This window comes from Panthera onca, chromosome A3 (assembly GCF_046562875.1).
Source record: "Panthera onca isolate mPanOnc1 chromosome A3, mPanOnc1 haplotype 2, whole genome shotgun sequence".
Taxonomy (NCBI): Eukaryota; Metazoa; Chordata; class Mammalia; order Carnivora; family Felidae; genus Panthera; species Panthera onca.
The window spans coordinates 112580620-112641567 of record NC_138341.1 but is presented as its reverse complement, the minus strand read 5'-3'; the positions used below and the strand labels follow the sequence as shown (position 1 = coordinate 112641567).

Genomic DNA, 60948 nt, shown 5'->3' with positions numbered 1-60948 from the left:
TAGAGGGAAATAAGTGAGATGGGGTGGGCGCAGACAAGGTAATGCTGGCCTACATGCTAATTAGAAACGACTTACATTGTTAAAAATCTGTCACATTTAATGCATAGATTTTTTTTTTTAAATGTTTATTTTGAGAGAGAGAGAGAGCGAGCATGAACAGGGGAGGGGTAGAGAGCGAGCGAGACGCAGAATCCGAAGCAGGCTCCAGGCTCTGAGCTGTCAGCACAGAGCCCAACGTGGGGCCCGAACCCACAAGCCGTGAGATCATGACCTGAGCTGATGTCTGACACTTAACCGACTGAGCCACCCAGGCGCCCTGGATTTTTTTTTTTTTTTTTTTTTTCTTTCTTAAAGAAGACACTTTACAGTCATCTACTGTGAAACTGTAGGGATGAATGCACAAATCTATGGCCTCCCTATACGTGTGACCTTGTCTTTCTGCATATGAATCTGCACAACTGTACAATTCAGAGTGGAAAGGAGCACTGCACTGAGTCCGCCTGCAGCATGTGCCAGGCACTTTCCAAGCACTGACTGTTGAGTCTGAACCACCACCCTATGAAGCAGGTATTTAGACCTCAATTTTACAGATGCAGAAAACGTTAGGACTTCTGGGGCAGAAGGGAAGAGAGGAGGATATGATCGGGAAATAAAGGGCAAAGGGGGCTTCACCTGTATTGGTAATGCAGACCTAACCTGAACGGTAGGCTCACGGGTGTGTTATAGCTTCTTTGTAACGGGCACAGGTCCAAAGTGTTATATGGTAATTTAAATCACTTGTGAAGATGCAGAGAGATTAACTAACTGACCCCAAACCATACACCCAGACAGAACTCTGTTTAGAACCAGGACACTTAAGTTCTACTAGGTTATTTCTCTGACATTTAGCACAGCATCATAGTAAGGTATAAAATCTAGAAAGTACTTGAATACGTGAAGATTGATTCCAGAACCAGACTATCTTGTGACACCCTCTATACGTCTATTTTACACAGAGAACAGCCTGAATTTCCTATTACTATATACAATGGTGGAAAGCAGGACTCTCTTAGCATCCAAGTCTACTAAATTGGTAAGGATCACTGCTTAGTCTTCAGCCACTTATGATTTCACCAAGGCCTCATTAAATAAACATTTTCTTGTCACGTTAGTTCAGTCTGGCCTGTGGCTTATAATTACAGCTGCAAACTTAAGAGCAAGATTCTTCTGATCTGAGATGCCCTTCATGCAACAGTACTTTCATTACTTACTGTGTGCACGTGCACACATGTGTGGTGGAACGTGTGCGTGTGTGTGGGAAGGTGGAAGTGGGAGCCGAGGATGGAATTACCATTTACTGAGCATCTATTATGAGCCTGGTATGGTGCTAAGCATTTTCCTTGTGCTACTCTATTCAATCCTCTTCAATCCTCAGGGATATTGGCATACTTTCCGAAAAGTTTTTATGAGGATGCACAGATTAGTAAGACCTACAAGGTCAGCGGGAGTTTACGTGTAGGCCGAGAGAGACAACAATACAATCAACGTTCAGGTGTAACCAGGCAGAAGGGCAAAGGGATAGTTATGGCAGTGGGGGAAGCAGGCTGAGGGCACTTGAGATGGGGTGGAACATCTGCTCAGATCAAGGTTTTTAGACACGTGTTTTTTGAGGAGGGAACCGGGGACTTCTTTACTTCAAAGTCTTCTGGTTACTAACTTTTTCCTTAAGCAGGAAAAGGCCCCGGGGAGACAGTCTCTCTAACAAGCATGTCACCAGGGACCATCAGCCACAGTCCCTATCGCTTAGGCACAAGGTAGGAGGGGATTACCAGCAGGGGGGGTAGGCAAGGACTGGTGACTGCACAATCACCCAACCCAACCCTAATCTTGGGAGAGAATCTGCTGGTGGGAATCTGCAGGCAGTGGTCAACAGCCAGATTTTTCCAAGAGATGTCTAACGGTCAGTTCTAATTATAACCACACTTGACAACAGGTGAGGCAAGATGAAATTTAAAGACTGAGAGGAAATGAAAATCCCCCAGTCTGTCAACCAATCTCCAGTTTTCTCAACTATTTTAGGACTATGGTAATTAGCCATACTCTGAAGACAATTTTAAAAACTAGATTGCTCTGTCTCTAACGGGCCCACTCCAGCAATTTAGTCTTCCTGTCTCCTGTGTAAAATGGAAATAAATTCATGAGATGAAGTTCAGGGAAATAAAATACAGTTCATGAAAGTTAGACATTTCAGATACAAGGTATTACACAATAGTTCCTTTCACCTAAACCACACGTTTCAACGCCCAATATTAATGACATGTGGATGTCATAAAATAGTATGCAGTGAACACTGAAAGGAAACTAGAAGTTTGGGATAACAGCACTTCCTCTGATTTCAATTTTTTAAAGTTGTGGTTAAACGAGAAAGATCGAATGGCAATTCAAATATATAATCTTACAGAATTTACTCATTTGGCAGTGGTAAGCAAGTCAACTAAATTTCACCTCTTTTACCAGCCCTTTGAGTAGTTTCTGCTTAAGCTGCCAAGTATGTTCCTGTAAGCTCACCAGAACATCTTCATTCCAGGCCCCAAGACTGCAAGTTGCCTCCAGGGCTAAGGTATCTCCAAGGCCGACCTTCCACAGGGCTTACTGCCATTCACTCAACACCGATCTTTTCTGCTAATGAACAAGCTGTCTCCATGGACCTTTTTATTTAAAACATCACTCAAAGCTTCTAAAATCAGTGTTAGAGCTGAAAAGGAACTCTGAAGACAACTCACCCAACCTCACCCTGACTGAACACACAGAGGTCCCGGGAGGTCCCAAGGATGGATAGTACTGTGAATCACTTGCAAAGTCAGGACCAAGGACCAATCCTCCCTACCAGGGGGCCAGGGAAACTAGGTTTATCAAGGGCGTAACAGGTGCCAGATACTTGACATTTACTCTCATTCAATCCCAAGGCAGCAGTGGCCCCATTTCATAGATGATGAAACAGATTCAGAAGTTAAGTAACTTGCCAAGTGGCCAAGTATGTGACAAGGGCAAGAATGAAACCAGTCCTGTTTAGCAACAACATCACACCCTCTTTACTGAATCTTGATGTCAAAAACGTCCAGACTTCAGTGCTCCTCAACCAATCTTAATCCATCCCATTTCACATCTCCATCAACCCAGTATTAAATTCAAAACACACGAGACCTAAGCCATCTAACACAGACGGTGTCGGTTTTTGAGAAGCATATTGCTCAGGCTGCAGGGACATTTCATGTTTAAATGTTTTTATTTAAAAAAAAAATTAAAGACCTTCATGGCACAACTTCTTCCCAGCACAGTTATGTTTTAGTTATACCAATTACAATACAATTACAACCAATAAATCAAGGGGACGAGGGGGAGCTTCTGACTTCAAACTTAAAAAAAAAAAAAAAAAAAGAGGGGGGCACTTCAAACAAAGTTAAAAATTACTTAAAAAACCTTTCAGAGTAATTGCCAACACAACTGTCTTATACTGGCATTGCGTTTCCTGCCATCTATCACTGCAGACACAGGCAGCCGCTGAGAAATAAAGTGTCCCAGTACAAGGTATACAGATGAGGTAATTTACAACAACACAGAAGTTGTTACTCTGTAAACCCTTGCCCCCCACCCACCCGCCCAACTGGGTCTTCTTTTTTTTCATGCTTCTGCAGTGACTCCTTAAGTAGCATTTTAAAAACTTCTATTTATTTTAAAAGGCTCTTGGGTGGCATTTCAGAGTCCTCTGCATTCACCTTCCGTCTCTTGCAAGGCCTGATGCGTGTTAGGAGGTCCAGCTGTCTGCAGCTCCCCACATCAGCCTCAGCCACAACTAGATTCTCTGAGCTACAAGGGTGGGATGTGAAGTCTCGATTTACAACCCTCCTCCCCACCTCAAAAGAAAGAATTCATTAGTCGTAAGTGTCCTGTTCAAATCACAATCCAGTGCAAACGTAATCACAAATTGCATCTCTGGCACATCCGGTGCTTTTAGCTTCTGCACAAATTCCACATGGTAACCCCCACAGCATTCTAGGGCATAAAAGGGTCAAGAACAATAAATATCCACTGTAAGTGGCCACAAGAAAGAAAATCACCCTGCCACACTGTCAGAATGTTTTCCCTATGGTTGAGAAGCATTATAAAAGGAGGCTTTAGCTTCCTCTAAAGTTTACCATTATTATTCACGAAAGCCACCACCTTGATAAAGTTACTAGAGCCAAGATGGGTTATAAAGTTAGATAAGTTCATTAAATTCAACTCCTGAAACAATTATGTTTGTCTATGGCGCCCAGGCGAGAAAGGCTTATGATCTATAAAGGTAGGAGAAAGGGGAACTAAGACTTTAGGCCTTAAAATATGTTGGAAGAATTTTTCCTAGTTCCCACAAGCAGCTACTGTAATGAAAGAATAGGAGAAAATACAGAGCTGATGGTTTTGCTATTGTGCTTAAAAAACTAGGCTTCCTCAGTGAAGCACCTGATAAACTTAGGTGGTTGGATTACAGTGGAAAATCCACTTTACACACACACAAACACACAAAAACTGGCGACTTTTCCATCCCCAATCCCTGCACTGCTGAGACACAAAATGAGTTTTATGGCAAAGGATCCTTAATCCCCAGAGACGCTTTGGCTTGTGGTGCTTTTTTAAGGCCTCTCTGCCCTGCCCGGTACCATGGGTCAAATGAGGGGTGTATAAAAATGGGGGCCTTGGGAAGCCTCCACGGTACAGGGCTGCAGGCCCCTCAGATGTGAACGTGAGACACCCACCCAGCGAGACCTTTACACAGGGAACTTAAATCTAACCTTGATAAATAAAACCAAACGTTTATTTACACCAAAGAATTCCAACACTGGATCTTTCACATGTGAAGGACAAAGTATTATATATATACACACAGCAAGGGGTGGCAGGGCTGTAACAAGAGAGTTTATAGTTTTCCCACAATTACAGGTCTACCATTTCAGTTTCACTGGAGATAGTGGCTCTGCTCCTACCTCTCAGAGACATTTACAAGACTGAGGGGCAGGTCTTCTCACTGGATGGCATGTGAAGGAAGGGGAAGAAAGGAAGAAAAGAAGGCAGGAAGCTTAAAATGAAACTCCGTGTGGCCACATCTTCCATTAGCTCTGAAAGAGTTGCTAGCATGAAACCTATATAGACAATGTTTGTTTCTTTTGCAAAAAGCAATAAGTTAAGCCCAGTAACTAACTGAATTCAAAATGGCCAAGTCAGAGAAAACTGGAAAAGATTTTGCCTCCCCCTCCCACCAGCTACAGAGCATGTGGGGAGATGAAGGCGGAGAGGACCAAGGTAAGGAGACTGGGAGGGAAGGTATTAACATTTTAAACTAAACTGGAACTAGAAGTCTAAGTGAGTTGGATTTAGGGCTCGGTTAATAAGACATGATTCAGATTGAAGTTTTCAGGACCTGTCTGCACTTTGGGTAGGTGATATTCAGCATCTCAATGAAACGAAGACATATTTCCACCAGATTCACCATGACAACCCCACTGAAGCACTTGGAGTAAAGTGATAAAAGTGACCAGCAGCACAACGCTCTTGTAGGTTGGGTCCTCCCTTCCTTCTTCCTTCCCACCTCCCTTGAAGAAGCTACATTTTTATAATCTCTGGAGAAGAGCATGAGATATAAATCCCCCAAAGTGTGGGATGGTGGGGGAGCAATGATGGACATGGGAAGAGATCTCCACCCAAATGCAGCAGCCGGGATTGAGGCTGGTTCATCTTTGTTCTTTAGTGATGAGAAATTAAATTTAAAAGGGGGGAAAAATTTTGTCCGTGAAATATTCCACCTGCAGGTAATTTTTCAGGGAATCCCCTGAGTTATGAAAAGTTCGAGTTAAAAAAAAAAAGAAAAGGAAAAAAAAAAAAGGAAAAAAAAGAAAATCAGCCTATTATAATTTTTTTTTTTTATGACTGAACTACTATAAATCCACAAGCAACGGTTCAGACACGGTGCTTCTGAAGTATTTCACCCCTCCCCGCCAGGCGCAAGCTGCATCAAGGAGAGCGTCGACTCCCCCACCTCTGCTTAGGCATCAGGAGACAGAAGGGGCCGTTACTGCTGAGCGCCAGCGGCAGCTGGAACAGGCATCCCAAGGGGGTTGGCAGCAGCAATCACTGGTGAGCCTGCCAGAGGTCCAAGGGGTGAAGGGGTTGGCACTGAAGAAATCCCTAAAAGAAAACAGCTGACAATGAGCCAGACACCAACCATGGAAATCTTAGTCCCCGGTTTTTCACCTGTTTCAAAAGTGACACAACAGTTATTCTCTTTTTCCCTTTTTTAAGTCATCTCTACACCCAACATGAGGCTTGAACTTATGACCCGGAGATCAAGAGTCACATGTTCTTCCGACCGAGCCAGCCAAGCGCCCCAGTAATTCTTTTTTTTTCTGAAGGCCTCTACACAGCCAGATTTTTACAAATTAAATCTAATTTCAAGTTACATTTAATTTCTAAGTCAATTGAAGAGACAGGTAAAGAAATCTAAGCTGGGGGAGTTTAAGCAGTTTGTACAAAGTACACAGCTGGTAAGTAGCAACTATCCTTGAATTGAAAACAGAGGCCTGTCTCCAGGGCAGCGCTTTCCAACCAAACTTTCTGCTCTGTAATCTCTGTGAATATGGTAGTCACTAGCCACAAGTGGCTAATGAGAACTTGCAATCTGGCTAGTGCAACTAAGGAACTGTGTTTTAAATTGTATTCAGTTTTAACTAATCTAAATAGCCACATGTGGCTAGTCTCGGCTCTACTGAACAGCACGAGGCTAGAGCCAAAGCTCACGTGTTCTTACATCATGACGCCTAGTTAGCTGGCAGCTCTCCAAATTACCAAAAGTCATTTTCGGTGGGGAAATGCGAAAATGGTGTTTTAGAATTTATTTGGTTTCTTCTACTCATCTAATGACCAGAATTACCAGTTAGACTGCCTTCCTCAACCATCCAGTTAATTTTCAAATTGTTACATATACACTTCTAGAACGGGTAATAAATTCTCATGGTTCAAAATACCAAAAGTGCAGAAGAGTATGTAGTGAAAAATTTCTCTTACCCTTTTGCTTGGCCAACTTATGGTACCATTTTTGGGGTGCATCCTTCCAGAAATATTTTATGCATATATATGAATATAATTATGTAAGAATGTGCATATAAAAATCACATATAAAAATGTGATTATGTATTCTTGCCACTCCTGGCCTTGGACATGGTGCTGAATCTTGTTTTTATTCCACATGACTATTTTGGAATTAGAGGTAAAAAAGAACATGAAACATTTATTCTTTTCTCTGGCCATATAGCTTTCCACTGAATGGATATCCCATAATTCATTTTATTAGTTCCCTACTGAAAGCTGGAATGTTTTGCTCTTACAAATAAGGCTACAATCAGCAGCCTTGGATTTGGATATATATCATTTTGCCCATAGGCAACATACCTTGAGGATACCTCAAGATACCTTGAGTTCTAAAAGGTAGCTAGTTCTTTAAAAAAAGAATTGTGACAACAGTTCTTTGAGGGTGTCTGACTAAATGTCCTGACTACAAGTACACCCATATGGATGTTACCTACATGTAGAATTCTTAGGGGATAAGTCTATTGTTTCTTTTACAAAAGTGTGTATTCTACACACAAACTTGCTTTCAATCAAGAAGACTCAACAATAATGAAAAATCATTTCATACAAACCTTTACAATTTGCTAGGCACATGACAGATGCTCTGGGAGAAAACTGGAGAAGCATCCTTGTACACGTACAGATCTATACACCTTTACCCCCACCCTCAATTTCTTAATCTTGTTTCTGGGAATCATGCAACTACTGTCACTCTAAACTGTGAGACAAAGATCTCCTTTTACTTTTCATAGTTTACTGGGACTTTCAAGCCTCTCTGTGAGAAATTTTTGGGACTCTGGCCTAGAAGCGACTGTCGATACCCTACTCAAGGCAGTGTCACTAACATAACCAGGTGTCAAAAAAGCATTTGGAAGCCTGGTGAGGAGACCACACAGGTCAGTACTGTCAAGAAGAAGATCAGCATTATAGGAAAGAGAAGGGCCATAAGAAATCAGGCCACAAAGAGGGAGCAAAACTAAAAATAACTGATTTCTACACCCCCCCCCCCCCCCCCCCCCCAGGAAAGTTAGCAGAGAACTGACCTGACATCATATTGGCGCTGCTGACAGGCGTACTGCCCCCCGGCATGCTAGATGAGCCCATTCGAGCCTGGTCCTTCACAACAGTATCTAGAGAAAACAAAAAGGGTTAAGTTCTGTTACACTTGAAGGTAATGGTCTGGGGCCTTAAAGCAGCCATCCTCATTCTCTGTATGTATTTTATTTATAGTCCATGTTATTCCCAGAAGAACATAAAGTGGCAAGAACCTTCACCATGAATTAAACAACTAACATAAAATAGGATTATCTTTCCTATCAAACTGTGGTAAAGGCCAACTCTTAAACCAAATGGAAGGAAGATGTGGTCATTATCCATAGAAAAGCTGATTTAAAACAAAACGATCCTGTTAGTTTTTTTTTTTTGGATCTTGTTAGGTTTTAATGAGACAATACAATCTAACCTGGCCAAGACAGTAATATTTTATCAGAGTAAATTGCTTTTATTTCAGTCCGCAGCTCAGCTGGTCAAGCATGGTGTCAAATGGGCAAAAGCTACAGGTTTGTGCAGGTTGATGCTATTACCACAGACCTCACTCTCCACCTCAATCAGCCTGTCCATTTGCGTCAGGCACAGAAGAGTGGGCAGGATTATAATCAGTTCACTATAAAACCATCCCACCAATCCCCAAGGAGTGATCCAACGTTAAGGCTAATGTCACAGTGAGGATGGGGTGGGACTAAGTGGCATTTACATTCAGAACAGCACAGTTAGCTATGCTCACAAACCCAGGTCAAGATGTTCATACAATAAGATATTCAAACCTCCTTGACTCTCTCCAGTGAACGAGTGCCAGACAAGGCCAGATAAAAGGTTGCCGTTCTAATCCAACTACTCCAGACTAGCCACTGCGAAATATCTCCCACACAGGAAGTAAAGCAGTTTGTTTAGGAGTGATCACGGGTCAAGTAGCCTGTGAGAGAGACAACCACGGTCCTCCCAACAATTCTGCAAGACTGTTGCCATTACTGTCTCCCATCTGAAGAAACCGAGGTTCACCGTGAGTCAAGTAACTTGAAGGCAAGCTAAAGGCAGTTGGGATTTCAATTGTTGGGCCCAGAGCTTTCTTCACAACACACATTCTCCCCTGCCTTGCACAGTCTCCTGGGTGGGCCTGCACAGGCTCTGTGGACTGGACAGTTAGACTCACAGAAATAGGGGTGCTCCATGGCCTCTCTTGCGGTAAGCCGTGACTGGTGGTCATATCGCAGCAGCTTGTCCAAGAAATCCAAGGCCTCGGGGCTGACAAGGTGCTGGTTTTCACTGTGGACAAAGCGTTCCCATCGCTTACGGGAGTGTCTGTAGAGCCAAAGTGGGAATGAGAAATAGACTGAGGGGCACAGAAGCCCAACATTTCACTCCTACATTTTCTTTAGTGGCTAGGAGCCCAGCCAATAGCAAAGAGAGATCAGAACTCAAGAGAGTAGGTCATGTACCCTCTGCCACTAGGGAGACAACAAAGCTAATTGGAGAGACTGGAAATAGCAGTGTTGCAGAAAAGAGAAATCTGGGTCCTCACGATTCTACAAAACATAATTCAGGTTACTTGATAGGATTAAGGGCCCCTGTCCTGTGTAGCAAAGAGGTCAGGTGGCTGGGTCACCAGGCCTCTTTCCCACCCCCACAGCAATTCCTGGCATCTCTGCCACTTGGCCAGCAGAAGCCTGTTTTCATCAGGCAAGTCCACCTCCTCCAGTTAAGTGGCTAATCGATTCGTATTGTGTCTAATTCCTATTGTCAGCATTCACGGTTTGCAAATCAGTCTTGAAGCATGCATTTCCTTTTCCTATTTCTCCCTTAGAGAGGGCTTTTGTCATTTGGAGAAACAAGCTAAATCAAGAGATTTTGGTTTTTGACTCTACACATTTCATTCACTTGACAGGAATCTGTAACCATAATCTCCACACTCAAACTCCTGGTAAGTGAATCTGGGAAATAGGCCATTTGGTGCAATCCTTTTACAACAGACCCGTTCATACAGCACCCTGCATGGCCAGACCACCGACATACTTGCAGAGAAAAGTGTGTTGGCAAAGAAAATGTAACTATTTTGTTTTAGGACTTACCTGCCCAAGATATCATTGAAACGTGGATCTAATTCAATGTTGTATTTGTCAATATAGTCATATAAATCTTCTGTCCCCAGAACCTTGGCTATCCTCACCAACTAGGATTGAAGAGACACAAAAACCCACACCACAAACACATTACATAATTAAATCAACCGGCTTTAACTGAATTAACAGAAAGGGGTCACCATGACTACAGGTATGAATGCTAACTTCTAACAATATATTTCAAATTTCTTTGCATGGCAGGAATGGATTTCCATATAAAATTCCCTAAATTATCACTCAATGTGAAGGTGTCAGGAAAAAAGCAAAAAAAAAAAAAAAAAAAAATTTTAACGTTTATTCATTTTTGAGGGATAGAGAGACACAGAGCGTGAACGGGGTAGGAGCAGAGACAGAGGGAGACACAGAATCCAAAGCAGGCTCCAGACTCTGAGCTGTTAGCACAGAGCCCGATGTGGGGCTTGAACTCATAAACCATGAGACCACGGCCCGAGCTGAAGTCGGACACTTAACGACTCAGCCACCCAGGCACCCGAACAAATGGTCTTATAACCTGCTTCCTTCCCCTTGAAATGTCTCCTTGATCAAGCACTGTCCTGCTTCACAGCCCAACTGAAGATGTCCCTTCTTCTGGGAAGCTGCTCTTGTACATTCAGACCACTCTCCCACCACAACTGCCTTTTGTACCTGGTCTATGATTCTGCTCTGACATTTATGACTGTAACTTATTTCCTTATATGTTCAGTTCCCTTACTGGATAGACTATGAACTATTTGAGAGAAGTGACTATTCTTTTTTTCTGTACTGCTTGGACTGCATGGTCCTGAGAATAGGGTTACTGATTTTTAACTGAATTCAGGTGGTATTCTTCGACTCATTAAAAATGGTCATTGTGCTCAAATAAGGCAACAGTACCTTCCACAATGTCCTAGAATCATTCCAGGTTCTTTTGAAAGAAATGGCCCCTTGTTCTTTATGGGAAAGTGAAGCTAGTATAAAAAACATCATCTACAAACATCAACTTAATCCGTATAAAGAGACAAAAGGATCACAGAAACACTACATATAAAACCCAACACGTTGGAGGAAACAGTCCCAACATGTTGGGGGAAACAACTCTTTAATGAAAGCTTACACTAGGAGATTCTAAGGTAATGTTTTATTTCTTAAACCAGTATTCTTTTAATTGTATATGTTTTATAAAATAATTTTCAGGGGCACCTGGGTGGCTCATTCGGTTAAGCATCTGACTCTTGGTTTCGGCTTAGGTCACAATCTCATGGTTTATGAGTTCGAGTCCTGTGTCAGGCTCTGTGCTGATAGCCTGGAGGCCGCTTGGGATTTTCTCTCTCTCTCTCTGCCCCTCCCCTGCTCACACTTTCTCTCAAAATAAGTAAACTTATAAAAATAAAAAAATAAAAAATTTACACGTATATTTTGCAATAAAGCAAGCACTACAAATTAAGACGACTAAGAGAAAAACTCTGATTTCAAAAGGCTCCCAAAACACCAGTCTGAAAATCAATGTCAGTTTGGCTGAATAAGCAATGAATTGAAGATATTATAGGGCCCCCCCTTGAAGATTCTGAATTAACAAGTCTCAAGTGGGGGCTGGTCATCCGTATTTTAGCAAGATCCGTAGTAGTTTCTAAATGGGTAGGCAGATCTAGCCATCATTAAGTTAAACCAGTAAGTTCCCTAATAGGAACAAAATTATCACCTGATCATAATTGTCATGTCCATGGAAAAATGGCTCCTTCCGGAAGATCATACTTGCCAGCATACAACCCAAGCTCCACATATCCAAACTATAATCATACATCTGCATTAAAGTAAAAAAAAAAAAAATAGTTATCATACATGAAATATCTTGCAATTCAAAATAAAATACTGCTTTGCTATTAAAAATATATATCACTCCACTGACCCAAAGTCCAAAAGTCCAAAAACCAGTTAACACCTTCATGTATTTCTTTTCAGTCTTTTTTCTATATACCTGCCCCACCCCCGTTTCAAAACAATCTGTATACTATTTGGAATGTACTCTTTTCACTTACCTAAGAAGGTCCCAAACTGTTACAGGCCATGGAAACCTTTTAATGTGTAGCATTATTTTAGTGCATAAATGTTTCAGAATTTAATCTTTAATTTCTCCTATAATTAGATAGTGTTTTGTTTTTCATCACCATTATAAACAATGTTGTGAAGAATATTTTTATGCATAAAATGTGTTTTGGGCTCTGCATTATAGCTTCAAGATCCCAGAAAAGCCATTTCTAGGACAGAGTTTGAACTTCTCAATGTGTCTGATAAAAACACCTGCAAGGAGCGGGCATGAAAGGTACTCCCAAGGATTTTGTTCCTGTGAGGAGAAAGAGGGCTTTTGTTCTTTTTTGGTCAAGGGGAAGGTCTTTAAAATACAATTTAGGAAAATCACAAGAGAACATTTTTGAGTTTATTTTAAGGTTGGTTAAACCTTACAATTCTCAATTTGACTCCAAAGAGTATCTCTGGTGTACCTTCTCTTCAGTTAGGATCAAATGCAGATCTATTCATATTCTCCTGACGTTATGAAAATAAGAACAAGTTATGATGGATGAACTGAAGTGACTCATGTTTTACATTCATATAAAAGGGACAGCCATGTATGTGCATAAATGGCCTACTCAAATGCACAAAACGACATTTTTACAAATTATGTGCAAAACACAGGACCGAAATTTTATCCGCCCTTCTCTTCTCACCTGATAGTCTACAAGTAGCTCGGGACCTTTGAAGTATCGGGAAGCAACTCTGACATTGTATTCTTGGCCAGGATGGTAAAACTCAGCCAAACCCCAGTCTATTAGTCGTAGCTGAAATTAAAAAAAAGGCAAGAATAAATCATGAGCAATTTTATCTTTCATGCTACCCCACACACTGCCATCAGAATACTCTTAAAAGGGGAGCCTGTGTGGCTCAGTCGGTTAAGCGTCCGACTTGGCTCAGGTCATAATCTCGCAGTTGGTGGGTCTGAGCCCCACGTTGGGCTCTGTGCTGACAGCTCAGAGCCTGGAGCCAGCTTCGGATTCTATGTCTCCTCCTCTCTCTGGCCCTCCCATGCTCATGCTCTGTCTCTCTCTGTCTCTCAATAATAAATAAACGTTAAATAATAATAATAAATAAATAAATTGGGGGAAAAAAAGAATACTCTTAAAAATACCAGCCATGTCACTACTGAAACCTTTCCAGTGACTACCTATTTACAGCATTTAGAATGAAAATCAAACTTCTTGGCTTGGCATACAGGGTTCTCCATGATCTAGTTCCTGTGCTCCAGTGAGACTTCTAGTTTCCGAAAAACACCATCTATTCTGCATTTCTGCACAATTTCTCAAACTGCTCTTCTGACTAGAATGTCTTCTGCTATCCAACCTAGACTCCTACTGAACATATCCCTATTTTTTGAGATATTTAAGTTAGCCCTTCAGTGAAGTCTTTTCTAATTATCCAAGTAGAACTAACCCATGCCTTTAGTCCCCTGAACCCCAAATATATTTCTTTAATAGAACCTACAACTCTTTACTGTATATTCATTTTCTCTCTTTCTTTTTCAATATGCACTGTAAGCTCCTTAAGGGAAGAGACTGTGTAATTCATTTCTGCAATTTTTAGAATGCAACATAATGCCCAGTACACAAAAGAAAAATAAAAAATATTTGCTGAGTGAACGAAGTAAGGGAAAAGCCACACAAACAATTCTGACCAAACTGTATCCTCAAAATGGAAAAAGCAGTAGGCAAGCCCAAGAGGCAAGCTTATTTGCTCACTGTGCAAAGCATGACCATGATCTCAAGTATAAGCAGTAGGGCCTGAGTAAGGCCGATCACTCTGGGCCTGTCCATGTTAAGTTCACTGTTAACTAGGTACAGCGTTTACCTTGTATCAGCAATGAGTAGAAATGTAATAAAAAGCACAAAAGAAAGCATAACCTTTTTATGCTTTTTCTTTTTAACCCCTTAACATTAGTGCCTCAGAGCTCTCCTTGACCTTTTTTTTTTTTTTTTTTTTAAATCAACAAGTACTTCCAGATGACCATTTCTGGTCTATGGCTTCACACACAGCACCTCAGCCTTCCCCCACTAGACTCCCCAGCCTGTGCCTCCTGCCAACTGACTCTTTTAGCCACCCAATAGACCTATCAAACAAAACCTCCTGAACACTCCCTGCAAAACCTGCTTCACCCACAGCCTCTCCCCTCTCAGTTAAAAGTAATTCTATTCATCCTGTCATTCAGGCCAAAAATTTTCACCCTGGGTTCTTGTTTCCCTTACACCTCACAGCAAATCTGACAAATGGCTCTACCATATTCTGACCGTGATCATCACATCCACTGCCACCACCATCTCTTGTTTGACTTCCTGGAACAGTCTCTTTTCCTAACTGGTCTCCCTGCTTTCACTCTTGCCCTGCGCCTCTATTCTCTACTTTTGAAAGACCAAAAGCTTTTCATTTAAAAATGATTATGATTCAGGAAGATCTTATTTTTCAGTTTGATATACATGCATTTGTGTGTAGTTCTTGCAATTTTATCACATGTAGATTCAGGTAACTTCCAGAAGACCTTGACCTGTTTAATCACCACATATATCCCTTGTGCTATCCCTTCTCCTCACTTCCTAACCCCTGGTGCAACCCCTGTTTTCAAGCTCCAATTTTGTCATTTTGAAAATGGACCCATTAATGTAACTTTTTGTGACTGCTTTTTTTCACTCAGGATGAGATTCACCAAGTTGGTGCATTACTAGTAGTTCTTTCCTTTTTTTAAAAAAGATTTTATTTTTAAATAATCTCTACAACTAACACAGGGCTTGAACTTACAACCCCGAGCCCAAGAGTCACATGCTCCACCAACTAAGCCAGCCCCAGGAGCCCCTAGTTCTTTCCTTTTTAATGCTGAAGAATACTACTTAGTAATACTACCACATAATGCCACAGTTCAATTACCCATTCACCCACTGAAGGACATTTGGGTTTTTCTCCATTTTGAGCTATTACAAATAAAGCTATGTCCATATATAGGTTTTTGGGTGGACCTAAGTTTTTTGTTTCTTTGGGATAAATGCCATATTCCCGGACTGTTTGGTAAGCATATGTTTAGCTTTTTAAGAAACCAACAAAGTAGGGGCATCTGGCTGGCTCAGTTGGTTGAGTGGCCGACTTCGGCTCAGGTCATGATCTCGCAGTTTGTGAGTTCAAGACCCACATCAGGCTTGTTGCTGTCAGTGCAGAGCCTGCTTCAGATCCTCTGTCCCCCTCTCTCTGCCCCTCCCTTGCTTGCACTCTTTCAAAAATAAATAAACGTTAAAAAAAAAAAAAAAAAAGAAACCAACAAACTAAGAAACAATAGTCTGATATTTTCCAAAATGGCTGGGCCACTCCATGTTCCTGCTGGCAGTGCATTAGAGATGGAGTTTCTCTGCATCCTTGCCAGCATGTGGTATTGTCACTATTTTTAATTGTTCTAAAAGATGTGTAATGAATTCTTAAAAATTTAAGTGACAGCATGTCAACCCTCTGCTCAAACCCTGCAAAAAAAGCTCTGCATCTTCAGAGAAAAGGCCTGACAACGATCTTTAAGGTTTTACATGATGTGGTTCTCTATCTCTTTGATCTCATTTTGTTTCGCTCCCCCCTGTTCATTCTATCTAGCTCTATCTATCCAACATGCCAGGCACATTCTTGCCTCAGGGCCTTTGCACCTGCCATTTCCTCTATCTGGGACACATTTGTTTTTGAGATTACATGGCTGGTTCCCTCCAAATGTCATTCAAGCGTCACCTTCCCAATGAAACCTTCTCTTTTACAACCTTATTTAAAACCCTAACACCCTTTACGATTCCCTATTTATGATTTCTCTTCCACATCACCACAGAGACTATCAGCAGGGGAGGGGCAGAGAGAGGATCAGAGGGAACAGAGGATCCGAAGCGGTTTCTACGCCGACAAGTAGTGAGCCTGATGCAGGGCTCGAACTCATGAACTAAACCGTGAGATTATGACCTGAGCCAAAGTCAGCACCAGCTGGGCCACCCAGGTGCCCCTCTTCCAGTAATATCACTATTAACTTTCTATTCCACCAGCCTCCTGCAAATGCAAGCTCCCTACGGACAAGAATTTTTTTGTCTATTTGCCTCACACATATATCCCCAGCCTCTAGAACAATACTTATTAAACAGTGTGAGTCTAAATGAATATTAGTTGAATGAATAAATCAACTATGTCCCCAAAGTATACAACAGATAGCTATTACTGCCTATAAAAGGTGGGCTTGGTCACCTTAAAAAACTGATTATAAAGTCATGTGGTCAGTGTAGCTCTCATTAAAAGCATTTGTAAAGTTCGGGGGCCTCATGACACTTGCTAATAAGCAGCAGCATTTTCTGAATATTTTATCTATGTCACAGCCGTGTATACTTGACTCTCATAATAGTCTAGTGGCATGCAGAGCAATTATTATTATACCCATTATAAAAGAAAAAGGAGGTAAATGAGTTTCCCAAGAGATTAATTATTTAATAAATGAAACTAGAAGCCAGCTTCCCTGCCCAAAGTTAATGTTTTGCCCACTAATCTGTTGTTGTTGTTTTTCTAATGTTTATTTCTTTCTGAGACATAGAAAGACAGAGTGCAAGCTGGGGAGGGTCAGAGAGAGAGGGAGACACAGAATCCAAAGCAGGCTCCAGGCTCTGAGCTGTCAGCACACAGTCCCATGAGAGGACCAAAACCATGAACCATGAGATTACGACCTGAGCCAAAGTCGGACGCTTAACTGACTGAGCCACCTTTCTTAAGTGACAGCATGTCACCCAGGCGTCCCCCTCCTTTCTTAAAAGTAATCTCTACACCCAACATGGGGTTTGAACTCACGACCCCGAGATCAAGAACTGCATGCTCCACCTACTGACTCAGCCAGGCGCCCCAAATCTATTTCCTTCTTGATAGCATTCTTAGGAATATGATAGTGGTTTCAACATTATGATTTGTTAATGAGTTCATTCGTTTACCAAACATTTATCAAGTGCCTAAACTCTATCATATTGATAAATAAGACTTGTCGGTCTATCACTTTACCTTTCTGTGCTCGTGATCAATCATGACATTATGGGGCTTCACATCTCTGTGCATAATTCCCATGCTGTGACAATAATCCAGGGCCTGTAGGAGGAACAGATAAGAAAGAAAGAGCCTGCTTAAGAGTGACTTTCTTCAAGTCTTCTACTTTTTTCACCATAGGTTTCCTTGTAGCCTCACAAAACCCCTGTGAGTCAAGAACAGGACAATCACTCCCACAGCTCTTATTCAGAGACTTCCTCAAGATCCCACAGTCAAGAAAACTCCTAGCCTCTGGACTTCAAGTTCTGTCCCTGCACTGTTGTTTCAACATCCTTTCTGTTGAAAAACACCGAAAGAATATACCAATTGCAACACTTCCAGTATCTCCCCCTTACCCAAAGGCTGGATCATTTTCAGAAACACAGGCCCCTCAAAACAAGAAAACTGGTCTGTTCTACAAACCTCTCATTCAAAGAACAATAATCTTCTAGCAGCTAAGAGCACACAACAGAGGTTGGCAGATCACAGCCCATGGACCAAATACGGCCCGCTGCCTCTTTTCGTGACTGTTTTATTGGAACACAGCCACACCAATTTGTTTACGTATCATCTCTAGCTGCTTTTGTGTGACCACAGGGATAGTGTGAGAAAGAACCTATGGCCCACAAAGCCAAAAATTTTATTGTTTGTCCTGTACCTGATTTATTACATCAAATCCGATTTGAAAACCATGTCCAATCTCAAACTAAGGTGAACTGAGTAGCATAACCTTTGGGGTTTGCTAATCCCAGCCTTTAAGCCAGCTGATGTCATTGGCTAAGTTCTTGTCCTTCCTGAAGGGCAACTTAGGTTCCTATGGTTTCCAGGGCTAGACAAGTATATCCTTTAACTTTGTGAAGTCACGCCTGTCACAATACTGCAGGAGCCAATGGAGAGATCAAATATCTCTGTTGGGATAGCCTCTTTAGGGTACTACTAAAATTCAAATGCAGGCTTTATAGCAACCCTCATTTAGTAAGAATCTTTAGCCACCTCTTCACAATTTTCTCATCTATAGAGATGATCTTAATGCTTACTAGGAGCAAGACAATTGGTGATCTCATGTTAGAAATCAAAGTCCACTCTAAATCAGCAATCTTTGAGCAGAGATTTACATAATCCTTAGGACGATGACCCTTTGAGGGCTGAGTTGGAGTTTACTGTTTTACTTGTAGAATTTTAAGTAAAATAAAGTATACCACAAGCCAGCATATCAGAAGTTATTTTTGTTAAGTTTTGACAATCTAATTGTAACTTTCACAGGAGTACGATGGAGATTACAAGTATTTTTTAAAGGGGCCCCAGCTCACTTCCAAATACCATTTCCAAAGCATTCTAAATTACGTTCCTACTAGACTCTATTCCATAATGCTTACATTAGCGCAGGGTTCTGATGCTATTAACTAACTAAACACTTACATGAAGAGGCCCCTTCTTTCAACATACTTTCTAAAGTTAATTCACTGGCTTCTCCACAGTTAACTGGACCATTTAACAAAAGGAAGAGCAAACTAAAGATATTTAGTATCCCAGGTTCCCTTACCTTCAGAATCTCATACATGTAAAATCGAATATCATAGTCTGTTAACGTCTGGTACAATTGCTGTTAAAGACAAATGCAACATATAAGCTGTGAAATAATGCTGATAGGAAGGCAATTTCTCATCTTTGTTTGTAGTAATTCAAACCAAGACTTGGCTCGTTTGCTACCGTTCCAGGATGTGTCTGTTCATCAGTCTCTACTTCTCCAACAGAAACTTACTTTTTAAAAGAGATACTTTGGGTATTTAACTCTATATGCAAAAGTGAAGACTTAGTTAAACTTGTATTGCTTAAGCTATAACCCACTGTTGGGAACGTACCAATTTACACATGCAACATGCACTGATACCATACATTTGAAGTTTAGTCTGCTTTGCATTTACCTCCAGACCTTCCGATATAAGGCATTTTGGCAAATACACACCTTTCCTTAGTAGGGAACTAACCCACCTTTGATGTATATAGTTATATAGGCACTATGGGTCACCAGCTGGTATGCAAGATGGCTCCCTGCCAAATCTGTCAATTTGACAGAACTATTCCCATCCCAAGTTGAAAGTAAACTCTGAACTGTTGTGTATCCTTTCCAGGTTCCAAGAAGCTGCAGATTTTTTTTTTAAAATCTATGTATCATTCAGCTGTTAGTGATATCCTGACAGTTTTCCTTCAAGTTATCATTCTGCTTCTAAAATACTTACTTTCCTTTTTTTCATCCTCCCAGCAAAGGGTTCACAGGATTCACCCGTTTACTGACACATAACATTCTTACTACAGGACTGTGAAAAGGCAAGTCAAGTACCTTTACAGCTTGTAACCCCAGAGAGTGCCCACATTCCTCTGCTGTACTCGAATTGAGAACTGTTTGAAATAAGGAGGCTACCAGATGGGCTGGAAGTCAGAGATCTGTTGTAGAGGTCGGTGTTATGCCAGAGTTTGTACCATGCTTCTCTACCCACCCCCTTTTTGAGATCTATAGCCCAGAATTTCTGAGGGATCCCAAGGTATAAGCAGTCCTTGCTTGTACACACACCATGTATTCCTTCTCGAATACAGTTGTTTTAACGTGAAATCCCTACAGCCAGATCCTGACTGAACACGTGCTGTGGCTTTTATTAGGTTTGACATCTGTAGAAAGTGTCAAATGAATGGTAAAGGTGGTGAGAAGTAAACGTATTGGTAACTAAAAAGAGCACAAAACAAACAAAAGAGTGAAATACCAAGATGTGGAAAGTAGACATTGCTTCTACGTGAGTTTCCCTATCTTAAAATAAGGATAAATTCTCTATCTTAAGTAAGGATGAAAAGCTCTTTCGAAGCATGTTAGAAGGAAGCTCTTCTAATAGTAACATTGCTAAAAGGCTTTCTATGTGGTCTAAAAACCCAACACCTTGAAATGGTTGGTTATATATTATACCTTGAAGTCTGTGTTGTTTACGTGTTCAAAAACCAAGGCAGGGGTTCGTGACTAGGGGAAAGAAAAAGAAAACACACATTAGCAATAGCCCTGGCAGCTTTAGTAGGCACAATGTTGGCAGATACTACGTGGTGAATTTGGTAGTCCTTGCCTCAGTAGTAGGAAACCCTCTATTGCTACGAGCCCTCCCCACTCTGATCACCACCACACTTAGGTCATTTTTGGGATGGATTTCAAACAGAAGACATGGAGCTGAAGTCTCACCAGGCTCTAGGCAGCCCGACAATGCGCCCATCGCCCATCGGCATCGGACCTGAGTTTGCAAAATGGATTAACACATTTCAGTTTCCAGTGCTATCAGTCTCTTAGCCTAGAAGAATAAGAAATAGTCTGTGGGTGGAGGTCTCTTTGAAAGAAAGACCCAAGCTAGTTAAATGGTATAACTGATTAAGCACTTTTAAAGCAGGACTTAACGGTAGAGGGGGAAAATAAAGAGGCCAGTTGTGCTCCAGGTCAAACACCACCTCAGCCCTGGTGGGCCTTGCCAGCGCCTACCATACTCACCACAGGGTCTTTTACAATGTCTGCCAGTGTGATGATATTGGGACCTCCTCGTAAATTCTCCAAAATCTTTATTTCACGCTTGATTTTCTTCTTCTTTACTGGCTGAAAGGGTAAAAGTACATCGGTGAAATTATTTCAGAGTATTTCAACATGTAAATGTAATACATAAATGCCTACTTATGAGCTCTTTGAAGGAAAGGGTATGTGTCCATCTCCTCTCTGAATCCCCTTCTCCTAGCCCTGTGCCAGGGATTCTGCAGGGACTCAGCAAATGTTGAGTTGAAAGAAAAAAGATTTCATCCCAAAGAGCAAACCTCTGCAGAACTAGCATTTAATTCGTCATCAATCATAGCATGGTAACTTTTTATTTTTTTTTAATGTTTTTATTTTATTTTGAGAGAGAGACAGAGTGTGAGCGGGGAAGGGGCAGAGAGAGAGGGAGACACAGAATCTGAAACAGGTTTCAGGCTCTGAGCTGTCAGCACAGAGTCCGACGCGTGGCTCGAACTCACAAACTGTGAAACCATGACCTGAGCCGAAGTCGGTCGCTCAACCAACTGAACCACCCAGGCGCCCTGCATGTTAACTTTTTAAAACTATACAAACTAGGACTGTAAGTTATTAGTAATACTAAGACATAGCTTGTAAAAGTCTCTGACAATTAGGATGAAACATGGGCTCTTTCCATTCCTTCCTTTAAGTCTATCGACTTCCCCCACCCTACAGAGGGGAAGTCAAGACCAACAGCAAGGATGACCAAATCATCTTTGTGTAGCATAACTTTGTGGTTAAATGTGGGACTTGGAATCAGACTACGTAACGTGAATCTTACATTCATTGCTGGCTGTGTGACTAGGGGCAAATTACCTAAGTTCTGTAAGCCTTTCATTATGGGTAAAAATGATCGACAAGAGCACATATCTCAGAATATGGCTGGGACACAACCCATAATATCTGCCTAGCTTTATCACCAATATTCCTATAAATGAGCTGCTGCGTCCATTTTAAAAAGACCACTCTGCAGAGTCCCTTGAGTATATCTCCCATGTGCCTTTGTCCTCACCCATCATTTCTACATCGGTTCTCGTACAGAAATCCTTTTCATTTTTCTGGGGTGGGCTCTGGTCCAACTGCACTTCCTCCACAAAGCCTTCCTTCTAAATAGTCTAAAACAGTGATAGTCCAAAAGGAATACAATACAAGCCACAAGTGTATTTTAAATGTTCTAGTACCCACATTAAAAATGTAAAAAGAAACAGACCACATTAATTTTAATATATTTAACAAAATATATCCAAAATCTTATCATTTCAACCTGTAAATCAATATAAAAATTCTAATAAATAATTTATATATTTTTTGTGCTAAGTCTCTGGAATCAATTATATTTTATCCTCACAGCATATCTCCATTTGTACTAGCCACATTTCAAATGCTCAAAAGCCACACGTGGCCCGTATCTGCTACACTGGACCATGAGGTTTTTCCCAGGGCATCAGTCACCTCAGACTATTGATATTCTGCATAGAATTCTTAGAAATTGTTTTAAGTATGTTTTGTCTCTTCATCAACAAGATCAGTGGTTACCAAACTTCATGATCAACAGTCACCTGGATTTTTTTTTTTTTTTAAGTTTGAGAGAAAGAGAGCAAGAAGAGGAGGGATGGAAAGAGAGGGAGAGAGAATCCCAAGGAGACCCCACACTGCCAGCACAGAGCCCATTACGGGGCTCGAACTCACAAATGGGGAGATCGTGACCTGAGACGAAATCAAGGGTCAGACGTTTAACTGACTGAGCCACCCAGGTGTCCCTAATAGTTACCTGTGTTCTTAAATATACAGATTCCCAGGTCCCACTTAGATCTGCTGAATCAGAATCCTGAGAATGGAGTTAGAGAGCTATTCTTAGATATTTCCTAGGTTGATAATCCAGGTCTAGGAACTACCAAACCATACTGTAAATTAACCTTGTCTTAAGTTCTAAGCAGGAGGTACAGAAACAAGCAAGTCTTGGAAACAGACCATCCTCAAAATCCAGCTTTGTAGTTATGCAGCTTTGGGAAGAGCACTTAAATGTATCTGAATTTTTTTTTTTAATGTTTATTTACTTCTTGAGAGAGAGACAGAGTGCAAGCAGGGGAGGGGCAGAGAGAGAGAGAGAGACACACACACACACACAGATCTGAAGCTGGTTCTAGGCTCCGAGCTGTCAGCACAGAGCCCCACATGGGGCTCGAACCCACGAACCTAGAGATCACGACCTAAGCCAAAGTTGGATGCTTAACCAACTGAGCCACCCAGGCACCCCAAATGTATCTGAATTTATAACTTGCCTTGTAGAACTGTTGTAATGTAAATATCACAGATAGAATAGGGCCCAATGCAAAGTAGACAATATATGGAAACTGTTACTTATAGAGACTCCCATGGTCTACATTTAATTCAATCCACAGCTTTTAGCCTTGCTTCTGTTAGAACTCAGTACACTGACTGAGAAGCAAGCTGATGAGAAGTCTCCTCTTTTTGCTTCAACTATCAGATCTTTGTGATCTGCTAGAGTATCTGGGAGATCTACTTTCCAGGGACTAACCCATCAATCTATCACCTGTTTTCCACTAAATCACTATTTTCCAACTGCCAGCTATAGCTAAGGCTTATAGCTAAAACTTACAGCTAAGGCTACTGGTTAATGAAATTTTTTTCCTACAGAATCCTTAAAATCTGTGAACTTACAAGGCTGGTTTGTGATAGACCAGGCGGGTGACTTAAACTCTAATTTAATGTGATCAACGCAACTATTTTGTCTTAATAAATAGGTAGGAGAGATCAAAAATTTTAAATAGAGTTTATGAACGAACTTCATCTATATTTACAACCATCTTTCTATATAATTACAGTGAAATATACAGTACAGTTAGGAAAAGACTGGAATACAAAAAAAAAAAATCTTTCCAAACCCCCCTTCACTCAAAATCATCAATGACTCCCAACAACCTAGAAGAGAGAAAAATCATGTTACCTTTTTTTTTTTGTTTTTTTGTTAAAGAAAGAGCGAGAGCACGCACAGGAGCAGAGGAGGAGGCAGAAGGAGAGGGAAAGGGAGAGAGAGAATCCCAAGCAAGCAGGCTCCACGGAGCCTGAGGCAGGGCTCAATCCCAAGACCGTGAGATCATGGCCTTAGCGGAAATTAAGAGTCTGAAGCCCAACCTACTGAGCTACCTTTTAAGACTTGAAGGAAATGCAGAGATTATCTTTTCCAGCTGACCACCAATTAACTTTCCTTTCCAAGTTCACCTTCCATGCATGGTCACTCAACATCTTCCACAGGAAAGATTTCTCTCACTTATTCCTTCCTCTTTTCTTATCTTGTGGATTCTTCCCTTCTCTACTCCCACCCATACCTATCCAAATCCTCCCCCCATTCAGAGCCTGAAAACAGCTCCTGGGAGCTTTCCCTAACCACCAGCTTCTTCTGAACTGTGAGACCAACTATTTGTGCCTTTTATGACACTAGATAACACCTCACTTTATTTTACCATATCCCTCTCCACATACATATCATCCTACAATTTACACAGAATTTCAACCTCTGAAGTATATTTCTATATACAGATTTTTTTTTTTTTTTTTAAGTTTACTTATTTATTTTTGAGACGGGGGGAGGGGCAGAGGGACAGGGGAAGAGAGAATCCCAAGCAGACTCCGCACTGTCAGCAGAGCTCAATGCGGGGCTCAAATGCACAAACCATGAGATCATGACCTGAGCCAAAACCAAGAGCTGGACACTTAACCTACTGAGCCACCCAAGTACCCTCTATATAATTTTTTATTTGATCCCCATAACAACTGAGAAAGACAGAGAAAGCAAGATTATCTCATTTGCACAGATGAACAAAACATCTTAGATTAAAAGGATTACCAAGGTTAATTACTTTTAGAGTTTGGGTTAGAATCCACATGTTCTAATTTCGGGCTTAGTTCTGTTCCTACATGTGACATATAAGACAGATAAACTTTCCGGTTCCCAAAAGGTATGCCAAGGCATCCCCCACAAATTCATAGGGGTTCTGTGAGATTTTTAAGTTTTGAGGGAGATATCAATTAATATCCAAATCTGCCAGGGAAGGAGTATACTACCAACCTGAGGTTGTTCTTAGTTTCAACATTAGATTGCACTACATTCCTTTTGATGGTGTATTTTTGCAAAGCTGGGTTTTCAGCCCTTCCTGTGACAAAAAGTAAGTACTACACAAAAACCAATGTTGAAAAGGAAATGAGTCTATTAGTGTCCAAATGATTCCAACATTCGAGAAGCTGTGCAGTGATCAACAGATGTATATATCCCAAAGCTCATCAATTATGGTCATATAAGCATAAAATAAATTATATTGTCTTTCAATTTCTGTGTATAACAGTTTAGTTTTTTTTTTTTAAATTTTTTTTTTTTTCAACGTTTTTTTATTTATTTTTGGGACAGAGAGAGACAGAGCATGAACGGGGGAGGGGCAGAGAGAGAGGGAGACACAGAATCGGAAACAGGCTCCAGGCTCCGAGCCGTCAGCACAGAGCCTGACGCGGGGCTCGAACTCACGGACCGCGAGATCGTGACCTGGCTGAAGTCGGACGCTTAACCGACTGCGCCACCCAGGCGCCCCAAGTTTTTTAAATTTTTATGAAGTTATTTATTTACTTACAGAGAGGGAGAGCGAGCGAGCCAGGGTGTGCACATGTGCTCGAGTGAGAGAGAGGGAGAGAATCCCAAGCAGGCTCTGTGCTGTCAGTGCAGAGCCTAACTTGGGGCTTGATCTCATGAACTGTGAAACCATAACCTGAGCCGAAATCAAGAGTTGGACACTTAAATGACTGAACCATCCAGGTGCCCCAGTGTATAACGTTTGAAATGGCACCCAAGTTAAACATTTTTTTGTTTTTTGGACTTAACTACTTAAAAGTTACTGACTCAATATGGGTGGCTGTAAATTGATGAAGTCTGGGAACCTTTGCTTCTCAGTATCAAATATGGGAAAGTTCCTATAGCAAGGAACTATATGCTAAGTTCCTGGCATATGACAGTGCACAGTACAGTCGTAAGTAACTTCCAAGTTGCATGTTGGTAGCCCCCTGGCCAAACCTGGCCTACACAGTGTGTGTATGTATGTATTTGTTTATGTATTTATTTTAGAATGGAAAAGAGCAAGTGGGGGAGGGGCAGAGAGAGAGGGAGAGAGAGAATAACGAGCAGGCTCAGTGCTGTCAGCTCGACCTCACGGACCAAGAGATCATGACCTGAGCCAATATCAAGAGTCAGATGCTTAACCGACTGAGCCACCCAGGCACTCCTGTAGTGTTTTTAAAAACTCTTGAGCCAACATTTAAAAATCAGGGGAATTCGTATATAAATACAAATTTTTATTTCCTTTTTGGAGAAGAGTATCAAGCAACACTGGACCTGCACTACTGCGAAGTAATTACCAGCCGGAGCTGGAGCACACACAGCAGTGCCCGTCGCAGGCACTTACATCACACTAGCTGCGCAGACGGCAACTGCCTGCCATTTAAAGGCCTGCGTTTGGACTCCTTAGCCTCACACAGAAAAGGTAACAACTTACTGAAAACAAAAGGATGGAATATAACTGAAAATATAGGAAATCAGTATTAGGCAAGACCTGGGAGAGAGAAGATTGAACCTTTACTCCCTTCCTCTGCCACAATCTCGCTGAGCTGTAGGACTTGAGCCAAATTGCTTCTTTTGCTTCAATTTCCTAATCTGTCAAATAAAGACAACCTCTTCTGGGCGCCTGGGTGGCTCAGTTGGTTAAGCACCTGACTTCAGGTCAGGTCATGATCTCACAGTTAGTGAGTTCGAATCCCGCTTCGGGAGAGCCCACTTCTTTCTCTCCCTCTCTGCCTCTTGCTCACTTGAGCCCTCTTTCACAACAACAACAGATAACCTCGTCTATCAACTTCAGAGAATACAGTATAAAAGTGTTAAAGCATTACAAAAACCTTTTCAAACGCTACTTTAAAAAAAAGGTATCACTATTATTTAAAAATCTAAATCCCAAATATTCCTGAAATTATAATCTCTTTCTTCTTATACTCACCTTGAGAATTTTAACAACAACTTTTTCATTATTTGTGATGTTGATGGCTTCAAATACTTCACTGTATTTACCCCGGCCTAATTTTCGAACGAGTTGGTAGTCATCTTGATTACTGTGAACAAAAAAAGTCAAAGTCACAATGATTTTAAAAGTTCAAACTATAAGGCACTAATTAACTTTAAAAACTCTACTACCAGTAGGAGTAAAAGAAATAAAAGGCATTTCCAATAATTCCCAAATTGGTTTCTCTGTATTTTAAAAATCGGGCCATTAATTAAAAATGTGTGTTCTAAATCCTAGAATTAGAAAAGTTTAAGTCTTTCAATTATTTTTTCAAATCCCACACTGTTTACATTTCTACTGGCATGCCACACATAGCTACCTCATATTAGGGTTTGTTATGTATTTATATCCAACAACAGACAGCTTTCCCTTGGAGGATAATTTTTATATACCTCTGGCCTCTCGTGCCTTGGCCCGGTGTCGGCACCTAGCAGGAAGTCAATTCATGTTGTAAGAATATTTCAATTCAGCCACACATTAGAAGCAGATTTTTCATGGACCTTTTTGCAGGTAAGTGGCTTTCAAACATATAGGCTTGACTTCCCACTTGCCCTCCAAGGCAAACTCTGAGGACAGTCCATGTAAAAAGTTTGCAAATCACACTACAGATCATGAATCATAGTTAGGGGCCTCTTCCTCTATTTTTACCCATATTCCATGACCACTAGCAACATCAGAGGTAAAAAATAAGGGAAAGGCCAACATTTTATCCCTGCCTCTGATTACAATTTAGATGACTTTGCTTTAAAGAGTAAGTCAAAATTCTATTTACTCCTGCTGGGGGCACTGAAAATCCAACATGTAACAAATTAGCCATCCATTGTCCTCAAGCAGCCAAAAAGAAAGTGAAATGAACAGACAAGGCAGATGGTACTAAGGACAACGGACACTGTATTAAGGCAGGTCTGGGGGAGGAGGCTCTTAATTCTGGTGGAGTTCTCCTGTGGCAGACACAGAAAACAAATGCATGTGAGCCAAGAGTGCCATGCCAAACCTCGGAAGGGCTGTTTAGTGTTATTTAAGCAGAACTAAGTGCAAAGCACTCAATTCAAAGACAGTGGTTCAAATTTTGTTAGCAAAACACAAGTATTCCTAGAATTTGAAGCCTGTGACAAGTGAGGAATTGTTAGGTTATCAATAACAACATTTATTGATATTGTACCACTGGTTCTTGATGGTATCTATGAAGCACACTGTAACTCCTTGTGCAGAGGCAATGCATTTACTGTTAAGAATCACGGCCCAATCAGGATTACATACCCCCTTGTGTCAATATTGGGAGACTATCTTTAACCACTTACAGGTTATATACATCACATGTGAATAGATATAAAATGTAGCATGTGGGAGCTACTGCTTTATGCATTTCCAAATTGCTTTCTTTTGCACTGGATGTCAAAATGCTTTTATCACAGTTAGTATGACCTGATCAATTAAATACCTACATGTTGGGACAAGAGATACAAACATCCAAATGAGACTGCAGAGAGAATAGGGGCAAACACAACTACGGAGGTAGACTGCAACTGTTCAAAATGGAATTGGGGCTTAAATCCACGTTACACATGGCTTGCTTCATGGTAAGAGTAAACGCTGATAAGGGTTTAATTTTGTTTCTATCAGAAAGAGGACATCTTTCTGGAGAACTGTTTCATCCTTCAGTATCATCATGGGACAACATTCTCTGACCTCAAAAATACTTTACGTAAGAGTATGGTTTTTAAAATCTCTCAAGTATTAATTCTCACCTAACTACAAAGCCCTTAGGTGAGACAAGCTGACATGTAACTCTTTGTTACCAGCCTTTTATCCAGAATATGTAAGTCCAAGGAAAGAATAAGAGACAGAAGTAATTTTTAAATGGTAAGCCCAACAAAACTGTTAATTTGCCAAAGCAATACGTTGCTTCTTCACTGCTGAAGAAAACACAAATCAGGTTTTAATCTTGAGGTTTATAAATGCAGTCAGGAAGGATTCCTAACACAAATTACTCAACAAGTACACAAGAATCAACCCTATGAGTGAGGACAGTGAAGTAAGAGGAAATAATTACCCCCACTCCACCACATGTGACTCATAATCCCAGTACTCTCGGGGTCTGTGCGTATTAACATCTGTGTAAACTCTGGCCCTGCTTGGCACGGGTCCCGACATGTCAGACAGGTTGGCGAATGAAGGTGGACTTGATGTTTGGAGATCTGGCAGTCAATGTGTTCAGAAGCAGCTGGGGGTATGACCTTGTTTCAGACCTGTTTTCTTCAAACTGCAAACACAAAATGCATAAAGTCCAAGGAATTATTTTTAAAAAGCATGTGTGAAGAAAAAAAAAAAAACATCTTATAATAATGGCCTCAAATATACCTCTGACTCTGGGAATGCAAGCTGGTGCAGCCACTCTGGAAAACAGTATGGCGGTTCCTCAAAACACTAAAAATAGAACTACCCTACGACCCAGCAATTGCACTACTAGGCATTTATCCATGGGATGTAGGTGTGCTGTTTCAAAGGGACACATGCACCCCCATGTTTATAGCAGCGCTATCAACAATAGCCAAAATATGGAAAGAGCCCAAATGTCCATCGATGGATGAACGGATAAAGAAGATGTGGTATATATGTGTATGTGTACGTACGCGCGCGCGCGCGCACACACACACACACACACACACACACACACACACACACACACAATGGAGTATTACTCGGCCATCAAAAAGAATGAAACCTTGCCATTTGCAACTACATGGATGGAACTGGAGAATAGGTATTATGCTAAGTGAAATTGGTCAGAGAAAGACAAAAATCGTATGACTTCACTCATATGAGGACTTTAAGAGACAAAACAGACGAACATAAGGGGAGGGAAACAAAAATAATATAGAAAAAGAGAGGGGGACAAAACAGAAGAGACTCATAAATCTGGAGAACAAACTGAGGGTTACGGGAGGGGCTGTGGGAGGGGGGATGGGCTAAATGGTTAAGGGGCACTAAGGAAACTACGCCTGAAATCATTGTGGCACTATATGCTAATTTGGATGTCAATTAAAAGAAAAATAAAAAATACAACAAGCTAAAATAAAAAAAATATATACCTCTGACTCTTCTACCTATTAACCAATGACTAGATCCCAACTGTGTCAACCACAGTGTTTCCTATTACCCGGAAAGTAAAAGAAAAAGAAAAAAAGAGAAAGAAAACAAAAACAAAAAACAAGAAACATACTTAAAACCATGCTGGCCCTAATTCTATTCTGCATCATCTAAAGTTTGGATGCTCTTTATAAGACAGCCTGGAAGGGAAAAATGGCACTGAGGACAGACCTATCAACATTACTACCATTTATACATTCCACAGAAATCATTGGCAAGAGTAGCTTTCCATAGCTCAAGTAGGAGTGCTAAAAGACTAGATAGAACAGTGGCAAAGCCGGGAGTACCAACTGTTAGCCTGACTCCAATGGTTATGAAACCAGGAAGGGAATAAGACATACATCAAAGTTCAATGTCTTTTTGTAACAATCCAAATCATTCAGGAACCTTGCATAATAATCAGTAGATCCTTAATTATAGATCCTTAATCCCTCAAATTGTGCCATTTGAAAGTCATACTTGATTTCATTAAATTTAAAAACAAATAATTTCCTCCTGATTTATTTAATACAGGAGGAAACTTAATAGAAACTGGTAGAAGACAGTAATATATGTTACCTGAACTAATGCAAAATTTGACATAAAGGGAAAAGTGGTAAACTTTTAGAAACACGCTTTCTACCAAATCAGTAAACTAAGTCTAGAGAATAGGTAAACTGTGATGTCTTCCCCTGACCATTTGAATCTATTTATCTTTTCAGAGAATCCTACAGCATTTGTTGATCCCCTTTACTCTGCATTTAATTAAAAATGTATTGGGGCGCCTGGGTGGCTCAGTCGGTTAAGCGTCCGGCTTCAGCTCAGGTCACGATCTCGTGGTCCGTGAGTTCGAGCCCCGCATCAGGCTCTGGGCTAATGGCTCAGAGCCTGGAGCCTGCTTCCGATTCTGTGTCTCCCTCTCTCTCTGCCCTCCCCCGTTCATGCTCTGTCTCTGTCTCAAAAATAAATAAACATTAAAAAAAAAAATTAAAAAAAAATGTATTGAGTCTCCAGATTTTATAACCTGAGAATGTATCACTTATGTAGGTTTCTGGCTAAGGTTGTGTAACCTCAACTTAACTACAAGGAAACATTGGACAAACCGAAAATGAGGAAGCTTCTATTAAAAAGGAGCAGTGAGGGAATGGGGCACCTGGATGGCTCAGTTGGTAAAGGGTCAGACTCTTGATTTCAGGGTCATGCGTTCAAGCCCCATGCTGGACGTGAAGCCTACTTTACAAAGGTGGGGGGAGGGACACTTGGGTGGCTCAGTGGGTTAAGCACCTTACTTCAGCTCAGCTCAGGTCATGATCTCACAGTTCATGAGATGGGTTCTTGAGTTTGAGCCCCATGTCAGGCTCTGTACTGACAGCTCAGAACCTGGAGCCTGCTTCGGATTCTGTGCCTCCCTCTCTCTCTGCCCCACCCCTGCTTGCACTCTGTCTCTTTCTCAAAAATAAATATTTAAAAAATTAAAAAAAAAAAGGGGGGATACACTATATCCTCAAAAATGTCAATACTATAAAAGAAAAAAAAGAAGGCTAAAGAGACATGACTATATACAATGTCCTACCCCTAGACTGTATCCTGTACTGGAGCAGGAGAAATGGTATAAAAAAAAATACTATGAAATCAAATGATAAAAACATTTAGATGGTAAATTACATGTGCACAACAGTACAGTCACATAATAAAGCAAATGGGGTAAAAAAATATTACAATAGGTAAATCTGAGTAAAGGGGATACAGATGTTCTTTGTACCACTTTTGTTTTTTGTTGAAATAACGTGATTTATAAAAACTGGTAAAATACACATAACATAAAATTTACCAATTTAACCATGTTTTCTTTAAAAAAAAAAAATACAAGAATTGCAGGAGCTATAGTTAACTCCCAGCCTCAGAGGGCCAATCATGGGTGGACATGACATTACAAAATGAGACCTCATTTTTTTCTCTGGGAAATCACCTGAGTCACGTGGAAAACATTCCCCAGTTCCCATTTACTAGTCCATGTATCTATCAGTCTTATCACCCAGTCTTCCTCTGCTTTCTTAAGGCCTTGGCATTCTCTGTGAAGAGGAGAGCAAGACTACTCACTAATGAAACTCCTGAGATTTTCAAGTACTTGTTTGACCCTTGCAGCTTTGTGCCTCATCAGCTGGGACCTAATTAATGAAACGGCGGACTTGATTCTCCAGTGGGAGGAACTGCTTGCAGTTTTGCAACACCGGGAAGACGTGCTTCACTTTACTATCATGCATACCAAATAATCTGTTTATAGTAAGACAGTCATTCACAGGAATTTCAAATGGTTGGCTTTCATGAACTATATAGGGAGAAGAAAAGAGAGAGTCCTTGAACTGTACCTCAGCAACCTCAGATAAATAAAATGGCACAAAGAGGGACAGAAGATCAGTGACAGGCTGGGGATAAAGAGGGGAAGTGAAAAGATAGGAAAGAGAACTCATTAAAGATAAACATTTTATTTAGAAATAGTATTTCACTTGCAACCTCTGTAAATATGTATGTATGTTCATATACAGCCTAACAAGAAAGAAATAAAGGGACAGCCTAATTTTCTCAATTACTGATTGGTTCTTTCATACATTCCTTCCTTTGTCCATCCCTTAAGTATATGAGCATCAACTATGAAAAAACATCCTGCTAGTCCTTGGAAATAGAATAGCAAGCAAGGAAGAACAAGGGTGAGACAAAAATGCCTTTAAGATTTTATCTGCAAACTAAGGATAATGGAAACTCATTGAGGAGTTGTTTTTTAAGTAGGTTACATTCACGCCCAATGCAGGGCCTGAACTCAGGACCCTAAGATCAAGACCCAAGCTGAGATCAAGAGTCAGACATTTAACTGACCAAGCCACCCACACACCCCTCACTGTTGAGTTTTAAGCAGAAAAGTGACCCATGTGTACATTTTGAAGAGTTCACTCTGGCTGGATGTGGGACAAGCAGAGGAACAGATTTAGGGAGAAAGAAGACTGTTAACAGTGACTTATGCAGGAGCAATGACGAAAGCTTGCCCAATTGTGGCAGCAATGGAGATAAGTGCACAAATTCGAGGAACAAAATTTGTGGTGTAAAATCAATAGTTCAGGGTCGTCTAGATAATGGGGTAAAAAGTGGGAGGTGACTTTTAGATTTCTGTTGATACCATTTATGGAGACAGAAAACATTCTGGAAGAGAGCTCATTCATCAGGTTTTGGACTTAAGGTTAAAATGGAGGAGACATTAAAAAGGATGCTGAACAAGCAATTAGATATTCCAAGTCTGGAGCTAAAAGAGCCTCTCAGCTTTAAATATCTAACCCTCACAGCAATTCTATGAGGCAGCCATTTCTCTCCCTAATCTACAGATAGGAAAACAGCCTAAGTAAGTTTAGTAGCTTGGCCATAAATATCCAGGAGAGAGTTGGGATTCAAAGCGAAGGTGGCAGACCTGCAAGGTTCAAGTGTTTGCATTCCCACAGAACTGGTCACTTTGTATCTCATATACAATAGTCTTCAAACCTTAACTTCCTTGGGGCACCTGGGTGGCTCAGTCGTTTAAGCATCTGACTTTGGCTCAGGTCATGATCTCAGAGTTTGTGGGTTTGAGCCCCATGTCGGGCTCTGTGCTGACAGCTCAGAGACTGAAGCCTGCTTCAGATTCTGTGTCTCCCTCTCTCTCTGCTCCTACCTCGAGCTCTCTCTCTTTCAAAAATAAACAAACATTACAAACAAACAAAAAAACCTTAACTTGCTTATTAGACACTTAGCTCTCTGAAGTCAAGATGCATGTCTGATTTATCTTTTGACTTTACAGTAGCCAGTTCAAGGCTCTACATTTTGTAGGGTGTTCATGAAATATTATATGTTGACCAAATCAAGGCTGTTTCTTTTCAAAAAATGAAATGTAATGAAAATGAAATTTGCCTCCAAAAGGTAGGGTAGCCCTATTCTGGCAATCTGGTACAAAGCTAGGAGAATCGGGAGAACAACTCAAGGGTTCCTGAGTTGCTGTTCCCTTTGCATGCACGTTCTCTCTCTCCCAGTATTATAGTTTCCTCTGTTCATAACAGGGCCACAGTTAAAATTAAGAGAATATTGGAGAAACTTGATGTTAGCAATTTTTACAACAGCTTGTTTAGAAGTTGGTGAAAGTACCTGAGTCCTAGATATCCTGATGATCAATCGTCCTACCTAGTGTTCGTAATACAAGCATATCCTAAGAAAATCTGACTTGAAGAAAAAGTATTAACTTTCTTAATAATTCCATTTTAAATGACCTAACTTCATCCTTACTGTCTCGTATGATTGCATAAAAGGAGGTGTAATTTTAGCTGATAACAATTTCATAGGCCTAAAAAGCCTTCAGAATGACTCTGAATACATGGCTATGTTTTGTTTGTTCATGCTTAGCCTAACAGAAGCCAATTAATCAACTGAAAAATTATCTTGTTGGTAAAATTTTCTCTATTAAAGTCAGACCACACCTACAACCAAAGCCAGTTATATGGCTCTGTTTGACCTATTCTTTAATAAAATGCCAGTAAATGAAAACTCCATCTAACTATGAGGCTAAAACATGTACTGCCAAAATCATAGGTTTATCAACATAAATGGAATATAGAACTAATTAATTTCTATTAAAAACTCTTCTCGCCTTCCTCAATCTCTCCCTCTAATCTCTTCTACTCCATGTGATTTCTGTTTTTCAATCTGGCAACTAAAAAGAAAACTGGAGGCTTAGTAAATGATCCCAAACCAGAAAACTGCATGTCTGATTAATCATCGTACCAATGTATTTTTATAAATAAATTTCCCAGCAGAACTGGAAAAGATTATTCTGGAACCTTAAATTTAAAAAGTTAAGTCCATTTTCAAACTTCAATACAGTTTTACTAGTTCTTTTAACCCTAATGTTTATGAGGGTCTCCATCTTAAAAACAAAACAAAATAAACCCTCCCAACCCTAGATAAGCCATAGTGAATGAGTAATATCTCATAATCATCTAGACGGCAAAGATTTCTATGGTAAAAAATGAGGAATGTGCTTATATTGCACTGACTGCACGATTTAAGAATGCTTGTTCAGAAGAAAAGCAGTTGTATAAGGAAAACAACACCTTTTCAGCACTGCTGCAGAGAATCAACTCTTCTTCCTAGCAATCAGGCAGCATACACTGCAAAGAGATGATTTGTGGAACAAACTCAGGGAGACCACAACTAGATACTTGTGACTTGCAGAAGCAAAGACAAACAGTCATAGAAATTTGCCTTTTCCCCTTTCAAAGTGGCTATGAAATGAACACAAAAAAGCAGGAGTTAACACAATCGGAATTACTTGTTTCATATGTCCATAGTTCCCCTTAATTTCCCATTCTCTCTTCCTTTCAAATCAAGAGCAGAATGTCCACTCAGCAAGCATTTATTAAACAATTATTATGTATCAGGAAATGTGTGCCTATTGCTGGGAAGGGATTATTTCTCTAGGCCTTGGAGAATAAAGAGAAACTATCTCTGCCCTTGACAAAGAAAACAGACCATCACACTCTCAAGCGATTAGTGCTTGAAAGAGTGAAGTCTAAGATGCTCTGCAGGAATTGAAGGGAATTTAAGTCACCCACCAACCCAGTGTCATTCATTCAACAAATATTTATGGAGTACCTCAAAGTCTGGGGAAAGCTGCCAGGGAAAAAATAACATCTAAGCTTAGTTTTGAAGGATGCACAGAAATTACTCAGATGAAAAACAGTAAAACAAGAAATTGAAAAGCACAAGACTTTAAACAAGTTAAGAATTTTAAAGACCTGTAACGTTATACCCTAAAATTACCAAAGGCTGGCATACCTTGTCATTCCCTATAAGCAGCACACCAGATCAGCATTCCTTTTTTTTTTTTTAATTTATTCTGGGGGTGGGGGTGGGGGCGGGAGGGCGAGTGGGGGAAGGGCAGAGAGAGAGAGAGAGAGAGAAAGAAAGAGAGAGAGAGAGAGAGAGAGAGAGAGAGAAAACGAATCTTAAGCAAGCTCCACACTCAGTGCAGAGCCCAACACAGCCCAACGCAGGGCTGGATTCCATGACCCTGGGATAGTGATCTGAGCCAAAATCAAGAGTTGGATGCTCAACTGACTGAGCCACCCAGGCACCCCTCAGCAATCCTTTTATATCTGGTTTGAAGAACACTAGAGAACACTCTACTCGACTATGTGTGCCTTAACAAAAAATTATTAACTCATAACCACTGCAGTTCAGATCTCATTCTCTTCCTTTCTCCACTCATACAAATAAGTTCTACTACAGAGGTCACAAAGCAAAATGCCTAGAAAGGACAAATAAAGAGCTAGCGGGTGTAGATCCACGAAAGTGTAATTGGAGCTTCTCAAAGTAAGAAACCCAGATTTTTGCAGGTAATTTCCCTGTCTTCAGTAATGGTGGGCTAGGTTATTTGGGTCAATCTTTCCACTGAGAACAGCTAAAAAGAACGGATTAAACACACACACAAAACACACTCTCTCTCACACACACACACATATATACACATTCTTGTTTTCTCTCTCTTAAATAAAACAGATAAACAATTATAGCCTATAGTAAAGAGAAAATGAGAACCCAGAGAAGCAAGCAAGCCCAAAGGGTCTTTGTTGATCCCTGAAAATTAGAATTTTGTTCTGACAGGAACCAGAGCACAGGGCCCTCAAAGGGTAGAAGTCTAATAGGAGACTTTCATAATAAGCTGACTTCAGAGGATTAAAACTTTAGGGTGAGAGTGAATGAGAAGTGGAAGATCCAGGAAAGAAATACAACTCTATGGAGGGAATATCAGATTAAAAAAATTGTTTTCAGGTGGTTCCTGGACCTGTAATGTCCAGATACCTGATATGAACAAGCTCTCTGTGGGGGGGGGAAAAAGCACCTTGCTATTATAGACCTCGAATGATTCCTACAAATAATTTTTCAAATAGAATACACAGCCTGTACTCAAAGATAACCAGGTATTGACAGAAAAGACTACAAGGGTAAGACCTGGCAGAAAAAAACCGAGAAAAGACATACAGAGACTTCTGATCTTATCAAACTCAAACCAACCACGTTGATGATCTCACGGTTTGATGATGAGTTTGAGCCCCACATCAGGCTTTGCACTGAACACACAAAGCTTGCGTCAGATTCTCTGCCTCCATCTTGCTTGTGTGTTCTTTCTCTCAAAAATAAACATTAAAAAAAGTTTTTTAAAAATTAAAAAAAACATGATTATGCTTATAGAAATATGAGATAAGCTTCAGAATACTAGCAGGGAACAGGATACTCTAGAAAGTAACAGATTTCAAAAAGTGAAAAGAACAAAATAGAATGTTTAGGAAGAAATAAAAAATAACAAGTGAATTGATTTAAGAGTAAATTCAACAAAGTTGAAGACAAAACTAAGAAATTGGAAAATAGGCCAGTAATTATCCAAAATATAGCAGAAAAGTCAAAACTATGGAAAAGGAAGAAAGGAATAATACTGTGAAATGGTTTAATATACTTTTGATCAGTACCAGAAGAAATTGAGAAAATGGGAGACAGCAAGGGCAATATATATTTGAAAGAGGTGTAACAGCTGAAAATTTCCCAGAAGCAATCAGACACAAACACATTCCAGAAGCCAACAAATTCCAGACAATAAATAAAAAGAAATCCACAACTAAACATACAATAATAAAACAGCAAAGACAAAGACAAATCTGAAAAGCAAACAGAGAAGTTAGATTACACTCAAAGAAGCAACAGCAGAACAGCTGATTTTCCAAAAGCAGCAATGAAGCCTAAGACAGTTTAATACCTTCAGCGTGCTAAGGAAAAAAATCTGCCAAATTAAAATTCTACATCCAGCAAAGATCTCTAAAGAAAGAAGATAAAAAATAATCCCGGGAAGTCCGCGTGGCTCAGTTGGTTGAGCATCCAACTTCGGCTCAGGTCATGATCTCACAGTTCATGAGTTTGTGCCCTGCGTCGGGCACTGTGTTTACAGCTTGGAGCCTGGAGCCTGCTTTGGATTCTGTGTCTCCCTCTCTCTCTGCCCCTCCCGACTCAAGCTCTGTCTCTCTCTCTCTCAAAATTAAACATTAAAAAAAAAAAAAAATGGGTATATATAAGTATATATATATATATATATATATATATATATATATATATATATAAGTGTATATACACACACACACACACACACACACACACACACACACACACACATCCATCCATCCCATTTGGAAGGTCTGTGTTGAAGGAGAAAGAGCAAAAAAAGAGAAAAACTATGGAAAAGTTCAAGCAACCTTTGACTATTAATATTAGACTTTGGTCAATTATGGCTCCAAGTTTAATACCTACAATGGTATCTACTTATATAACAAAAATACCATGTATTTCAAAACTAGAAAGTGGGGGGAAATAGAATGATAAAAAGAACCAAAAAAAAAAAAAGGGGGGGGGGGGGGGAAGAAGAAAAACCCCAGAACATAAACAGAAAAAAGTTAAACTGAAATATGGCTAATTATATTCAATATAAATGAAATAAATTATCCAGAAAAAAATAAAGACTGTCAGACTAATAAAAAAACACATCCAAATGAACTAGAATAACGAAAACAGTTCTGAGAAAGAAAAATAAAGCTGGAGGAAGCACACTATTTAAGTTATTTACTACAAAGCTACAGTTATTAAAAGTGTGGTAATGACAAAAGGATAAAACAGTGGAGCAGAATGGAAAGTGCAGAAATAAATCCCTACAAATATGGCCAATTGATTTTTGACAATGGTACAAAAGCAGGTCAATGGGAAAAGGGTAACCTTTTCTCTAAAAGGTTTTAGAACATTTTAACATCCATATGCAAAATCATGAACTTGACTCTAAACCTCACATACCTTATACAAAAAACAATTCATAATAGAGGCACCTGAGTGGTTCAGTCGGTTGAGCATCCGACTTGGGCTCAGGTGAGCTCCAGGTAGGGCTTCGTGATGATAACGCAGAGCCTGCTTCAGATCCTCTGTCTCCCTCCCTCTCTGCCCCTCCCCTGTTTGTGGGCACTTGCTCGCTCTCTCAAAAATAAACATTAAAAATAATTCATAATAGATGGTGGATCTAAATACAAAATGAAACATTTTCAAAACTTTAGAAGAAAATATTGTGATCCAGTGGCCAGGAATTAGGATTAGGCAGAGGTCTTAAAACGTAACAGCAAAACACAACCCATAAAGATAAAAATTGTTAAACTGGACTTTATTAACATTAAAGTATTTCTCCTCTGTGAGAAGCACTGTTAATGGAAAAATAAGCCAGATGGGGAAAATACATTTGCAAATCACATATATGATAAAGGACTTATATGCATAATATATAAAGAATTCAACAATAAGAGAACAACCCAATTAACAAACAGGCAAAAGATCTGAACAGACATTTTGCAAAAGAAGATCTACGGATAAGCATATGAAAAGATACACAATATTGTTAGTCATTAGGGAAAGTCAAATTAAAGTAAAAATTAAATACACTACAGACCTACTAAAATGGTTCAAATAAAAAACTGAGAATACCAAAAGCTGGTGAGGATGCAGAATAACAGAAACTAATTCATTCCTGATGGGAACACAACACACTAAATAGCCATTTGGGAAAACAGTTTGGTTGTTTCTTATAAAATTAAACACTTACCATACATTCTCTTAGGTATTCCCACTCTTAGGTATTTTATTCAAGTGAAAACCAATGTTCGCACAAAAACCTACAGGTGAAAAGCTGATAGCAGCTTTATTCATAATTGCGAAAAAATTGAAACAACCAAGATGTCTAACAGGTGAATGGATAAACGAATGGTGGTACAAGCACACAGTGGAAAACAAACTACGATTTAAGCAACATGGGTGAATTTTAAATATATGTTTCTAAGTGAAGAAGCCATATCCAAAAAGCTACATAATATATATTTCCATTTGTAGGGCATTCTAGAAAAGGCAAGCCATAAAGACAGAGAACAGAGGAGTGATTGCCCCAAGCAACAAAATTGTTCTTTTTCATACTGTAGAGGTGGATTTATTGCTCTAAGCATTGTCAAAACCCACTGAACTGCACACCACAAAAGAGTGAATATTATTGAATGCAAATTCCTAGCTCTGTCCACTGACAGCACCTAGAAGCAGTGTCAACAAGTAGCAATGACGATGACTACGCCCAATCTTGGGTTTCTCAATAATTTTCTCCAATAAAAGAAATGACAGCTCCTTGGAGAAATGGCTGATTCAAGAATGGGGCAGGAAAAATACAAGATAGCCTGGCAAATCTTGTAGTCGAAGGGACATGAAAACCAATGTGAAAGAGCATCATTGCCAAAGCTTGAATGATAGAACGATGGAATTCGATCATAACCCTAAAGAGTAAAATAAATATCCATGAGTCCGCCCTATATAAATAATTACATAAATTTTGAAAATCTTCCCTACATAAGAATTCCAACTTACATATACATTCAGGAAGAAATAGAAAATCACCATTAGGACCAGCAACAGTAAATTACTGCGGCCAAGATCCACTGACAGATGCTTAACTTGGGGAGCAAAACTTTTAGGAGAAACAGGATTATCTGCATAGCCTCTAAGTATCTCCTCATTAATCTCTCTGGTGGTTTTAACACAGTCCACAAATATTCCCTCAAAGAACTGGAACTTAATGTTTCTCCCCTTGAAGTTGGGTTGGACTTAGAAAAGACCTTCTAATGAAGAAGTATGTAGAAGGAGAAATAATAACTCTAGAGTAGAGAAACATGGCAGACACGACATAAACATCACTAACGATAAGTTACGTTGGCATCATATAACCTTGATGCAATGTGATAAGAAAGACACGCCATCTCTGTGGTATTCTTAAAAATTCATAACCATAATCTAATCATGAGAAAACATTAGTCAAACCTAGACTGAAGGACATTCTACAATTTTACCAGTCTTTCCCAAAAGTGTCAGTCTTGAAAATCAAGGAAAGACTGAAAAACTGTCACAGACTGGAGAAGACTAAGGAGACATGACAACTAAATGTAATGTAGTATTCTGGATTGGATCCTGGACAGAAAAAGCACATAGCTGGTAAAATCCAAATAAAGTCGTTTAGTTAGTAGTATTGTACTGTAGTTAATTTTTTTAAGTTTATTTATTTGTTTTGAGCATGCATACATCAGCAAGGGAGGGGCACAGGGAGAGGCAGAGAGAGAATCCCAAAGCACCATGGAGCCTGACACAGGGCTCGATCTCACGAATCATGAGATCATGACCTTAGCCAAAAATCAAGAGTTGGACACTTGCTCAACTGAACCACCCAGGTGTCCCTTGTTAACGTCTTAGTTTTAATAAAGTGTCACAGTTGTGTGAAATGTTAACACTAGGGGGAACTGGCAACTCTTCTGTAAATCTAAAATTATTTCAAAATCAAAAAAGTTAAATACTGGGGTGCCTGGGTGGCTCAGTCGGTTGGGCGTCTGACTTCAGCTCAGGTCATGATCTCTCTCGCCTTTTGTGAGTTCGAGCCTCGCATCGGGCTCTGTGCTAACAGCTCAGAGCCTGGAGCCCCCTTCGGCTTCTGTGTCTCCTTCTCTCTCTGTCCCTCCCCTGCGATTACTCTGTGTGTGTGTGTGTCTCTCTCTCTCAAAAATAAACATTAAAAAAAAATTTTTTTTAAAGTTAAATACTGACAATACTTGATGTTAGAAAGGATGTGAAACAACCACTCTCAGAAATGTTGATGGGAATGCAAAATGGTATAGTTGTTCTGGAAAACTATTTGGCAGTTTCTTATCAAGTTAAAATTACATTTTTCAGATGACCCAGCAATCCCAATCATAGATATTTACCCTAGATAAATAAAAACTTATGTTCATAATAGCCCATACATGTACATTTACAGCAGCTCTATTCATAATCAGCAAAAAATGTTAACCAAATGGATAAACTGTGGTCCATCCATACGATGGAATACTACTACTCAGCAACGGAAAGGAACCATTGATCCAACTTCAATGAAACTCAAAGGCAACATGTTGTGTAAAAAACAAACACAAAAAAAATCCAGTTTCAAAATATTATACATTGTTTGATTACATTTATGTAACATTCCTTTTCTAAATTTTTAAAATACTTTTTACAAATGTTTGTTTATTTTTAAGAGAGAGAGAGACAGAGCATGAGTGGGGAGGGATAAAGGGAGAAGGAGACACAGAATCTGAAGTAGGCTCCAGGCTCTGAGCAGTTAATACAGAGCCCAACACGGGGCTTGAACTCATGAACCATGAGATCATGACCTGAGCCAAAGTCGGACGCTTAGCCACTGAGCCACACAGATACATTTATATAACATTCCTGAGAAGATAAAACTATAGTGACTGAGAACAGAATAGTGGCTGCCAGAGAATACAGGTGGGTGGCTGGGAGTGACTACTGAGGGTACATGACAGAAGTGATAGAACTGCTCTATGTCTTGGTTGTGATGGTGGTTACCTGAATCTCTGTGTGTGTTAAAATCCACTGAAACTGTATGCACAAAAAGGGACCAATTTTACTTATACTGATATTAAAAATAAAAATTTTTAATGGGTAAAATATCATATGCTGTATACTAAAACAAAATTTAACATAGCATTAGTATGAACAACTTTATGCCAGTAAATTTGAAATTCTAGAGGAAAAAGAGTTACTAAAACTAATACAAGAAGAAACGAAAACCCCAAGTAGTTCCATAACCTGTTTAATCAGTACTGTAACTGTAACCGGTATCAGTTTACAACCTCTGTTCTAATGTCTTTTTTACTATTGTTTAACATTTCTAACACTTTTAAAAAGTTAAAAAAACTTGAGCGCCGACTTCAGCTCAGGTCATGATCTCACGGTTTGTGAGTTCGAGCCCCGCGTCAGGCTCTGCTGACAGCTCAGAGCCTGGAGCCTGCTTCAGATTCTGTGTCTCCCTCTCCCTCTGCCCCTCCCCTGCTCACACTCTGACTCTGTCTTTCAATAATAAATAAACGTTAAAAAAAATTTTTTTTAAGTTAAAAAACTTTTAAAATGTTAAGCAAATGCGTACTGAATATGCTTTTTCCTCCTTCTCTGTGCCTGTAATTTTATGACCTCCAATAATGCCGGCTAGGAGAAACTCTACTCACCCTTCAACAATCAGCCAAGTTTTATATCCACGATGAAGCCTTTCCATGCCTCTCCCAAACAAGCCAAACGTTCCTCTATTAGACCAAAGCACCCCCATATACTCATTACATTATCACATGTTTTGTTTATGCAATTCCCTCTCCTCAACAAATTATAAAACCAAGAACCTAGAGCATAATTTATTTCTCTTGGTATATGCCTTATATTTATCAAAATGCCTAGCATGGTAATGTATTCCATACATGTTTGGCAGACTGAATATTAGGACAGTAACAAACAATATTTTGTCAAAAATCAACTTTGCTTGCGTACGGACCTGTTCATGCTCAAAATCGAGGAAAGAAGTTTGGCTCATCAAATATGATGAGTATTTGATCTACAGCTAATTTTATTTTTTAAATGTTTGTTTATTTATTTTGAGAGAGAGGAAGAGAGAGCATGTGAGTGGGGGAGGGGCAGAGAAAGAGAGAGAGAGAGAGAGAGAGAGAGAGAGAGAGAGAGAGAGTATATATATCCCAAGCAGGCCCAAAGCTGTCGGCACACAGCCTGCCATGGGGCTTGATCCCACGAACATCATGACTTGAGCTGAAGAAAAGAGCCGGATACTTAACCGACTGAGCGACCCAGGCACCGCTACAGCTAATTTTAAAGACGCTCTTTAGTCTTACAGAAATCACATCCATCACCAACACCAAAGGTAAAATAGTAATACTATTATTTCCCAATGAGATATGAAACCAGTCAACATGTGTGAGAGATGTTTCTTTGGAACCACAAGCTTTTATGAGGCTGTGTGTTACCCATGTGATGAGCACAGTGCCTGACAATCTGTGATAGAGCCATGGAAATAGTTATTACTGAAAGACCCGAACTTTGGATTTACAAGGCACCATGAGGTTACAGAAAGAGCGAGAACACTGGAACCACTAAGACTAAATATGACCTTGGATCTATCATTTAACTTTCCTAATTTCAGGAAGGAAGGTGCAGAATGTAAGGAAGAACACTGGCTGGCTTCCAACTCTCAAGATATGTGAATGCTATTTCTTAGAATTTATATTTGTCACTTTTAAACCTAACAAGTCCAAGACCTAGGTAATATCTTCCCCATTTTACAGAAGGCAAGTCAGAATAATCTCTATAAAGTCACAAAGAGATGGGGATTTATTGTGTAGATTCACAGCCTACTCATTCTGTTCTATAGCAAACGATGTCCCATTTGGCTCACACAGTATTTTTTCCCCCAATTTTAAAAACTGATATAAAATCCACGTGACAAAGGTCACCATTTTAAAGTGCACAATTCAGTGGTTTTTAGTAAATTCACAATGTGCAACTATCACTACTATCTGATTGCAAAACATTTCTATCACATCAAAAAGAAACCCAATACCCCATAGCAGTCATTCCTGATGCCCACCTCCCAACTAATCTGTTTTCTATCTCTATGGATTTGCCTATCCTGGACAATTCATATAAATGGAATCAATCCTATAATGTGATCTTATGTGTCTGGCTTCTTTCATTTAGTATGTTTCCAAGGTTCATCCATGTTGTAGTTTCTGTCATAGTAATTTATTACTTTTTTTTTTGTTGTTGTTGTTTTTTAAACGTTTATTTATTTTTGAGACAGAGAGAGACAGAGCATGAACGGGGGAGGGGCAGAGAGAGAGGGAGGCACAGAATCGGAAGCAGGCTCCAGGCTCCGAGCCATCAGCCCAGAGCCCGACGCGGGGCTCGAACTCGCGGACCGCGAGATCGTGACCTGAGCTGAAGCCGGACACTTAACCGACTGAGCCACCCAGGCGCCCCAATAATTTATTACTTTTTATGGCTAAATCCACCGTATGGAAGCACTACATTTTGTTTATCCATTTATCAGCTAACAGACATTTGGGTTGTTTCCTCTTTTTGGCCACTATGAACAATGCTGCTATGAACATTCATGTACAAGTTTTTCACACAGTGTTTTAAAAAAGCAATTAGCTATCGAGTTTAATTATGTGTTAAAATTTTTCATTATAAATACTTAAGTGTGACTTAGCTGCCAACACACACACACACACACACACACACACACACACACACACACACAAATTAACCTTCAATTTCTCAAAAGAAGGAAGATGAAAAGGTAGGTAGATCTGTCTGATAACAATAATCCTGTATTCTCGCGCTGATAAAATCACTTGGCTAGGGACGCTTGGGTGGCTCAGTCGGTTAAGCGGCTGACTTTGGCTTAGGTCGTGATCTCACGGTTAGTGGGTTCAAGTCCCGCGTCAGGCTCTGTGCTGACAACTCAGAGCCTGGAGCCTGCTTCAGTTTGTCTCTCTCTCTCAAAAAAATAAAAAATAAAAATAAATAAATAAAATTAAATTTTTTTTTAATTTTTAAAAATTTTTAAAAATTAAAAAAAAAAATCACTTGCCTCAGCTATGTTATGCAACAATGGGATCGATCTAAACCCAACCATTGGAGATGCCACAGGTAAACCTGGACAACTCTATTCATTTATCTTACTGGTCTGATTCCTGTAGGTATTTGAGTTAGCAATCCCTGCTCTATACTAAATACATATATAAGATTAGAAAACTAATTAATACTACGTATTTTACAAAGGTAACTGGCGGGGGGGGGATACAGACAAAGAAAATGTTCAGCATTATTACATGCAATGGCAAGCACATTTACGTTCTCAATTTCAGACCATTTAGAATTCCAATTCACGAGACGCTTTTTGCCAATTAAGAAATGCAGAACCAGGGCGCCTGGGTGGCTCAGTTGGTTAAGCACCCAACTTCTGTTCAGGTCATGATCTAACCCCATGTTGGGCTCTGTGCTGGCAGCTCAGAGCCTGGAGCCTGCTTCTAATTCTGCATCTCCCTCCTCTCTGCCCCCCACCTCAAAAATAAACATTAAAAAAAAGAAAAAAAGAAATGCAGAACCAAACATGGATTTACAGAAAAATTCTAATGGTCGACGCCCTTCCTCTGCACTTCAACAGCACTCTTTGCGTACCCCTTCCATCTAGCATGGTCATCGTACACATCTTTTTAGCTGAACAAAACTCCAAGGGCAGAGAATAGTGCTTCTGTATCCTCAGGAATTTAACACTAAAGCTGACATATGGTCTAGAAATATTTGTTGAAAGACTAATAGTGTGACAAATGATAAATCAGGTAAATTGGTTACAGTACTTAAAATAATGAATGAAAAGGTGAAACTTATTTGGGCTACATAAATTATGGCATTGAAAATGGAGTCCATCAATGAGATCAGAGGTAAATGAAACTCCTAAAAGTACATACAAAATAGCATGTACAGGTGTATTTTTGTGAAGAAAAGGTCTGTAGTTTTTATTACAGGCCCAGAGGAATCTGTAAACCCCAGCAGAATTAATAATTTCAGAGTTAGGGGCCCTGGGTGGCTCAGTGGGTTGAGCGTCCTGACTCCTGATTTCGGCTCAGGTCATGGTCTCACGGTTCATGATATCAAGCTCCATGTAGGGTCTGTGCTATCAGCTTGGGATCCTCTCTCTCCCTCTTGCTCTGCCCCTCCCCTACTCACTGTCTCTCAAATAAATAAATAAAACTTAAAAAAAAAAAAATCAGAGACAAAAGGTAATATCCCCTTTAAACATTGTAAAATATGCATTTAAAAAGGTTAACTTGATAATTTTCATAAGTATTAAACCATTAAATTTCTCAAGCTAAGTACAATATATTATCCCACTCTTTCCTGAAGGGAGAGAGGAAGACAATGTATCCTAGGCTCCAATTTATGTTCTAGCAGGAGACCTATGCTTGATGAATGATTAACAAACTGTCAGTTTCAGAAAAGATAAGGTGGTATTCAGAGTCAGGTGAGGACAACAGTTCTAAGCAAGGACACTTTAGTTTTGCTTCACTGTATAAAAAAGTAAGAACCTGAATTTTTTTTTTTTCAATTCTTAATGTTTATTTATTTTTGAGAGACAGAGTGCAATCAGGGGAGGGGCAGAGAGGGAGACACAGAATTCCAAGTAGGCTCCAGGGTCTGAGCTGTAAGCAGAGTCCAATGTGGGGCTTGAACCCACGAATCGTGAGATCATGATCTGAGCTGAAGTCAGTCGGAAGCTTAACCCAGGTGCCCCAGAACCTGAATTTCTTTCAAATGTCTAAATTTGAATCGTTTATGGTTGTTCATTTGTTCATTCATTCAGAGAAAGAGAGAGAGAGAGAGAGAGAGAGAGAGAGAAAGTATGCCAGCAGGAGAGGGAGAGAATCCCAAGTAGGCTATCAGTGCAGAGCCCAAGGTGGGGCCAGAACGCATGGGACACACGTACCATGAGCTCATGACCTGAGCCAAAACCAGTAGTCAAATGCTTAACAGACGGAGCCACCCAGACACCCCTAACTTTTAAAAGTGTATCTCTTCAATTGTATGTGGAAAGAGAATTACTTTAGATCTGAGAGATACTTTAAAATAGTCTTTTCTAAATTTAAAGCCAAGATTATCTTAAGATTGGCGGCCTTTTGCGTCTTAAAACTGTTAAAAAACTCAATTACCAAACTTCTAAATCAGTGCTTATTGCCTTTTTAAAATTCAAAACACCAAGAGAAAGTAGTATTTGTATGGCACACTGGGATGAGTGATCAAGACTTTTGGACCTAAAGACATTGGCTTGGATGCCCTGTATGTAGCCTGCACAAATGGCCAGAGGGCTGAGGGGACCAGTACCTCAGCGCATCTGTTAACTCACGCTAATACAGGCTAATATAGCACATTGGCTGAAAAATCCAAGTTTAACATACAGAGATCACAAGCTGAAACTGTCAGAATCCATGCAGTAAGTTGAAAAAACTATTTCATAACTCCCCTTGTTTCAAGGGATATACATATAATCATCTTTTCCAACCTCTTAATCCAGATATAACCATTAATGAACAATGACTTCTTCTGAGAGACCATCTACTTGTATGTAGGTCATTGGCACAAAAAACAAAAACAAACACAAACTAAACCTCCTAATCTGAGTCACCTGGCTGGATCAGTCAGAAGAGCGTGCAACTCTTGAACTCAGAGTCGTGAGTTTGAGCCCCATTCTGGGTGCAGAGATTAATAAAAAAATAAAAAATTAAAAAAAATTAAAAAAAATAAAACAAAATAACATAAGCTTCATAACCCTAACTTGGAAGAATAAGCCAAAATAAACAAACAAACAGGTTAATGGTAAACATGAATGTAAGATTAAATGAAGTTACCTTTCCAGCTCCACTTTATAATGATTCTATTTTCTTATCTCAAGGTCATGGACAATATTCTCTCTCATCTATCAAGCTAATGCCATGTAAGTAGTGGTGTTTTGTTTCTTAAATTGGGGGAAATATAGACAAGGTTAACAATTAGCTCCTTGACAGTTCCCTTAACCCACTCTGACCTTCAAATCCTAAGACTCCAAGTACACACCGAATAAGCAAGAACTACCCATTCAAAGTCAACAGCCTAAGTTTCTTCTGGCCCTGTTAAGGATCCAAATTTGAAATATAAATATTCGCAATAATACTCGATAACTCACATAGTTATTGCTTACATAAACCTGCAGGATATTTAAGACATTACAATCCTAACACAGTATGGGGCCTCCTGTCTTTATTCCCATCTACAAAATTTACAACATTTCTGTTTTAAAAGGCAACACACTCAAGCTTTCCCATAAAGCAAACCAGCAAGTATGAAATAACAAAAAACATTAGCATTTGGGCTCTGTGTGAATTTCATTTCTCTACCTTTAAGCCAGAAAAAGAATCAAAGTGTCAATGTTACATAAATAACATAGCAACAGTGGGAGGTCTTCCAATGAAGGGAAATATCATAAGAAAACCCAAGCAGTTTGACTTACTTGAATTAAGGCAGCTCTACCTCAAACATCTGACATAAATTTGAAGTCCAGTACTGTCTCCAATAATACAGAATAAATGATGGGCAAAGAAGTCTTCATCTGTATATCATTTTACTAGGCAACATAATCAAAATAAAGTCACAATCTGAAACTTTGTTCCACTGGCCACAACCCTCTGGAACCCATTTGAGATCTAGAGTAAAGTATAATCCAGCATTTATGTATGTAATAATAACTACTGCTGTCCATTTGAATGCCTCTTATAAACCAAGCATGGGAGGAAATGTTAACTCCCATTTTAGAAATAAACAGGTTCAGGGGCGCCTGGGTGGCTCAGTCGCTTAAACATCTGACTTCGGCTCAGGTCACCAACTCACAGTTCATGAGTTTGAGCCCCACATCGGGCTCTCTGCTGTTAGCACGGAGCCTGCTTCATATCCTCTGCCCCCCTCCCCTGCCCCTTCCTGCTTGTGCTCTCTCAAAAATAATTAAACATTAAAAAAAAGAAGAAGAAGAAGAAGAAAGAAAAAAGAAACAGGTTCAGAGGTTATATGACCTGCCAAAGATCAAAGGATTACTAGGTGAAGGAGGCCAGATTTTAATCCTACTCTGTTTAGGATTCAAAGCCTAAATAGGTTATTTTCACTAATTAAACACTACTTCCCTAATTCTGCACACTGATTTAGTAACAGCCTACGATACATACTACAACGAAATGGGTTGCTTTAAATTTGGAAGCAAGGTGAAAGGTGGAGGATGTGAGTTTTAACAATCAGGAGCCTTCATTAGTCTCTTATCTGAATGGGATGGTCACCAGGAGACAATGGTATAAAAATCGGGTTTTAAAAGATGGAAGAGGCACCTGGATGGCTCGATCAGGTGTCCAATTCTTGATTTTGGCTCAGGTCGTGAGATGGAACCTCGGGTCAGGCTCTCCACTGGGTGTGGAGCCCGCTTAAGATCTTAAAGTTCTTTCTCTCCCTCTCTCCGGCTCAAAGATATAAGACCAACTCCAAAGCAGATGGCTATATATATATTCAGTCTATATAGTCATAAATACATAGAATGATTTATGTACTTTAAAGTACTCATAAAGATAGGTTCCTGCTTTGCCTACCGAGTGTCTGATTGCAAAATTCAGAGCAAACAAGAAAGTTAAGATCATACCTGAGAGAATAGGACATAGAGAAAATGTTAACACAGGAAAAAGTTCTCCTCCAAACATATTCCTAACACATAATACACAAGTACAAGTAAACTGTGATCAAACCACTGGGGAATAAGACCTCTGATCCAGGTCCACAAGGCTACAGGTGAGCAAACCTTGAACTTTCCCTGAGTATGAGCTAGGCAGATTCACTTCTCTACCTAGAAGAGAACCCTAGATTCACCAAGACTAGATAACCACTCTGGCAGTGTATACTGTACCCCAGCAACCGAGGCAATCTACACTGGGTGTAACTTACATACCCGACCCACCCCTAAATAGCAATTCAGTACCTCACTCACCCAGCAGGACACACCAGAAACAGGAAGTACGGGTCAAAAGGCCTCATTAAAAAATAAGAACTCCTGGCAGCAGAAAATGAAAATAAAGAGCAGTAGCACTGCAATGAACACATGGTCTTCACTGACAGCAAAGAGAAAGAACTCACATTAGTCAGGCATCCAGTATTTTATAAAATAACTCTTCATCCTCACAGTAACTCACAGTAACTCAGAGAAAACATTAGCTGGTACTTTAGTTATTAATCCTCACAAGAACATCTGAGGTAAGTACTACTAACCCCCATTTAAAGATGAAAAAACTGAAGGTTAATAAATGGCTCAAGGTAGCTGCTACCCTAATTGGATAGCAAAATCCAGGTTTGAGAGGTTAAGTAACCTCCAAATATGGTCATCTCACTCCAAAGATGGAGTTCTTTCCAGCTATCCTGTTGCGCCCCCCCCCCCCCCCCCCGCAGTCTCAGTTAAAGAATTCCATTAAGAATGAGAAATTCTCAATCCCTCCCCCACCCAGATTTCTGTGTCTTTACCTAAGACACAAAGCCAGTAGGAGTTTTCACAAGAAAACATTTCAGAAAGGTACTACATTGTGGAATGATATAGGATTACAAAATGTCATTCAACTGTAAGCTTGGGAACAGGGACAATCTAGAAATTCTTAGGGGCACGTGGGTGGCTCAGTCGGTTAAGCATCTGACTTTGGCTCAGGTCATGATCTCACTGTTTGTGGGTTCAAGCCCTACATGGGGCTCTGTGCTGACAGCTTGAAGCCTGGAGCCTACTTGGGATTGTGTCTCCCTCTCTCTCTGCCCCTCCCTTGCTCACACTCTGTCTCTCTCTCAAAAATAAATAAAATACTCAATTTTTTTTTTTTTTTAAATTTTAGAAATCCTTATGATAGCACCTACCAGACATGTAGCAGGCATTCAGGATCTGCTGAACAAGTAACACCTTTTCACTGGTTATAAATTCAATAGCCTAAAATGGCTATTGTGTATTTTCTGATATGACATGATTCAATTTTTTAGGAAAATAATTTACCCACTCATTTTTCACAGGGTTGCTTTCTTAAAATTTATAGCACATTAATGAGATAGCTAAATTGAGAAATGCCCATTAGTGCATTAGTCATAACTTCAGAAAAATTCCAAGTGTTCACTTTTCCAAGCAGATTAAAATGTTTCAGCTAGTAAAAACCTGTCAGAAAAATCCACAAGATCAGAAAGTATAAAAGGAAAAGAAAAAAGTAGCCAATACAAGGGCATTTAAGATGTGACACATATAAATTATAAAAGATTATTCTAAATGTATCTGGGTATTTAATGCTAAAACCCTCACTTCAGATAACCCGGTATCTTCTATGCAAGAAAACACTATTACCACTAATGTAAAAAAAAAAGCTTGCCCACCATAGCGACTGTTGCTAAGTAGGCTTCTCATGTCTAAGGCTGAATGACACAGAATTTGTAGAAACCAATGAAATACCGCTCCTAGCAGGATTCACCTTAAACTTTTAAAAAGACTTAATCCTTGATTTCTATGTGGGAAAAGAAGGGTATCTGGTCAACAACTAGGTCTGTTGAAATCTATCCCAGAGCATATCAAATATTTAAGAAAAACTACCAATTGTCTATAACCCAATGCAAATATACCCTTTGTTACAATGACAGCAATTCCTTTTCCTTAATCCTGAAGGAATTTCTTTGTTTGAAAAGCTAGCTGGCCCAGATTTCTATTAAAAAATAACTAAATGATATACCACTTTTGAAATTATCCATCTTAGGAGTTCAAAAAAATTTAGGTGTACAAACACACTAATACTCTTGGGAAACAAACTTGGCCCAGGTCACTCAATGAATTTAACAGACCAAGGATCAAATCCAGTTTCTCATTTCTTTTTTTAAGATTTTATTTATAAGTATGCTACACCCAATGTGGAGCTCGAACTCACAACCCTGAGATGAAGAGTTGCATGCTCTACCGGCTGAGCCAGCCAGGCACCCCAACCAGTTTCTCATTTTAAATCAAGTATCACAAACATTATCATTCCCTTAAAGTGCTAAGACCTTATACCTAATCCAGTGCTAAACTTCACCAGTTCTGTTTCTAAATTTATACAAACTAACGGGATTATGCAGAAGTTGTCATATAGTTGCCAAAACAACTATCATAAATGTTACAACAGTTAACATCCTTGGGGCACTTCATATGGTAGGTACTGTTAAATGTGTTACACTATCTCAATTCTCACAATGACTCCACAAGGAAGGTGAGGCAGAGAGAATCTGTCCAAGGTAAAACCTAGAAAAAGGGCAAGGCGGGGAGTGCACAAGGAATACAGTTCAAAAGCCATGTATCTCCACTGCCTGGACCAGGATTCTAGGCCAGCTCCAGGGCTGATACCAGGTTGAGCTACTTAACCTTCATGTGGCCCAATTTCCTTTACTCTAAACCCAAAAGTCAAATACATAATCTTAAAAAGGCCTTCATACCCTGAAATGTTCTAATTTTGTAATCATCTTTCTATTCAGGTAACTAAATTGAAAAGTGGTCTCCTTTCCTCCATCCTCTGAAGTCCCCACTAAAGTTGAGAGTCTACATTTTATGAATCAAATCAGCAGGATACTGCGGCAGGACAGCCTTTCTTAAAAGTTAGAACTCCATACTGCAATTATAATTCCCAAATGTGACTCTTAACCTCAAATGACAAAGACAGGGAGAAAAGACGTTACAACAACTTCGGGTTGGGGTGGGAAGGGTAAAAAGAACAGACTACTGTATATAGGTGGTTATCAATTCACAAAAAAAGATCACCCATTTCCATCTCCTCTAGAAAGTTAGAAATAAGTCTTTAAAAGGCTGTCATATAAACTTATTGCTTTATTCAGCCAATAAAAATTAATGAAGAAATTATGTCATTTACTCAAGACATTTATTATAGGCAAGGAAAAGTCATCAATTTATAGAAATCCTACCAAAATGGCCTAGAGCTCTAGAATCCACATTTTTCAATGCTAGTCATCTAGCCAATTCCAATTGTATTTAAGGGCAGTAACAGGATATTTAAACACTAAGGAAAAGGCATAGGTTCTACTCAACACAATTACTTTGTGAAGTCTTCTAGAACCAAATCACTTTGCAGAATAATCTTTACTACTTCTGTTCTTTAGAAAACAGTCCCCCTGAAATTTTCTTTTTTTATTTATTTTTTTAATGTTTATTTATTTGTAAGAGAGAAACAGAGCATGAGTGGAGAGGGGCAGAAAGAAAGGGAGACACAGAATTGGAAGCAGGCTCCAGGCTCTGAGATGTCAGCACAGAGCCCAAAGTGGGGCTCGAACTCACAACTGTGAGATCGTGACCTGCGTGGAAGTCAGACGCTCAACCAACTGAGCCACCCAGGCACCCCTATCCCCCCGAGAGTTTTAAATAAAATCAGCAAAAGGCCTCTATTCGTTTTCTACTGTTGCTGTACAAATTACCACAAACATAAAACAACACAAATTTATTATCTCACAGTTTCTATAGGCCAGAAATCAGGTGCACTTGGCTGGATCTTCTGCTTAGGGTCTCCCAAGACCAAAACAAACAAACAAACAAACAAACAAACAAAAAACCCTCAAGATGTCCACCTTGCTCTGTTCCTTGCTGACACTTGGGGCAGGGACAGGAATCTGCTTCCAAGCTCATTTAGACTGCTGGCTGAGTTCAGTTTCTTGTGGTTGTTATGACTGATGCCCCCATTTCCTTGCTAGTGGTCAGCAAGGGGCTGTCCACATGCTTTCCATGAGGCCCCCTCCAGTAATGGCGGGTTGAGTTCCCCTCATGTTTCAAATCTCTAACTTCTGACCCATCTCTCTGACTGCAGCTGGACAAAGTTCTTTGCCTTCATGTTAGATTGGCCCCACTCAGAAAATCCAGGATAATCTTCCTATCTTAAGATACTTAAACCATAATTACATTTGCAAAGTCCCTTTTGCCATATAACGTTAACATATTCAGATTCCAGGATTAGGGTACAGACATCTTTGGGGGGAGAGGGAAGGCAGGGTGTCATTTCATCTACCACAGCCCCCCCTCTGACCTCCATTGATTCATATCTTTCCCAAATGCAAAATACATCCATCCCATCCTAAGGTCTCATTCCATTATAGCATCAACTCAAAATCCCAAAATCTCACCTAAAGGTCATCAATTAAAAAGTCCCAAATCTCATCATCTAAATCAGGTGTGGATGAGGCTTTGTGTATAATACAATAAGAACTCCTGGGGCACAATTTCTGAAAACAAAAACCAAGCTACCTGCTTCCAATACACAAGGGTGGGACAGGTATAGGGCAACAGTTATAGAATTCCCAGTCCAAAATAGGAAAATGGAAGAGAAAACAGATCCATTGGTCCAAAGCAGTTTCAAAATCTGGGCAAACTCCATTCCATTTCAAAGTCAGGGAAAAATCCTCTGCAGCTTTCAGCTCCACCTCTCTGGGCTCTTGGTTCCAGCTTCTGAGTCACCCACATTTTAACAAAAAGCAGCACACTCACACCTGAGTTTACCAGCCCGTTTCCTGCCTAGACTTTGGGGGGTTTTAACAGACCTCTTTAACTTTCATACTATGTCTTTCAATCCAAGCTGGCATCGTTTTTGTTAGTATAAAATCCTCAAGGACCTCATGGACTTTACGTAAATTTCATAGGGGTTCACTGTTGTTAGTCAGACTCCCAGGCACAAATACAGCAGGCTCCACCTTCCACACTTTGCTTGGAAATCTCCACTGGAGAGCCAGGTTTATTACTTACTAGTTCTCTTTTCCACATAACCACAGGATACAATTCTAAACTTACTTGCCACTAAGTAACAAGGACCCTCTTTCCTCCAGTTTCTTTTTTTTTTTTTTTTTTTTTTTTTTTTTCAACGTTTTTTATTTATTTTTGGGACAGAGAGAGACAGAGCATGAACGGGCGAGGGTCAGAGAGAGAGGGAGACACAGAATCGGAAACAGGCTCCAGGCTCCGAGCCATCGGCCCAGAGCCTGACGCGGGGCTCGAACTCACGGACCGCGAGATCGTGACCTGGCTGAAGTCGGACGCTTAACCGACTGCGCCACCCAGGCGCCCCATCCTCCAGTTTCTAATACCTGCCTCATTTCCCCCTGAGCCCTCACTAGGAGTCAACATCCATATTTCTACCATCTGTTGTAGGTCGTTTCTACCACGCTCCTCAAAAATTTTCTGGCCTTCATCCACTTCCACATTTTGAGGTAACAGTACCCCACTCCAGGTACCAAAAATCGATACAGTGTTCTACTGCCGCCGTAACAAACTGCCACAAACAGGAGTGGCTTCAAACAACAGAAATTTATTATCTCAGGTCACAGAAGTTTCTGTAGGTCAGAAGTTACGCGGGCTCTGGCTAAGTCTTCTGCTTAGGGCACGAGGCCAGAATCAAGGTATATTCCTTGCTGGAAACTCTGGGGGAAGAATCCACTTCCTAGCTCATTCTGGCTGTTGGTCACAATCAGTTTCTGGCGGTTGTAGGACTGAGGTCTCCATTTCCTAGTGCCGGCTGTCAGCTGGGGCTGGTCTCTGCCACTGGAGCCGACCATATTCCTTCTCATGCTTTCCCTGTGGCCCCCTCTAGCAACAGCAAACGGAGTCCTTCTCATGGTCGCAACCTCTGTGTTCACCCTTCTGCCCTCCCTTGACTCCCAGGTGGGGGTCAAGTTCTCTGCTTTCAAGGTCTCGTGTCAGTAGATTGGGTCCATCCACGAAATGCAGAATCATCTTCCTATTTTCAGATTCGTGACTCTAAGGAGATCTGCAAAGTCCCTTCTACCATGTAACACATTCACAGATTCTGGGAATTAGAGTATGGACATCTTTGTCGGGGAGGGTATCATTCTGTCTACCACACACCCAAACCCTAAGGGAAGGCTTTCAACTCAGTTCCTGAAGAAAATTTCCCCTTTCTCCAAAGGAGTATGTGAAGTAAAGGTATCTGTTCAGAGACAGAGACAACAGTAAAATCAAAGACTCAGCCTGTAACAGTGGCTAGGCAACAGGAGAACTAAAAATACACTGTGGAAAGGAAGCTGCCACTTGTTTCATCCCCAAACAGCAAGGCAAGAAACCCATTACACAGAAACTAACCTAACGTTCCCCTTCAACGTGTGCTTCTCTTCGCTACTGTATTCCATACAGGAGGACATAACCGGGCATGTCGGGGTTTAAAAAAAAAAAAAAAAAAAAAAAAGTTGCCCCAGGGTGACCTAACTTTGTAATCAGTGGATAAATCAACCCAAGCACACTTCAAATCTTTTCTTTCTTCAAGTTGTACACCCTCCCCCAATAGCAAATGAAAGTCAAGTATTTCAAAGTCACAGAAGGATAAAGGTGCCCAGGTCAAACAGCAGTTGACGTTTTTTGGTTTTTGGTTTTTTAAATGACACGAGGGAGACCCGCTATTGGCCCTGGTCTTTCAAGGGCCCACCAAGCCAGTTACGCCAAATCGACTTACAAGGAAACAAAACACTGCAGCAATTTCCACAAGGGTAATATTCGGAAGTCTCGCCCACCGTTTGGTTCCTGACCACACCTTTTACGTAGAACAGAGGACCCCTAAATATACCAGCTGGTCCCTTTAACCTACCAAGCGCTTACTACCTGCCAGGTACTGCGTTAAGCACTCGACACAAAGTATCCTTTTTACTGCTCACCGTAAACGTACGACCTAGGAAATCCTACGGCCCCCACTTTACAGATAGGAAAACCAAGGCTCACAGAGATCAGGGCACACAGCTAAGTAGCAAAGGCACTGACATTTGAGAACCCAGGCCCTCTGGTTCTTTAGCCCTGGCCGACTCCGCCACTCCTTAGGTGTAATGCAGCCTCCTAACTCCTGCTAAAATCGTCCCCTTCCCGTTTTCTTTGCACGTCTTCTCCCCGTGCCCCCTTCTCGCAGACCTCAGCAGCTTCAAGGCAACCGAGTCCTTCCCAAGTCAAGGCACCACCTTCGTTTCGGAACTCTTCCCTTCCCACAATAGCCAAGAGTCAAGAAGCGACTTCTTCCCACCCTGACTTCGCTTTCCAAAAACAAACTACCGAAGCTCCACCCATCACCTGCTTAGACTAGAAACGTTCCGACGCTGCAAAACAACAAACAACAACAACAACAGCAGCAAAAAAAACAAAATAGAAGTCGTACTCTTCCGAAAGGTCACAAACTAGGCTGGATACTGCTGGCCAACCTTCCATTCTACATACTTCTCTACCACCCAGGCTCCCAACTAACCCTGAACTCCCAACTCCACCCATTCGGCCCCACTTCGCGGTGCCTTCCCCCTTGCTTCCCAGCGACCTCGCCCGGGGTTCCCTCCTCTTTGCACCCCAGTCTGCAGGTGGGAAGCCCAGCCCGGCCCACAGGGACCCTTAGAAGGCCCCCACTCCAGCTGCTCCGCTTCCCGGGAGGGTTCACCCCACCCTACCCATCAAGCACCACTCCCCTGGGCACCCTCCCCCAGCATCCCCCTGTGGCCCCACCCCTCAAGCTCCCTTCCCCCTCAGGCGACCCCCTCCTCCAAGTTGCCCCCTAGTCCCCGCCCCAGTCCAGCCCTCTCCCCCGCCATAAGCGGGACTCCAGAAAGCCAGTTCCCACCCTCACATCAGCCTCTGCCCCGTAAGCCTCGCTCGCGGTCCTGAACGGTGGCCCCAGGCCTCCCCGATGGGCTGCAGGGGCCTCGGCTGGTGTGTGTAAGGGGGGGGGGGGGGGGGGGCAGGGGAAGGCAATGGGCCGTTCGGGAGTCCGCTGGGAGCGCGAGGGCCGACCGCGACCCGTCGTCCTATCCCGGACCCACCTCCACACACCAACGACCTCGCCTGGCGGCTCCCACAGTACCTGTGGTGGAAGCGGCAGCGGCGGCGGCCGCTCTCCCCTCTCCTCACACAGACAATATGGCGGCGGCGGAGGAGGAGACACACGGCTCGGCCGCCAGCCGCAGGGACCAGAGCGAGGCTGCAGCCGCCGCTGCCGGAAGCGGAAACCCCCTTCCTACCAGGAGGCGGGGCGGGACCGCTTCCGACTCCGCCCCACGCAGAATCCGGCTGAGTGCGGCCATGCTGGGATGTGCTAAGGTGTCCCTGCGGGTGCCGTTCCGGACTGGGGGCGCAAAATGGGAGAAATTGTCGCCAGAAAGCATACTAACGAGATTTGCAGCGATTGAGCGCGTTTTGTCTCAGCACCTGTTAGGAACTGACGACAGAAAGAAGGCGAAACTCCCGTACGTGTACAGTTGGTTTGCCCCAAGCTAAGATGGCGGTCCCTATGTTTCCCGCACTTCACCCAGCTGACGAGTCGCCCCAGTGGACAAGCCAGCCGGCCTTTCCTGAAGCATGCGCGACCTGCAGAGCTGTAAAGCAAAGCATTTTGGGAGTTGAAGTCGGCTGCTCGGACCCCTCGTCTAGGGTTAGGGTTCCAGCAGTACATTTTGTCTACTCAAACTTTGAGTTCGCGACAAACGAACGGAAGTTGGACCCTCGGGGTGGTGTGATGCAGGAGTGGAGCGAGTGACGATCCAAGCCCTGTAGAGACTGAGACCTTATTCCTGCCTCCTGCAGGAGGCCTATTTAGAACTACCCATCTAGAATGAAGTGTATTTTCTCCCTTCAGTCCGCCACCCGTCATCCTCCCCGCCCGCCTGGGCAACTTCCCCCAAAGCAGCTACAGGGCACTTTCTATCTTGCAAGCCTGATCACGGCGTCCTCGTGGGTTAAAATCTTCCAGGTCTCTCCTTTGGTGCACCAAAGATAGCCCAAGTTCTCTTGACATCCAAATTCCCGCGTAAATTGGACAGCCCCAATTCCCCACCTTTTTTGACACTGCTCCCATTTCTAGCCTCCTATTCTGTGCCTCCACTCTCAGATTTCTGATGCTTCTACCCACGAAAGCTTGCAAACTATTCCTGCAGCTCATCTGTGTTGCCTCTCTCCCTTTGCACTGGCGGTTACTTCTGTTACTGTCACCTCCTGAACTGGCTAATCAAATTAATTCAGGGGTCCTTTTTTCTGGGGATCGTCCCTCCCTTGAACGTCCCCAGATGTAGGTGTGGTCACTCTGCAGCCTGACAGGCCTCTAGCCTGCCTCCTCCATCAGACTGTGAGCCCCCAGTGGACAGGGCTGGGTCTGATGATCACTGTCCTCTGCGCAGGCCCCGCTAAAACCTCGTGTGTTACTGAGAGGAATTCAAGTGTTAGCCTCACCTCTAGTGGGGCAGAGGTGTGAGGGCTGGAACAAGGGTGAGGAGACTGGGTTATTTTCGTACCAGCTATTATCCCTGAGCTGCCTCAGAACAGCTGCCTGGCCCAGGAATGGGCCTTCCCACCCTCTCCAGTCCTCCTTTCACAGTTTGTCAGCTTACTGGCACCTCTGTTCCCAAAGAGACCGATCTCCTCCCCTATAGGATGGGGGTGGCCACAGCTTCAGATGTACAGTGATGGCCTCAAGGAGGTGGCTGTGACCTTCTCTGGGCCTCATTTGCCAGACAGGTCTGCAGCATTTGACCCCAGTGGGCTGGGCATCTATGGTAATGGCTTTCTGGGTGCTCTCAAGTGGGCCGATCTGTTATCTGGGCCTGTTTCCCCATCTGTGGACTGAGAAGGTTGGAGAAGCTGATCCCAAGATTTTCATGAAGACCTTTTTTAGGAAATGACTGGCTTTCCACTTAGCTCGTGGACCATGGTTTTTGTTTTTTGTTTGTTTGTTGGCTTTCATGGCTCCTTTGTTCACATTTATTCAGTTCACAGCTAGCTATTCATCACTTGTTCTGAGCCAGACAGTGCTGGGGGTGGGGTATGAGCAAGACAGATACCAATTCCTTGTGGAGCCCACTTTCTAGAGTGAAAAACAATACGCATGTAAGCAAATGAACAAATGTAGTTTCACGCAACAATAATTGCTATGAAGGAAAAAGATAAGTAGCTGTGAAAACGAATGGAAGTGGAAGAGCCATAGCATGAGTGGTTCAGAAATTCCCTCGGAGAAGAGAGCAGTGAGTACAAAGATCCGCGAGCAGGAAAGAGTTGGATAAGTTTGAGGAAGGAGGCCAGGATGGCTGAAGTGCAGTGAGTGAGGGGGAGAAGGGGAGGGCATATGGCGGGAGAGAT

General features: G+C 41.0%; 1 protein-coding gene across 4 annotated transcripts; it reads right to left on the bottom strand.

The window, feature by feature from the left end:
* Positions 1-3246: 3246 nt before the first annotated feature.
* Positions 3247-58816, bottom strand: CSNK2A1 (casein kinase 2 alpha 1). 4 transcript variants are annotated; one of them, XM_078444182.2, is made up of 14 exons: positions 58685-58813; positions 27030-27141; positions 23821-23919; positions 20926-21027; positions 20626-20731; positions 20362-20412; positions 18949-19008; positions 17385-17468; positions 13016-13126; positions 11992-12093; positions 10263-10363; positions 9347-9495; positions 8181-8267; positions 3247-6198 (listed from the first exon to the last, which is right to left on the bottom strand). In XM_078444182.2, exons 7-14 carry the CDS (start codon positions 18964-18966, stop codon positions 6083-6085), a joined length of 768 nt encoding a protein of 255 aa, XP_078300308.1. In that variant the 5' UTR covers positions 18967-19008; positions 20362-20412; positions 20626-20731; positions 20926-21027; positions 23821-23919; positions 27030-27141; positions 58685-58813; the 3' UTR covers positions 3247-6082. The 4 variants fall into 4 exon arrangements, with proteins under 4 accessions (XP_078300308.1, XP_060470465.1, XP_078300307.1 ...); XM_060614482.3 differs by lacking the exons at positions 20626-20731; positions 23821-23919 and adding an exon at positions 29146-29355 and having other exon boundaries at positions 58685-58816; XM_078444181.2 differs by lacking the exon at positions 20626-20731.
* Between the last annotated feature and the right edge of the window lie 2132 nt (positions 58817-60948).

Excerpts from the sequence above, each read along its gene's own strand:
- CSNK2A1 (XM_060614482.3), bottom strand. The coding sequence starts at position 29,246 with ATGTCGGGACCCGTGCCAAGCAGGGCCAGAGTTTACACAGATGTTAAT. Across the intron at positions 12,094-13,015 it reads AGCTACTTGTAGACTATCAG|ATGTATGATTATAGTTTGGA; the intron begins GTGAGAAGAGAA and ends ACTTTAATGCAG. Across the intron at positions 10,364-11,991 it reads GACATGACAATTATGATCAG|TTGGTGAGGATAGCCAAGGT; the intron begins GTGATAATTTTG and ends CTTCAATCCTAG.